Source organism: Scardinius erythrophthalmus (genome assembly GCF_964197995.2).
Source record: "Scardinius erythrophthalmus genome assembly, chromosome: 21".
Taxonomy (NCBI): Eukaryota; Metazoa; Chordata; class Actinopteri; order Cypriniformes; family Leuciscidae; genus Scardinius; species Scardinius erythrophthalmus.
Window position 1 is genome coordinate 32,741,058 of NC_138241.1, and position 72,089 is coordinate 32,813,146.

At 37.8% G+C, this 72,089-nt stretch overlaps 1 protein-coding gene across 2 annotated transcripts; it reads right to left on the reverse strand.

The window, feature by feature from the left end:
* Positions 1-494: 494 nt before the first annotated feature.
* On the reverse strand, positions 495-57,182 carry runx3 (RUNX family transcription factor 3). 2 transcript variants are annotated; one of them, XM_081351959.1, is made up of 8 exons: positions 57,056-57,182; positions 56,689-56,803; positions 28,841-29,085; positions 27,685-27,841; positions 26,192-26,296; positions 15,522-15,680; positions 10,017-10,088; positions 495-3,860 (listed from the first exon to the last, which is right to left on the reverse strand). In XM_081351959.1, exons 2-8 carry the CDS (start codon positions 56,744-56,746, stop codon positions 3,337-3,339), a joined length of 1,320 nt encoding a protein of 439 aa, XP_081208085.1. In that variant the 5' UTR covers positions 56,747-56,803; positions 57,056-57,182; the 3' UTR covers positions 495-3,336. The 2 variants fall into 2 exon arrangements, with proteins under 2 accessions (XP_081208085.1, XP_081208084.1); XM_081351958.1 differs by lacking the exon at positions 57,056-57,182 and having other exon boundaries at positions 56,689-56,904.
* Positions 57,183-72,089: the final 14,907 nt, after the last annotated feature.

The following is a 72,089-nucleotide window of genomic DNA, read 5'->3' on the forward strand; positions in this document are numbered from 1 at the left end:
CACTGTGCATGTTGCCATCTAAGTCCACTCCCACCAGTCTGCATTGGATACGCTACTTTTAGTCATTATGGTATTGACTTGTTTTGTTTCTGTGTGCAAGAATTCAAAGAGTAAAAGTTTAGTGTGTAGGCAACAGTTAAAGGCTGCAAAGAATTGTAAACTGGATTCAACCTGGATATCGAAAACAGTGTTTTAGGCCAAACGGAGGAGAAAAACTAAAAGAAATGGCCGTTTTCACAAAAGCTCTGGATCTGGTAAAAGTTTTGCTGACAAATAAACTTCTCGGTCCAGGCAACACGGAGAAAGAGTAGCCTAAACAGTGTTCAGTGACGTTATAACAATACAAAACGGGTTGAAAATTGGCAAAGTTACACTTTAAGCGATCTCAATAAAATGACACTATTGAAATGTGGAAATATTGAAGTTTTTTTTTTTTTTTTTACTGCATTGTAAAATCAATGGCTGAATTACAAAAACATCAATGACAAATGAAATCACAAGCAAATCCTGATCTTTTTTTAATTAAAATGCATAAAAAACTACATCATTAGCACACAATGAATGAACAAAAGAGCATATTTCAGAACCAAAATAACAAACGTACAATGAGTGAAAAAGACATTTTGTTCTACAGGAGTGTGTTGTGCTTTTTAGCTCTTTCAGCATGATTACAATCTGTGCACATTACAAACATCACAGACTCGTGGCCTTCAGTGATATTCACTTCACTGGCAACATTTGGGATTTGTTCCAAAACATATTGAGCTTCGCTGCAGCCCACATAGACTTCTGCTTTTAAAAACGCTTTACACAGCCATAAATAGTTGTGCACGTTTTGTAGGAAGCTCACTCGGTTTTGGAACAGAGCCTTGGCGTCAACAGACTGTTCAATGCAACACACAATAAAAATCAGTATTGATAGTGGAAATAAATAGATGCATTTTTGGTCTTATTTCGGGCCAGCAAATATCAATTTAGCCTGATTTGGATTATCCAGCTCAATCATAATCAACAATCACAACAAACTCACATACGATGAGACGACAGGATTTGATATCCACAGACATTAATAGATACAGACTGAGGCACTGAGAGAATTATTAAACGCAAATAGCAAGGGTTTCCATTACCCAGAAGTCCTCGCAGGAGAGAATAGACTCCCGCCTGTAACTAGACCAGCTCACATTTTGAATCCATCTTTCCTGTAGACTGCAGCTTTAGGCAATAATCAAGGGGAGGCACAATGGGAAGGAAAATTACCGCCGCCATAAAGGCATCAAAGCGGCCGTGAATCAAGCTGAACACGGGCACTTCTGCTTGGATAACAAGGCCTGAAGGATGACCAATGATTGCGAAAGGAGATATGGCTCTCTTCATCCATCTTTCTACTTGTTTCCTTTGCTCTTTTGGGGCTCTTCGCCCTCAGGTGAAGGCAGCAGGTGTGAGCATGGGAAAAACCTCTGGGTTATGGGCCGAAATATTCACTTACACCTGTTACGCGAATGTGTGTGTGTGTGTCATGGCCACTTTACCCTCCTTGTATGAGCATATGCACGGTTTTGTTATTCAAATAATCGAGACTGATCTCCTTTCAAACGTGCCCAATTATTGTCTCCGATTTCAGTCATTCCAAGAACAAGGTAGGAAAAATAGACACATAATGTAAGTGCTTAGAGCAACATATTTTTCACACTTTAGAGAACATAGATGACAACAGGTGATTGTTCGACTCTTTGGCCTTTCAGGCAGTATGACTAAATATCATGTGGAACTCAATCTGGTAAGAATGTCTCCATTATGTGGTTTACAAGGACACATAACATCTTAAATAAATGTTTTAGTGCATTAAAGCTGCATTGGAAAAACATAGACATTACATTAAAATTTGTTTTGTATAATTTAGAAAGAATATATTACAGTAGCACAACTTCCAATTTTATATTAAAACAAAGATTAAAAATTAAATTGAAAAAAAGAAAAAAAAAAAAAAAGAAATACGAAATGCTTGTGACCCGGAAACGACCCGGAATAGGAACGCGTCCACTTTGGCTCAAATAAATTAAATGTAAAAAAAAAAAAAAAAAAAAAAATACACAAACCATAAAACTGAGCATCAGAATTGTTTTAAGAAACTGCAAAGTCATAAAAAGCGATCAACACTGAGAAAGAAATAATTACTCTTAAAATTATTCCAAAAAAGACAAGTCTCCACAAGTTCAAAGACAAATTAATTGTTTGTGATTTCGGTGAAAAGCAAGACACAAAATGAAAAAAAAATAAAAATAATTTCAAACACCTGTCTGTCTTTAGACACTGTTTTACGTTTCTACAAATCAAGACCCCACAGCTAAAGGGTGAATCTCACAAAAACACATCCAGATCACATTTCACCCCAAAATCTAAACAAAAAGAAAAGATTCTTTGCATAAAGAAAAAATTCTTTGCATAAAGAAAATTATTAGTCTATGTTTTTGCATAATACATCATTATGTTTTGCATTACAATAAGAATCTGAGGGTCAAACGTGCTTCATTTTGATTAAAATAATGTCAGAATGCAAAAAAAATTCATTTTCAGGAAAATATGATTTCTCATCTCTCAATAAATATGACCTGGATATGTTCCTGACAGGTTTTGTGATTCCCCCTAAAAACCTTTTTTTTTTCTTTTTTTTTAATTAAAAACCCATAGTCATAACATCTCACATTGACCCACATTGTATTATATGATCACATCTCACCATTTCAAGAGTTTTTTAGCAATTTTGGAAAGTACCTGAAAGTCGCGGGCGACATTTTTGGTATATTTACACGTTAAAAGTCCCACGGTCCTGCAGCTCCGTGAAGCTCTTTCACACTGTCTGCATGACAAACGCTTTCATCTCTGCAGCGTTTCGTGGTTGCAAAGCACTCTGGGAATTACAGCTTTCAGGCAGATTGGTTTGTAAGGCTGGAGAAATTGTCTTTTTTCAGTTACAGGCCCATCAGAATATGTCCGTGAAGAACCTGCTTTTCTTTGGTTTGTTCAGCTTTTTCAGTAACAAAAAAAGTCGCTGATATATTACTATGGGATGCCTTTTCTTCTTTTTTTTATGATAATTTTTATTCTATCTATGTACACCTTAATTTCCCGTGAGACTTGTGTCCTCCTTCAGTTTTGGTCCGTTTCTGTGCCGTATGGAGCGTCCACAGCAAAAGGTCACCAGCCTGTCAAACTAACTTCTGGTCATTTGATCAGCGACTGACGTCATAGAAGGACAAAGAAACAAAAAAAAAACGATCAAACATGCAAGACTTTCACCTTCCTCTTAATTTCGCCCTCTCCTCTCAGTCTCTCTCAGTAAGGCCTCCAGACGGACTCGTCTATGCGCGTCGACGCGCTCATCGCTGTGGGCGAGTTGCTGTGGCTCCCGTCGGCATCCACACCGTCGCTCTGGTTCCCGAGGCTGGCGTTCAGCAGGCTGTTGTTTCCTCCAGCGGTGACGCCGGCTCCACCCGCCGCGGTGCAGGACGTCAGCATGCGGGTGGGTGACCTGTCGCCTCCTGATCCGGCGCCGCCGGTCGGGACCATGGAGAACTGGTAGGAGCCGGACCCGGTGCCGTAGTACAGGTGGTACGGCGAGGAGTTGGTCTGGAAGTGTGAGTTCTGGTTCTGGTTGCCAGGATAGGGAGGAGGCAGGTAGGTGTGGTAGCGGCTGGAGGTGGGCATGCCGGCTACACTGAGACCACCGATTCCAGTACTGGACGGGTTAGCAGAGTAGCTGAACGGACCCGGATAATGCATGTGTGAATCAGAGAAACGAGGAGCCGTTAATGGAGACAGAGACGGGAAGGATGTCCTCTGCTGGAACAGCTCCGAACCTGAAGATAAAGAAAGCGACAGTTTAACATCTACACAATTTCATGAATATACATCAAAATAAATGATGGATTAAATCATTTGAAATTCAATTAAAAAATACTCAATGTTTGTGACCCAGAAATGATCCTAAGTAAGAATGCATCTACTTTTTTTGCTCAAATAAAAGTCAAACCATAAAACTGAGTTCAAATAAATCACTCAAGTCTAAAGAAACTGCAACGTCATAAAAAGGAATAGAACATTTCACCCCAAAATCAAAACAAAAATATTATTTTGCAAAAAGATAGTGATGCCTGTTTTTGTAAACGTAAATGATTTGTTTTTTTGCATTACAGTAACAAGAATTTGAAACAACAAGAAAAACAGAATGCAAGTAATGTACACAACATTCCACGAATTTTGGGCAAAGGCTTTCTAGGATTACAAAATAATGTTTACATTTTTACAAATTTTCAATAAAATAAAAAATTTCAGACCAAGACTGAATTAAAAAAAAAAAAATAATAATAATAAATTAATAAATAAAATGATTATAAAATCTTTACCATTTAAGTAATACTATATTATATTATACTATATTAATATTTAATATGCATTATATTAAAATGATTTGTCTAATTCATCAGATGAACAATTGCCACAGAACCCTATTGAGAGACTGATCTCACCACATAGTGTAATTTGTGAACGCCTGATAAACTGTAAAAACAGTGCAAGTAAGGTCACGAGGCTGGTGAGGAAGAAGATGATGAAGACTGGTATGTTCTGTGTGAACAGGTGTAAGGGAAACATCTGTGCACCTGCACACAAACTGCTGCCCGTGTCTGCCAGTTTGATCTGTTTTCTAGCTTTATTTTTCAGCTTATTGCCCGCATATGAGCAAGGGCTGCTGGGATACTGGAGCAGGCTTTGGCATGCAGGCGCCTGAGGGAGGAGAATGCCGTTTGTGCGTGCCACTGACTTGTTTAAAAGTCTCTCCCCCGTTTGTCTGGGGCACTGGGTCCATTTACAAACAGAAACAGAGAAAGAGAGAGAAAAGCATACAGTTCCATTTCAATATCCTCAACTTTTCCCCGCTCTCTCTCTTTCTCTCTGAGGGGTGTTGACTTTCTCTTTTACACTTTTGGGGGGGCCGGGATCTGATTCGAACCGAGGAGAATTCAAGATTTCAGCTGCTGTTGATTCAACTGAAATGGCCACAAATTCCAGCCAGACTCATGTGCGCGCACACACACATTCGGTTTTCACGTTTTATGGCGACTTTCCATTGACATAATGATTTTTATACTGTTTAAAAGGTATATTCTATCCTCTAAACCTACCAAAAAACATAGTTTTCAAAAAACATAATTTAGTCTGATTTATAAGCTGTTTTCCTTATGGGGACCAAAAAAATTCCCAACAAGAACAAGGATTCAGATATTGCCAATCTTTGTGGGGACATTTTGTCCCCATAACATAGGGTTTACCAGGACCACACACCAAACGAGATTAATTACGAAAAGCGGAAATCTGACAAATGAGTTGAGAAACAGCTGCAAACCAGATATAACACCCAAACTGTAGACATTGTTAACCCTCACTACCCTCACACACACATGTTCAGACTCAGTGTCTCCCTCTAGTGCCTCACAGGATACTAACAACATGAAAGTTTCCAGAAGGTTGCTCAGATAGAACATCCCCTTGGTGGATAGAAACATTTTGTTATTGTTATTATAAAAATTGAGAGTTTCATTTTATGCCTGGCCAATGAAAACTTGCATATAGTGCCATATTAATGTTTTGACATACTTTATGATGTTTGTACCACAAAAATCATAGAAAACACACTATTGACCCCCTTTCGAAGACCACTGCTCTAGAGAATTGCGATGTGTTTCCATGAATACAGATGATCTACATTAGTATCAGTGGAAAAACTCTTTAAAAGAGCAAAGAGAAGGAAAGCATGTGGTATAACCCATTATTCTATGTAATTTTCCTTAAATAATATTAATATTAATGATGAAAATAACATTATAAAGATGAAAAAAACAAATAAAATACAGAAAAAATATTACTATTAATGAAAATTAATACATTAATATTAATTTAAACGGTTAAGGGAAAAAAAAACGCATTTTCTACAGAAACAATATTAACATTGAATATTAATATAATATAAAATAAATATTCCAAATATAGGTTTGGGTTTTCCCTTTTTTGTCCACACGATTCAAACTAAAATGAATATGAATAACACAGTTAACAGGATTTTTTAGCAGAAGCAATATTAATATAAATAAAAATATATAATATTTTATAATATAATGTAAAGAATATTTGTTAGTGACTAGTCAGAATAGTAAAGGGGGAATTGTTCTTCCATGGCAATTTAGAACTTCTTTTCACAAAAGAAATGTAATGGACAAACTGTCACAGTTTCATGAGAATGACCCCTATCGTTACGTTATCCTTCCCCCATCCCAGTGAGCAGTTCAGTTCCACTAGCCCACAGTCAAGCGTGTAACCCGGCTCACTACAGAGGTTTGCCTCATTTGACTGCAGATTTTGTTTGTTAACAGAAGAGCAAGCAGTAGCTAGTCAGCAGGAATTGTGCATGTTTGAGTGGGGATCAGGGTTCTGGTGCAGATGCAAATCTCGGCCCTCACCTGTAAAATGGCAATGCAAAAACAGATGGATTACACCTGGACCAGGCAAATCATGTGGCCAGGAGAGAGAAAGACAGAGACATAAAGACTGAAATATATACTTGTTACTCTGTATATAATCTAATCAAATCCTGTATATTTGCGTCAGAATGTAGGATATCAAAAATACCTCATATCTAACAATCATAAAATAATGTGGATCCCAGACTTGCCTACTTGTTCATGGTTTGAGTTTCTACTATGTGGTTTTTTGCTCAACTGGTGAAACAAACCCACAGGAACCAACCAAACTATTGCTACAGCTTGTCAAATATACAGTGGCCCCAAACTATTACTTTTAACCAACTGTTGTTGCACACTATGTTCCACTAACGTTTGACAACCATAAGATCTTCATTTTGTATATATATATATATATATTAGGGCTGTGAAACGATTCATCGCGATTCATCGCATCCAAAATAAAAGTTTATGTTTATATAATATATGTGTGTGCTGTGCATAATTATTTTGTATATATAAACACACACATGCATGTATATATTTAAGAAAATTTAAAATATATTTTTATTATAAATTTTTTTTGTATAATATATAAATATATTTATAATACAAATTATATATATATATATACAGTATATATAAGAAACTATTTCTTAAATATATGCATGTGTGTATATTTATATATACAAAACACACACATATTATGTGAACACAAACTTCTAAAGTTTGAGACGCGATCTCAAACACGTCTCATGCTGAGCTCAGATGATCCTGCGGTCAAACTCAGACATCTCAATATGAGCTCAAACATTTCTCATCAAGTTCTTCCAAGACCAAATGATCTGAGCTATTCACATTCTTTTTACTGTATCTCAACTGTATGCTTATATGAAAGATTTAGAAGAGAAGAGAAACATCCGAGACAAAATTGATACTTAAATATATATATATACATACAGTATGTTAAAACTTATTAGTCTGTATATCTATTATAAATGTGACTTTAGTGTCCAGATGCAGATCACTGTAAATGCAGGTAAGAGTAACTTTCAACCAAATACTATTATAGCCTAGTTTTCCAAGTAGGTAAAAGACTGAAGTGGCTCAATGTTTGCACTGGATGTTGATTAATGATAACTGAAGGTAATGGCATATCACTCTGACAGGCAGAGAACCTGAGACGCAGGCAAACATGTAGATCTAGTGTGTTTATGTTAGAGCTGTAGTCCATAAGACAACACAGCATGTCGCATGCAAACTAGCTAATCTCCGACATGTGCCGCGCTGCGATCTCATACATCAGGATGGGTCAGGTTACCATTCACAAACATCTGATACTCTACTGGAGATTTACAAATCAGGTCATTGATTCAATACCTGGAGACACATTTGTGAATAAATCAGGAATGCTTCTTTTTTTTTTTTCCAGTGAGGAATTCTGTCCTTGTTGACTCTAAAATCCATTTGTTGAAATGACTGTATTATTATTGATCCAAAAAACACACAATTATTAAGCAGCTTTTGCTTTTCTAGGACTTTGAAAGGAATCAATATTCAGTTCTTTCGGAAGCAATTATTATGAAATATAAGAACGGTTGGATCTCATAATTCCTGAAGGCGTTTTTGATCGCCGCAGTTCAGAGCGGTGAGTCAACATTACACTCACGCAAGTCTGCAGCAGAGAACACATGGCTTCTGAACCAACAGGACAGAGAAAGCAGAAATTAGATCTACTTCATATCACAATTGCTTCTCATGGACAGCAATGAGATGGAGAGCAGAAGGAAACTCAGTCTCTTCTACGTCTCATGCAGAGCTCAGATAAGCCTGCAATCAAAGTCAGACATCTCAATATGAGCTCAAACATTTCTCATCAAGTTCTTCCAAGACCAAATGATCTGAGCTATTCACGTTCTTTTTACTGTATCTCAACTGTATGCTTATATTGCATACAGCTGAGATACAGTAAATGTATCAGAGAACAGATACAGTATTGGGGATATTTTGGGGATATTTAATTTTAATTTTATCAATCAATAAATTCCATTAGAAACCAACCTTGTTGTATTATTTTAATTTAATACTGTAAAGCTGCTTTGATACAATCTGTATTGTGAAAAGCGCTATACAAATACACTTGACTTGACTTATATGAAAGATTTAGAAGAGAAGAGAAACATCCGAGACAAAATTGATACTTAAATGAGACATATTTACAAACCTCATTAAATCTTCTAAGCAATGTAAGAGCAAACTCTGAGCAATACAATTATTTTCTGGTCAACTTTGCAATAATATGATCTGATCGAATCGAATGGGTTCTAGAACAAATAATATCTAAATTCTAAAATTGAATTTTGTCTTCCAAATAAGACTGAAAAATTTACTTTTAAAACTCTCTTTGGCCACGTACACACTGCAAGGAATGACAACCACAATTAAATGTAGGAGTGAATATCCTGAACTATCTTGTGATAGTTGACAAGCAAAGTTTTTGTGCTATTTTTGATACATGAAAATATGCATGAAAAAAATCACTCCCATTAGTGACTACAGACTGTACAGACTGAAATGAAACACTCAGTAGAAGAGTGACAGTATATTTGGCTGCAGTGTGCATTGTGGCCTTTAATAAACGTCAAATATTTCCTCACTTTACAGAGCAGGAATTATGATGAAACTGCCATCTGGTGTTTTGAAAAATGCCACCTGACAAACTGCAAGTCTATTAGGAATAATAAATCAGTCAAAGTGCAATTAAAGAAAGCTATAACTTAAATATCACACGGGCTGGTGGGTGTTTGTGTGTGGTGGAGGTAAAATGACTCAGCTGGTTTGGATGTGTGGGGTTTGCGGGAACAGGAAGGGCAGGAATTCTGCGTCGCCGCGGGGAAGGAAAACCTTGCCAGCTCCAGGTATGTGGCCGTGTGTCCATGGCAGCGAGAGTTTGTGTGAATGTTTTCGAGTGAGAGTGTTTGTATGTGTGTATGTGCCAAAGCAGGTGTGTGTGTGTATGTGTGTATTTCACACACAGAGAATGTTTATTGTTGTTTCTGGGTCCATGCGTGTGTGTGAAAGCGAAAGTAGATAATTTTTTACATTCTGTTTGTTTCAGCACCCTCCACAAAAATGCTTCGTTTTGATTGGATCATTAATATTATGATTCACCCATTAGGACTGCAACACACCCACACACATCTGCATATCAAAGACAAAGAAGTCATTTGAGGTAAACGGGGTGTGTGTGTGGTTTTTGATTATTTATATATAACAGAGATTAATTCTCTTATTAAACTACTAACAACATAAAAGAGCACCAATGAACATTTATGCAAAAAATAAATAAATCATATTCCTGAAAAAGATGTGTGGGTACGGAATAGATCACCACAAAAAGGAAATAAAGAAAGTCAAAAGGGTTTGGAACGACATCTTTGTGTGAATTCTTATTCTTTATGGACATAATGTGTACCGGTGTGTGTTTGTAAAGTCTCTTACCTGACCAGCGTAAGTCATCTTCCACTTTGCATGTCTTCAGTGCAGGAGGGTCCATCTGATCTGGCCATAATCCTGCAACAAAAACATATACATATTTAATCACTTGTCAACTGGTAATCTATGAGATACATACAATACACACACACACACACATTTACAATTTTTGTAAATGTATCAAACCAAAATATTAATACAAAAATAAATAAATAAATAATAATGCGATATGTGATATTGCTAAAAAATCGTAATATTTTATATCCCTCTCAGATATCTATTAATTTGCTCTTAATTTGTATTTGATCTTAACAATTGCTGTAAATTAACACAAATAATAATAAAATAAAATGTAATTCATATGCAGTGATATAATAACACGTAATGATAAAATATAAAAAAACAACATAAATATGAATGCAATAAATATTAAAGCGCTGTTAAAAGTATATGCAGTTAAAAGAAAATTCTGTATACGTTTTTGACAATATTTAAGATATCTGTATATTGATATTTATGTATTTGCTATTTATTTACAGTTTTTTTTAAATTGACAGAAATAATAAAAAATATATTTTTCACTTATATGCAGCAATATAACAATATATAATAATAAACAGCAATTTTTATCAACACATATTTTCCTTGAACATTTTATTAAATGTAAACATTTTTGAATTTTAGAAAAATGAAACATTAATTGTTGAATCGGTTTTGAATCATTTCACCGAACGAAACAAACTGATTATTGGAAGTCATCTGAACTTACCAACATCATTTTTGCTAACGCAGTTTAAACCGGAGATGCTGTTGCTTAATTTTAATTTTAATTAGGCAGCAAAATCATCATGAATAAACAGTGAATATTATAACCGCCCAGCCCTATCTGTGTGTGTTTGTAGGATTGCGACAGAATGAATTTGTCCACACACGCTCAGTGTGAAAGAGCTGCTAGTGTTTTCATCAAAGGTGCTGAGAAAAACAAACATGAAATCTTATGCTGGTGTCACGTTACACACACACACACACACACACACACACACACACACACACACACACACACACACACACACACACACACACACACACACACGTTAGAGCTCCATCTATCAAAATGCATGTGTATGAGTAGATAACTTTGAAATCTTTCTGTTTTGCTGACAAGCCAAGAAAAGTATCAGCGTGTCACGAGGAATGCTATTTTGGGTGTCTGTTAAAGGTGTGTGTGATTATCACATATCTTATCTTTAGCGCGTGATGCCTGTGTGTGTGTGTGTGTGTATGATCTGAGCTTTTAAATCACTCCATCAGCATTAATACGCAGCTGTCTCGCACACACAAACGCAACAGTCGCTGCACAAGTCTAAAATAAGATACTTTGGGAAATATAGAGTATGTTTGTGTGTGTGTGTGTGTGTGTGTGTGTGTGTGTGTGTGTGTGTGTGTGTGTCAGCGCACTGAACTGCCAATTTGACATGCAAATGAATCCTGTTTGCTCTCAGTCCGAGATGAGATAGTTGTTACAAGCTAATCGTTGCAACACACACATACACGTATGAGATATGAGACGTATGCAACTACATTTTTACATTTTCTGAGAAAAATATGACTGGTGCTTGTCCATGCAAAACTTGCCAGCATGATGCTAGTCGAGGTTTCTAGAGTGTTCTGGAGGGATGATTGCAACCCAAGTCATATTCTGGTCTCTAGATGGCCCGAGTCCCTCCTTCAATAAAAGTCTTCTCAATTTGCCCATTTTATTTTTAAAGTCATAAATCAGATCAGATCCAAAAATACAAGCACATATGTCCTCAACAAGCATTATGGGACGAGTTTAATACTTAGGGTAAGGAGTTTGAATAAATCCCTAAATCCGTAAGTATGTGCAATAGTAATAATGATGCTTGCCTTAGCAAACACCACTAATGGCACACTGTTCCCAGTCTCTCTCTCTCTCTGGTTTTCTCTGCACAATGATAAATTCTTCCGTATAAATGCTCTTATTCAGGCCACAGCTGGTGCTTCTGCTGAAAATAAACATCTCACTCAAATATTTTGATTGGCCGTTGCACAACGTCAATAACAGACAGATCTCTACTGCTATTAAAGCAGTGTCACAGAAACTGTCTGTGAGCAGTACAATATGTGCGTAACTGAGAGCTGAGAGAGGACGAGGATGACAGTAACTCATCTATTTTTGGCTATAATGCCAACATACAGCAGTGTAGATTGACTGAACTACTGACTCAGTTTGTTCTAGTGAATCAGTTCAGTCAGACTGTTCATGTGAATGATTCATTCATTGATCAAATAAACTATTTACTGATTAATTTAACTACCCTGTTGTGAAGTAGCCTACTAAGGGTAGATGGCGTGTTTTTTCTATCTATACGAAATACGAGAGAGAGAGAGAGAAAGAGAGAGAGAGAGAGAAAGAGAGAGAGAGAGAGAGAGAGAGAGAGAGAGAGAGAGAGAGAGAGAGAGAGAGAGAGAGAGAGAGAGAGAGAGAGAGAGAGAGAGAGCGAGAGCTGTATAACACTGAGTGGAAATGCATGCTTTCCTCAGTACCAGCAAAAACAAACACAGCCACCATGAAGTCTGGTTATATATTAGATCTTTCACCACACCTACTTAAAACTCTCAAAGGTTTTCTGAAGTCACACACACACACACACACACACACGGAGTGGACTGTCCGTTCACTGTCTTACACAGCTTGCCATTATTTTGTGACAATTGAGAACATTACCTTCCAGCTCTCGTGTCATATAGGCTAATATATATAATGAAAATGATAATTTACAAATTTACAAAATGATTATTTAATAAATATAGAACAACATATAATTAAATAGAAATGAAAATATCTGACAGATATATTTGATGTGTTTGTCAGTAACGCAGCCTGTGGGATGTGCATGAGCGCATGAGTACACACCACACAGCTCTGCCCGCATCTCTTTTCTTCTCTTCAATGAACTCAAATGAACTTCTCGTTTGTTTATTCCTTGTTCGTTTTATTTTCATCTGAAGCAAGTTGCTGCATGTTAACTAATGCCAACTTGAATTCGCCTCCCTGCTCCTCTGGCATGACAATAGGTGTGTGTACGTGTGTTTGTGGCACGGCGCTGTGTGCTTTGACAAATCTGTTTAACTATGAACCATGTCTGTGTTTGTGCTGTGAATTTTGTAACTTAATATCTGTTTACAGTCATCAACAATCTGCTAACCTCAAGACTCCGGGGTGATGCAATCAACACCAGACACACACACACTCACAGTTTGCATCACTCAGGTGGAATGAGAGACCATCTAATTACTGTGTGATGAAGGTAATAAATCTGATTCAACATGTCTATCTTACACATGTCTGTCTGCAAACCTCATACCACACAGAGCTGTCTGACACAATGTGTGTGTGTGTGTGTGTGTGTTAAGATTTAGATATAAAGATGAAGTTGGGACGAAACGAGAGACAGACAGAGAGACAGTGTTAATATCAGACGTAACAGTCAGGTTTTGATGTATCACACACACAGGCCTACAGCAGTGACAGACACGCAGTCTCCCGACAGCTAAAGCTCTGTTAATGTGTTATGTCTGCTAGAAATGTGTGTGTCGGCAGTCTTGGCCTCTGACAGCTCCATGAAGACATAATTCCTGTCCTAATCCACCTGCAGATATGGATACTAGACGTGCTTTACCCGCTCAAGCACACTGATGCAGTAAGTGTAAATCTCCCATTCTTCTCGCGCTGAGCTCTGAATGAGTCACAGCTTTGGTTTTGCAAGAATGCTAGAATAAGAGTCCACCCTTCTGAATTTAGGTCAATCTGATGGAGGAATTTACCAAATACCCCAAACAAAAACACCACTGAAACATCCAGCGCCTCTAATTCAACAGCGCGTGATGGATAAACTACTCATAAATAATGACGGTTACGAAAGAAACCAGACTTTTATGGGTTCCGGTTGACCATAACATCATGTCCTAACCAAACACAAGGTATTGTTTGTCTAAATGCCTTGAAATATATATATATATTTTTTTAAATATATTAGATAAAATCAGATACTTTTTATATAAATAAAAAACAACAATATTATTATATGAAGAGTTCAGATGCAAAAGCCTCTAAGTGCCATCTGAAATTTTCTTCTAGAATGATCATTTTTATGAAGCTCGTATATTTAAGTTCAGTAATTTCACTTTAATGGCAATGAAAATGACCTATTAATTGCCATTTAAGTGAAATTACTGAACTTAAATAAGCGAGCTTGATAAAAATGATCATTCTAGAAGAAAATTTCAGATGGCACTTAGAGGCTTTTGCATCTAAACTCTTCATATATATATATAGTTTATATATAATTTATGCATAAATATTTAAATGTTTAACTAATCATATTTTATACAAATATAAAATATATTTGATCATTATATCAGTTCTAATATATTTTTTTTTCTTAAAATAATTACTACATATTTTTATAATAATTGTCATTATTCTCATTAGATATTATAAATTATTTGACTTCATACGTGAATGGTCAAAAGAATAAAAAGAAAGATGAAAGAACTGCAGGCCGTGATATGCCCCTAGGGAGCATTTGGTCTTTCTCGCTTTTTGATGGATCATAGAGAGACGTGAGTCACGACTGCTTAGATAATCGTATAACACACGCCAACTCTGTTGAGTTGATATTGGAAATATGAGCGATTCTGCTAACACTACAGATGCAGTGAGCAAACAAAAACAAGTAAAAAAGGCGAAATTGTTTAACCAAATGACAAAATCAAAGCCAATAAAAACATATCTGTTTGATATACAAGATTTCCAGCTTACAAACACTATCCAACTTACAAATCGAGAGTAGTGAGGAATACATTCATAAGTTTACACACCCCTAATGGTTGAAAGAACTAAACAAAATGCTCATAAACGCTTGATCTTTCTTAGCTAATGACTGTGGTGAGCAGAGACGAGCAACTATGAGAGTTTGATTGAAACGTGAGTCACGACTGCTCAGATGGCTGTAAAAAAAACACACCAGTTTGAGTTCTTTAGAAATGTGAGTGATTCAGTCTGCACTGCAGAAACAGTGAGCAAACAAGAATTAATAAAAGAAGCACATTTCAGCAACACACACACACTGCCGCGTATGAGAACAGGTGGGTGAGTGAAGGGTGGGGTGCGAAAAGTGCCTGGGTGTGTATGTTTATTTGAGCGAGAGGGACAGAAAATAGAAAGATAGACTGTAAGCGATGTGCATACGTGCCTTGGAGAGAGTGAGAGTTTTGCTGTTTTGCTAGCAGACATCATGCTCAAAGGTCTTTACATGCGTCTGAGAACGTATCCTCGCCCACTATCACACACGCTGACGTGGGAGCCGAGATCGAGAGGGGTTGCTAGATTCCAGACGTCGAGGTGCGAGTTGTTGTGACGAGCTAACGTCTGACTCTAACAAACACATACACAGGATCTGTAGGGCATCCAGGGACAAAACACACCTGGTATCTGTGTGGTGCTGGAGGGACTGTAATGGGATTGGTGGGGGCGGGCGGTCCCGTTGCCAGGGTTCATCCTCAGACTGGCCCTCTGGAAACGCTCGATGTCACTCAGGCGATCGGAAAACTGCTTGTGAGGGTCGTCCGGCTTCACACGGTGACCTGCAGAGACACATGCAATGGGTTATTAGAACGAGAATGAACCGGAACATACATTTGACTCACCCCTCAGACAATTTATAGTTAAGACACTTATTTGAAATAAATCGAGCCAGAAATGTGAAACTTAAAAGCACTTCAAATGACTCATTTAGTTGTCTTGTTTATGCAAAAAAACTATATGGTTATGCATTACTATAAAAAATTTATGGTTATGCACACACTTCACATAGGCAGCAACTCTCACAAATGATTCCAATAAAGTTTGACATTAGCATTTCACAAAACTAACAACATCATGTTCTAATAAGCATAAAAATACACAGATATTGTGTAAAATGGTCTGGAAAAGAGCTTATGGCTTTCAGACAGAGCTGTGTACTCAGTCGTGACTCATGTAATGCTTGATGATCCACAGAGGAAATCACCAAGAAAAACCTCGCTATGAGTGTGTGTGTGTGTGTGTGTTTATCACTGACAATAATTTGCCATCCCACTTCAATAGCAATTACACACACACACACACACACACACACTATCATCATCATCATATGTGTAGTCTGGTCAGCTCTAATGGATGAGTTTAATGTGACTATCAGTGGCTTGTGTGAAGAACATGTGAACATTTTGTGGTTTTTAATGTGGAGTAATGGCTGTATTTGAATGTTTTATTCAGATATAGAGAGATAACAGACGCTGTGATATGGATTTTGTGTGTTCTTGCCCTCTCTTTCACCCAAGGGCAATGCATCACTCCACGTTTTTCTTTACCCCTGGGGTAATATTTCTGTTAGTTTATCGCTCCCTCCATTTGTTGCCATGCACTGTCTGTCTCCCTCTCTCATTCGATCTAAATGATAAATAGTCCTTTTTTTGTACTTTTTGGTTTATTTATAAAGTGCGAGATAAACAAACACATAATCCCAGAGGAAAGAAAAAAATATTTCTCAGTTGTTTCTCCTAGACTGCAATGAGATTAAATAGAAAACAACTAAATACTTTTTTCCCCTACTTTTCAGATGTTTCATGAGAAAAAGAAGAGATCTCCAAAATCTGCAATCAACATCAATCAAATTTATCATCAAATGATATGAGCTGATTCATTTTCTACTCTTTTATTTGATACTTTTTCTACTCTTACTGTATGACTCATTTAACACTTAAATGCAAAACAGCTCCTATGGCACAAAAGATATATAAATATGACTTTTTTTAGCCTCAGGCACTAACGTTTAGTAAGTATTTGTTTTAAAGCAGTACTCTTAAGTCATTTTATTTGTTGACATCCTGTATATCTTCTTAATGCAGTTGTAAAGTCATAGTTAAACCCTTTCTGTTCAGGCACTAGCAGTGTTTCTCCTGTACGGCTGTGGGGTCAAACCCTACATCTGCCCTGGCTACATTCACCCTGTCTGAATTATTATGGATGAATGAATATTTCATAGGTAAGGGGGCACTTAGACAGGAATGTTGACTTTTTGTGAGAATGATATCATAACCACAGGACACACACAGACACACTAATTAGAGTGGATCCCTCTCATACACACATACACGCACATGTCATGGGGAAATGGACAGGGATGCAACAGACACATATGATGGAGACATAGATGTACACCACAACCTCTTAATAAAGATGTTCAAATCAAATTCACATGCATTTTAATGTTTCACCATGGGTTAGGGTGTGTGTTATTTTTCATGCAGCATAGATTCATTTGTACTGAAATGTAATTTGTCAAGTCACAAAAGACGAAGCGTGATCAGATTGTCAGGTTATATTATATATCAGATTATATACAAATTATAATAAACAATATATTTACAATGTAAACATATAGGCTATTCATAATCGATTATCATATAATTCTTGATTATCAATGATTTAATGACTCAAAGACACTTGAATTGAGTATTGAATGAATCAATGTTTTCGAATGAATCGGTTGAGTAAATGATTCAATGGATCATCCATTAAGATATCACTTAATTTCTTTCTGAATGAAAAATTAGTTCAACTCTTGAGTCTTTCATTCATTTGTCATGTGACAAATGCAATGAACTAAATGTTCATAAATGACCAAACTGGTTAATGTTATGTCTTCCTCATCTTGACTAACCGTTTTAGCATTACTTAAAGTTTAACCATCCTGCCCACTAACAGTTCTGGGATATAAGAAGTATAGCCATCGTCATCATTCATTCGATTTCGTACTTTCTGCACATGGAGTATGTGTACACAGAGGCCCTCTCTGCACACTTTCAGCTTTCATACTTGCACTGATCAACTGACTGATACGCCCAGCTTCCTTCCTTCTCTCTCTCTCTCTCTTCATTCTCTCTCTTTAACGATGAAAAGAAAGAAACATATGTTCCCCTTTTGGACAGACAGAACACAGGCTCTTTTAGCGCTGGCGGAGTGTGTATGCATTTTGGGCAGGACTGAAACTCGACATTTGCTGTGGAGGGCCAGACATGTTACGGCGGGCACACTGTTAATATTTGTACGGGTGTCTATAAATGGGGCTGATAGGCACTTGATAACATTGTGAAATTGATCTGCACAGACGGTAACGCGTGCTTTAGCTCGACCGACTGAAGAAGGTTTGGAGGAAAACATACGATTTTGCTGGATTTTCTGAAATGAGGGACGTTTACAAACAATTATTTTTCATGTGCTATGTGTCATTATTCATTTTTAAAAGCAATTCTGCAGAAATTGTAGACATACTTTTGACTTTTGGCATAAAATTACCAACCACAATTAATTTTTATTTTTTACGTGCCATTTACACTAATAAAAAAAGACATGGAAAAATGAAACTTGGTAATTCAATGATTAGTAAAAATGCTCATTGCATATCAACTCAGTATGTTGTAAACACAACTTTCAGGCAGACTGACTAAAATCTTAGATCTCCCAAAATGCAAACATGCGATTCCTCTTTTTATGCGCAGTATGCTTCGGATGGTGTGTGTACAGACTTTGGACGGCCCGTCTGAGGATGAGAGTAGTCTGAATTTGTTCAATAGGGTTACCATCTCTGAAAATGCATTGCAAAGCAGTTCTATATGACTTGAAATGTCTCGATGTGTTAAATGAATGTAGAGCTCCACCTGTTTTATCCTCCACCGTTGTAGTTGACAGTTGGTGGGAGTAAGTTTGTGCGAACGTCAGGTGTGGTTACCGAGGCCTCAGATGAAAGTGTGCTTCCGTAGTAACGAACGCTGGAGACGTTTCTACATCTGCTAAGATCACTGCACCTGTCTTCTTTTTCGAACCACTCACACACTCACTCTCTGTCCATCTGAGAGCTGTTGTGATGTCAGAGCAGTGCTTGACCAATCCCATCAACCCATGACAGGAAACGGGTTTGTGCCAGTGAAGTGTGTTGGGGAGTAAACTAAAATCCTGAACAGAGCCTCTATTCAACCTCAAACTGCACACGGCACTCTGTTTCTGAGATTTTTCTGCCCCTCAAATTTTAATATTAATGATATCAAAAGTACCCTGGGAGTAAGACAATACTTAAATAAAAAAAGTAATTTTATTGTACCTTTTTCTTTTGGTTCTTTCATACTTATACAGCTATACCTTCAAATATATGCATGAAAATAAAGAAGAAATGACTGTTACTACATGAAAAATTGAAGCTGCATTTACCTAATTGAAATTAAATTAAAACATATTCATGTGTAGTGGTTAAGCCATAAGCCATCATTATTGGCCTTGAGCAAGTCCCTGTAATAAGTTGTACAGTGTCTCAAACACTTCTCGTCATGTGGAAATCCGAGGGAATAAAGAGTGTCTTTTATAATTATCTTTGGTCCTTAATTCATTCTCTAGGGTAAGTTGATAAAGACCTTTGAATACTGCCCATATCCATTAGACAATACACGAGCCAGAGGCAGTCACCCACCGCTTTGTGTTTTCAGTGTCAGTGTTTGTTACGCCCTCTTTGCTTTTCCTGTCCTTATGCAGAAAAGCATTAAAAGCAAAAAGGGCGTAACAGCGCACATGTGTTTGTGGGTGTTTGTGACTTCACTGAGAAATTACATATGTGTTTTTGGATGTGTGCTACAAATACTCCTTAACAAAAATATGATATATTTTGAAATATATTTTTTAATATTTTAATAATGAATAATACATATATAACATTTCTTGAAAAAAGAAAAAATGAGTTCACTTGTTTCACAATAGTTAGTCAAAAATAATTTACAACATAGTTCTCATACTCTGTTATTTCATCATTTTGATGGCCCTCCTCTTTTTCTTAAACGTGTAAAATAGTCATATAAACGACGAGTAGTTGAGTCCAAACCTTTGACTGGCAGTGTGCATGTCAGAGCTATTGTGTTCATATGTGCATGCACCTGCAAATGAGTGGTTTGGTTGGCCTAGTTGTAACTCAAACCAAGAAACCCTTCTGACCCAGATGATACGACATGCATTTGACTCTTGTAAGCACATGACGGAGGTGTTGCATCTAACGGAGGTGTTCTGCTCTCTGCTGGCTGTATGCAGCTGGAATGTTCTGAAATATAATGCCTGGGTTTTATAGGACAAAAGAACGAGCACGCTTCGTGTTAAGAGTGTGATTTAGGAGCGCATTCCCTTGCCAAGCTAATGAAATTTAAACGCAACTGAGTTTTCGCGTGAGGAATTTCAGCCGGCTCTTTAAGCGTGCAGCTCTCAGAGGAGACTGACTGTCTGAAGACTTTATTTGAGATTATTCTGGAAGACTGAGTGGAAATTAGGGAGGAGATGACAGAGAAAGGAGGTGATCTGATGAGAACTGCTAGAGGTGTTAAAGGGCAGGAAGAGACCCTTGATTTCAAAACGCAAGCGCCCACGCATGTGTGTGCCTGTGACAGGATTTGACGCAACTGCAGCTTGCAGGAGTGTGAGAACTGATACAGAGATATTTCTATCACGCAGAATAGGTTTCAGTCTTATTGTTCACATGCATAATTGTTTGCTTAGCTATCTAAATGAGGACATACCATAGAATATATATATTATATAATCTTATCTTCAGATCTTCTCATATGTAAATAATAGAATTTATTCTACTTACTCTTTGTTATCTTATCATCATTGGATGGGCCAAGTTTCTGAACTTCAAACAGGCCTCATTAATGTATGGCGGTCATGGTCAAATGTATCTGTCTGACGTCAGAAGTGCGGAACGAGAACGTTTTGAGCTTGAAAAATGATAGTTTTCATGGCACAATGAAGTCTTTTATCTCAAAAGATCAAGGATAAATTGATTCCTCATGATATGAACCTAAAATGTTGAAACACTACGCTTTGACAGAGAGAAATTCTCCTTTTCCCAACAAGCTCTGCGTGTGTGTGTGTTACTGGAAGTCTGGGCACATCTCGCTTCTTCAATTAGGCTATTTGCAGAATTTTCCTCACTGTTAAAAATGGCAGAAAAATAAACAGATGATTCACTATAATGTTCCCGTAACACTCCTCCCTCTCCTTTCTGTCTCTCTCTCCTACCCAATGCCTCTCAGATGTTTATCATGGACTGTGAGGTGCTTTATTATGCTACTTTATTAAATTAGTCTTTGCTAATGGTGTCTGCAAACACAGGTTGAGCTTGGTAGATGAGGGATGGAGATATTGAGTGTGTGTTTGTGACTTGTGCATGGGTGCATAGATAATGCCTCTCTTGTCAGCCTTTGTCGAGGTTAACCCTCAAAGAAAAGAAAATATGACTGGGAGGTGAATATAACTAGGACAGAATCATCCTTTATATCCTCAAATACCCTTTTTTTTGTCAAATGCTGAGCTGTAGCTCTAGGATCTGCAAGGATTCATTGCATGCTAAAGCAGCCATGCGCACATTCACAGGATAAATCTGCACTGCAAGCTTGACCATTTGTTTTCACTGTAATGAAACGTCTGTTCATTTTTCAAACGCATTCCATTCATTTGCCATCCGATATTGGCTCCATTCATATTTAGCGTCAGTGGTGACGAAAGCTGCCACTCGCCGTTAGCCATGTCCACCAGCGTTGCTTTGAAGAAACATTCTTATGATGCATAGATAGCAGAACGATTGTTAATAGCATTAGTGTGATGATGCCACCATTAAAAATTGCAGAACACTCGCACAAATGCAAGATTTGTATCCTCCCAAAGGAAAGAAAAATCTCAAATGAGATCTCAACATCTCAAATGAAGAAAACGACAGCAAATATGATCGCTTTAAAGCATGCAATCAGACTTTCCCAAAGAGCCAGTAGGAGTTTTATCTATACTTTTATCTTTATTTTTGAATTATTAAATTATCATCTGCAATATGCAGAACTAAGCGTTTATATATATGGGTGTGGCATGCATTATTTAATGGATGACACACCTGGCAGGTGTTTTACGCACACACATACATAGTAATGTATGCATGCACACTCCTTTATTTACAGAAACACAGAATGATATCTGTGGAAAAATAACACAGCAAATGATATTGTTAAAAGATTTACATGCCCTCTGAGAGATGTGTGCCAAAATGCAAATACAGTCGAACTCGAAACCCCTGACTATAATCGTCTCGTCTCGTCTCGTCTCGTCTCTTCTCTTCTCTTCTCTTCTCTTCTCTTCTCTTCTCTTCTCTTCTCTTCTCTTCTCTTCTCTTCTCTTCTCTTCTCTTCTCTTCTCTTCTCTTCTCTTCTCTTCTCTTCTCTTCTCTTCTCTTCTCTTCTCTTCTCTTCTCTTCTCTTCTCTTCTCTATCTGTGCTCAAATGCTGCATAAGCTTTTCATAGAACTAACTTAACTTTTCTGGGGTATTTTTGCATTGACATAACAAACTGGTGATTTTTTGCTTAACAAGAGGGCATGTATCTTTCTTAAAAACTAATGCTGCTGGTCTGATCAGTTGTTAGGTTGTTAGGTAATAACATTTATACACACTGAACAAATTTGGTGTAGGATTTGCTGAACAATTTTCACTTAGAAATGGCTAGTAAATTTCACAAATAATTACAAAGAAATGGCAAGTAACGTTGAATACATTTTTTTTTTTACAGTGCATTTTACGTGCGAATAAAGTGTCTAAATATTCCTGGGGCCAATTTATCTATGCTAAGTATGGAGAGCATTCAACATTTCAAGATGCCTGTGCTTCTGTTGTTTGTGTGTGTGTGTGTGTGTGTGTGTGTGTGTGTGTGTTTGTTGGGGGGGGGGGGGGCCCGTCTATCAGGTTTATCAACTCCGTAGGTAAACATTAATGAGGTATTATTCTATTGGCAGTACTATCAAAGTACACACACAGCCTCAGTCAGCCCTCGCCTGGGGGAGGAGAGGGTGTGGTTTTTCTCATGAAAGATGCCATCAACACAACATACCTGACAAAAGTAGAATACATAAAAAACACACACACACACACACACACACTCTTCAATCTATGATTGTGGCGAACATGCACATTAGTTTTCAGCATTATGGGCCGGTCACTGAGCCGAAATCCAATTATTTTGCTCATATGTGACTGTTTTTCTCATGACAGTGTGAACAGCGCAAACCACATAGAATCTGATCTTTTCAATTCCGATATGTGCCACTTCCATAAGTGGTCCTAAATCTGATACAGGTCAGATGTTTTGCAACGCGACCTCGATCTGAACAGTCAAATCGGAATTCATGAGACTTTTACGTCCCTCTAGAGAAACATTCGTCCCAATTCTGTGCTCATGGGAGTCACTTCAGAGATTTAACATACCTGAAGTTGAAGGGTCAATGAAGGACAGTCTCAGAACTCATAAGTATAACAGGGACAGCTCTATATACAAGCAAAACATGAGGGCTCGTTTCATAAATGTTTAAAAATTATGCACTCCTTTTTTGCATCCTCGTCTTAGTTTTTTTATACTGCCTGCGCATAAATTTGCTGGCTTCCATGGCAGATCACACTATAAATAAATGCGTATTCTCTTACTTTAATGCCCTATTCCGTATGACAGCATGCTTTTTATCATTCTTTTGTGCATGCGGGTCACTCCAGGACCATGATATGTTTGCTCTGGAATCTGATATTGTCAACAATGTGAACAGCTAGGCTATACAAAAAATCAGATCTGAGCAACAAATCAGAATTGAGAACTAAGGCTTGCAGTGTGAACGTAGCCTTAGTGTTCCAATCACTTTCATACACTTGATTCATTTTGCATGACTGAAAAAGATTTTTGACAGGGGATCAAAACATTAAAGATTATAATTATTTACCATTTAGTCCTCATGTCTTGTCACATATTCACTGCAGAGTCTGAAGTAATTTCGCATACTAGTCTAATGTAACCGCACCATAACCACTCACACAATTTCCCACTGCATTGTGTCTGAAGCACCTGTTCATTAGTGATAGTTGAGTGAGCGCAGGCTACAGATCAGGCACGCTATGGCAATGCGACCTGCTCTACAGGAAACGACTCTAAAGAATCATTACAAGCCAAATGTCAGAGAGCCAACATGATAAATATGACATGCATGAGGAAATCTAGCATTACACACTAACAAAAAGATAAACAAAGCGCCGGATTGAACCAAAAGGGATTTTTGCATGTACTTTGCATTATTATATGCCATTGCATTTTACAAAATATAAAACCAAGTGGCATTTGCTCAAGTGATGCTAGAGCTTTCCACAGACCTAACTGGGTACCACGATTTTTACTACATTTCAAACTTTCAAAAGAAAGAAAAAAAAATAATGTATAAAGAAAATGAAGCCAATTTTTAGGACAATAAGAATTGTTTGGATCGTTTGCATTATTTTAATGACTATAAAGCACATTTTCTCTCAAAATAAGTTCTCATTGCTGTAATACAGTAAAACAAAAATTCAAATACAATTGTACAAATGTATTATATAAATAAATGTATAAATATTATATTAAAATATTAATGTAATATTTGTAAGAAAAATATTTTTTTAATTTTAAATTTTTTTTTTTATAGAATTGGCAGAAGGATGAGCTTAATTGTCAAAAAATTATTTTGAAACGGGGTGAGCCAGGGCATGTTCTTGATAGCCTTCACTTAGCATCACTTTTTTGGATGTATGAAGTCAGTTCTCCTCAAATTCACCCAGGAGAGTAACCACAGGTTTAGTTCATCACATTAACTATGGACATGTTCCACTAGTATTTGCCCACCACAAAGTTTAAAAAAGTTTACAAAAACTGTGGTTTTGCTATAAAATGCCACTTGGTTTGATATTTAGTGCAATTAAATAAATTCATTACAGTGTCCAAATAATTTTTTGGGGGGTAAGTGTACGAACAAATATGACAATATGTAAACAGCAGCACTGACTTTATCCGTTATCTCTCGCTCTCTCTGGTTGTGGTCGCGGCTGCATTAGTGTTATGGATCTGTACCCCTAGCAGGCGTTCAGTGCTGTGTTAATTCAGCGGCTCTAATGCGGTCAGGCACTGCTGACCCCGCTGGTCAGAGAGAGTGGCCACTTTCATTGAACCCTCTTTGTTTGCGGCTCAGAGACGCACCCTCACTCTCTGTGCCCGAAAGGCTTAATAACACACCACAACTGACATCTGAGGTTGGCAACCATCTAGACCACGAAGGACTGTTTGCTGTTTAATATTAACACATTCTGCTGTGCAGGTATGTATAAACCCAAACACGAGAATACAGGGAGCCATCGAAACCAACACTTACTCACAGAAATACACTGCATGGTACATTTCGGGAACACACACACACACACACACACACACACACAGAGTGGCTCTATTCCCAGGTATCAACTGCGGATGACTCATAAGTCTTTTAAAGCCGTCGCTGTTCTGAAAATAGTTCAAATACTCGTCGCCCCTTCTGAATACTCCACCTAGCATAGTATAATATCAATACTATTACGTATCTTCACCGATTTAGCTACAAAATGCAACGTAGTGTGCAATAATAAACCTACCAGCTATAATACAGAAAGAAAAACTCCAGGCACAAACAGATTATCTAATCTGTTTTACTTGGCACATGTTCTAAAGACTGCTCAGCTTGGTTTTTACTTCAGTAAATAACACGGTATAAAGCAGACACAAAAGAAGAGTCTATCTCATCTCCTATCACCTCCTTAAATACTTTCCCTCGCTATGAAACAGTGCCTCCTTCACCGCAAAAGCAATGCAATTTCAACAGAGTTGTGATTTGCAGTCTAGCATGAAATTATATGCAGACAATACATCAATAAAGCAGACTACACATCTTTCTTTGCATACTGCACTGGTTTCATGCACACAGCATGACCGGTGAAAGTCCAGATCACACTGGTTCTTTTAACGAATCAGTTAAAATGGCTCATTGAATAATTCTAATACTTTTACAAAACACGCCATTCAAGTTCAAGCAGAAAATTGTCATGCAATGAGGTGGTTTCCAAACCAAGATAATGTTGTCATTGTTAGCGCTTCTGGAAACAATCACACACCTCGGTTAACGCTCTTTTTGATAGTCGCTCAGGGGAATTGTACTCACGTCTTGGCTCTCGAGGTCCGTCCACGGTGACTTTAATAGCGCGGTGGTATGTGGCGACCTGGGGTGGACCAGTGAACACTGTGATGGTCAATGTGAAGCTCTTTCCTGAGGATGACAGGAAGACACAGAGACACAATGTCACTTGTCGGTTTTAAAAGGTATTGGCACGATCCAAAAGTATGAGACCGCAGAAATAAATTCATTTAATCCAAGAAATAAGCATAAACATTCTCGAATCAAGCTTGTTAACGTGATCAAGTTTTGTTCATGTAGCTTGAGTGCTGTTGACAAACCAAATTCGGCATTCTGAATTTAATGAAAAAAAATTAAATCAACTTTTCTCTGAAAATATGATGCATATAATAAAATGTGTTTTAAAAAAATATGAGAAAACTTAGAAGCAAGTGGTCTCAGATTTTTCAACCCCACTGTTGGTATGTTGAGTCAGATTGAGTGTAGCAGCGAGAAACATGGAAAGTATTTGTGGTTTACAACAATAACAAATATTGTGCAATCAGTATTTTAGCAGTGTGCCGATGACAAAATAATCTTCATATGACATTTGCATAATTTTTCTTAGTTTAATCTGGAAAGTGGCGTATCTTTTCGATTGTAAAAAATGACTGTTATATAAAGTTGCCTATACCGGAAAAGCCCTAAGGTAAAGATAGAAACTCCCATAGGCTGCATGAAATAAAAGATTCATGCACAATCCCAGTGAGGTGGGTCACACACAGCTGGGAGAAATGAATGAGTTTCCTCTGAAAAGAGACAGCACTACAGCTTTGATGCGCTTTCAAATGCGTTTATGATGTGGATTAGTCAGACAATGCGTTCCAGATTGTTCCCGGGACTCCGCTGTGTCTGTGTGCATGTGTGTGTGTGCGTGTGTGATCTCTAAATGCAATGAAGCTGCGCTTTGAGGGGGAGAAAGCCGTGGCTTGTATGAGGGCTATGAGGGTGGGGTAATTGACTGCAGAAATGAAAGGTACTTTTAATTCGCACACTGCAGCGCTTTCCACTCATCCGTCTGCAACTATTTAAAGTGAAACATTTACAGGAAAAATGTGAGTGCGAGGAGCGGGGCCAAGAGGAAAAAGACGAGAAGGAAAAGCTTGTGAAAGAATGTGAGCTATGTAAGAGGTAGGGTGTTTTTAGGTGTGTAAACAAGATGGTTTGTAAAGCTCAAATCGTTTAAGAAAATTCTGCAGCGGGGAAATTATTTCTCTGGGACAAGTGACTGAAGAATGCTGTTTTAGCCTTTGCTCCACAACTCCTTAGCCTATTTGTTGACTAAATCTTCATTACAAGTTTAAATGCATGGCAGTTTATGCATTTCAGGAGTTCAAGTTGTGTCCTGTCTTTGTATGAATGAAGAAAAATGAACTGCTATGCTTTAAATTCATTTCTTTTTTTTATCACAATGTTGTTGGATTTGAACAACACGCATGCATCAGATCACAGACAGATAAACAGATTGGTAGATGTGGCACCTCTCCCGCTCCTTCCCACGAAGCGCAGGTCGTTGAATCGCGCCACCTGATTCTTCATGACGGCAGACGCGTTTCTCAGCTCCGCGGAATAATTCTCATCATTTCCCGCCATCACAGTAACCAGGGTCCCGTCAGGAACATCACCAAGAGCCACCACCTGATAATAAACACACAGAGAAACCCAACAAACCTAATCAGCAACACAAACAAACCCAATAAACCCCAAACCCCAGACCAAACAAATCCGGGATGCAACCCTACAATATAATTATTACAACATAATATTGCTCATATATAGGGCGTACACTGAAATGCATTTAATATTTAGATATGTGATTAGCTCTGAGAGAACATCGCTTCCTTCAGATATAATCTGTAAGAAGCAATTTTATTTAAATTACTTTTGACAATTTCACGGTTGTGTTTGTATGGCAAATAAAATTAACACAATTTAGATATGAATATCAGTTGCATATTTATTTGCTTATTTTCGCAAATAAAACATTATAACCTAAATGTCGTTGATGCGATAATTATATATATAAAAAATATTGCTATATTTCCAATTAAATAAAAATAATAAAATTCCATGCAGAGAAAAGAGAAAAATGTGCCGAATTGTCTCTGACGTGATTTGTTCAAATTCTGTTCATAATACAGACAGGCAGAATTATTTCACCACGCTATCAAAACAAATAAATGAAAAAAAAAAAAAATAGATATAGATCAAATAAATCGATAAAATCTGCAAGCAGTGTTTGAAGTATTCAGTGACGTTCAGGTAAGTTGACTTTTTAAAGGATTTTTTTTTATCAGTAGCCTAACTGGTAAATTTGGCTCGCGCAACATAATTGTATTTTGGCGCCCCTGTAGTTTACCAAACGTCAACTATCTTACAGATATAAAAAAAAAAAAAAAAATCATTTTGTTACCAGATAATGACATATATTATGTAAAAATGTATAATAAAAAATAGTACTTGGTTTGTTGATGTTCTCATCCTATGATTCTAACGGAAAACGCTCGCGCAGCCTGCGGTTGCTATGGTTATCTCTTCAGGAGAGCGCGAGCTCTGCTCGCGAGCAGCTATTTGGCGTGTGTTGAGTGACTTTTAAATATAGCCGTGAAATAAGTTATATTACAGAAAATAGTTTACCTTAAAAGCGACAGGCAGAGTTTTGTTGCACCTCCAGTGTGACGGCAGGACCGAGCAGAGAAAGTTTGGGCTGTCCGTGCGCACCAGCTCTCCGGCGTGATCGGCCAGCACGTCCACCACGGAGCGGGTCTCCACGGGCCGCCCGGACCGCAGCGGACCCGATGCGTTCATACTCGGGTTCTCGGTCACTTTAGGGCACGGGAACGAGGCGGAGGGCGGCGTGAACCGTCTGCTCGTGGTCGGGTCTACGGGAATATGCATCACAACAGATTACAAGTGAGACCCCGCGAAGAGCTCAGGCGCCCAAAGTGAAGTAAGTACAGAAAGTCCGTGGTAGTGAACACGGAAAACTCCTCCGTGACCGTTTACTTTGCGTTTCAGTGCCGCACAAAGGATGCAGAAGCGTTAAAGTGTGCTCGAGTTTCCCACTGACTTCAGCAAAAAACTAAAAACCGCAAGCACACACACACACACACACACACACATACGCGCGCACACTCTCGTGCTGCACGATAGAAGAGCTATTGAACTGTTTTAACTATGCCTCTCAAAGCATATGGAACTGTTATTTTAAATGCACATATTAAATAGCATTTATTCCAGAGTGTGTGTACGGCAGGTCTGTGCCGCTCCTGGATGTCAGTTTTACTTTCAGAGCGACACTTTCCGTCCTATCAGTCCTGAGTCTCCGAAAATAAAGTCCACACAAATTAATCCCAGTTTCAGAAGAGTTTCTGCAATAAAGTCCTCTTCAGTTGTAAAATGTTCTGTTTCCAAATGAATGTTCAAGCGTAAAAAGTGAGTAAAATCGAGAAAAACGTTTCTGTTGCCTGACGTGCCTGAATGCAAAACGGGGCGCTCTGCGCTATGCAGACAGGAGTTATTTACTCATCTCATTATAGCCTGGAGTCCGCTGAGCGCTCCACCAATCAGCGATCAGGGCTGGGTCTAACCGACCAATCAGCGACCTAGGCTGTGTTTGATCCACTCATCAAACGCGCCGAAGCAAAACTGAAAGCTCCTCTATTAGTATCAGCGATGTACTTAATGAACTATCAATAAATATTTGAATCCCCCCCTCACATGTTATGGCACATAATGAAAGGTTTATAGTCTGCCAGGTGTAACCTTTAAAAACCACAGACAAACATTTCAATATTTTCTGTTGAAGTTATTTAGCATGTGTCTGTGTGCCAGTTTATCTTTATTGTTTTTGTAAAAAAATAATAACAATAAAAAATAGTTAATTAACCTTAATTTTTGCTTCAAGAAATATATTTAAAAAATATTAAGATGCTAAAACAGCAGCAATAACAATAATTAAACACATTCAGTGGCAACCTTACATTTTTTGATAACATTCAACCAAATATTTTTGCCCATAAAAACTAATAATGTTGAGAAATGTCTATATCTGCCATGTATCTTGTGCTAAATTAACTGAATTAATGGGTTAGCCCCATTATAACAGAACAACAATAATTATGATAATGTATTTTTATAAGTCGCATATGGTATTTAATTAATAATCTAATGAGTTCTTGTGTGGTTGACACACCCTGCGCTCACACTGTCGCCACTAGTAGGCGCATTTGTCGTTTAGAAATCCTCAGTGGCTCCTCAAAAAGTGATATAAAGCAACATTAAACTGACACTGAATGGGAGGGAAAAAGACAGAGAAAGGCAGAAAATAGACTGACAGAAATAAAGCGATTATCGCTGTTACTGTTGGTCAGCTGATATTGCCTAATGCATCTTTTTTTATACAGAGTTAAGCAGTTTTTCCGTGTCTTACGAATGTTATTCGTGATGATACAGACAATTTTCTCTAAAACTGACGCTAAAATCGCGACAATACAAACAAATGTATTAACTGGCTGATTAACAGGTCATGAACGCATTGTTTCAGGTGAGAGTACAGATGTCTTCTCACTCCACAAATGACCCGACAGCTAATACAATATATATATATATATATATATATATATATATATATATATATATATATATATATATATATATATATATATATATATATATAGGCTATTGCATAGTACATATTTAAGTACCGAGTTCAAATGCAATGAGAATTGACATATTTCTATTTTAATTTGGTCGTCAATGATTCGCAACACAAATTGAATTATTAAATGTTATTGTTTCACACACACACACACACACACACACACACACACACACACACACACACACACACACACACACACACACACACACACACACACACAAACACACACACACACACATATATATATATATATATATATATATATATATATAGGCTATAATTTTTTTTATCACAATTTTAAAATGATTTATTGACTGCACATAAAGCCAACAGAAATGTCTTTACAGTAGTCATAATTTAACAGCAGATTAAATCGTAATGGTCATTAATATTATTCTGATTATTTATCTGCTCGTTCTGCGACGGAGATCGAGAGTGTGTTTCAGAGAGCTTGAATGTGCAGTGGGCTTGAGGTTTGACTCGTGCTGGCAGGATTCGAGCCAGAATTCTGCGGGTTTACAAAGATGAGCTCAGTTTGAAACCAGCGTTTGGTTATGAGAGAACATCCACTCACTTAAAACACAACGACAACAAACAAACGAAAACAAATACACGTGTGTGTGTGTGCTTAATAATTACAATTAAATACAATACAATACAAAAAAAAAAACAGCCGTGTAGATATAATAATAATAATAATAATAATAAAATTATTATTATTATTATCTGACTGTTATTTTTTCCTGTTATCATAGCATTAATGCTGTTAGTTTATTTTGATCTCGACGTAAGGAAATAATGTGAACAGAAGAGTCAAAGTCTCACCCACACACTAATGGTCTAAGTGAGCAAAAATATGCACATTATCCTACATCTCAAGATCATTAGCATGTTTCATCAACATCTGCTCGGAGGATTTACATGTAGCCAATCTTCCTCTTTTCACGCCTTCACATTTCCACCCGCTCGTTGCATTGCACTGCACTGAGGCTTAAATGCACATTTGACGTGTTTCACACTGACTAACCACTTTAAATAAAGCAGAATAATTTGATTAATCACAGCAATGACTGAGTCACATTTTGCATCACAGTGTTTATGTTAAAGTAATTAATTTCTAATGAACAATAAGCATGCACTTCAAATAGGCCTACATGAAGGGAATTGCTGCATTATATTGTTGCGCGCTTGTTCTTCTTAATAATTAGTAATATCATAGCAATGTAGCCTATATAGCCTACAATAATATGTAGTAGCCTAACATATGCTATAGTATAGAAATATATTCGTAGACAATTTTTAAACGTCTGCTAAATGATTACATGTATATATATATATATATTGGCTATACATATTTTTTTGGAGCGCAGTCTGACAATATGGATAGTCTCGCGCCGCGTAAATGAGCTATGCTTTGGCGCCAGTTTTCTACACGCCAGTCATCTTTAAAAAACAAAAAAACAAAAAAAAAACTGATATAAAAAAAGAACAAGCTACTTTCACAAGGACACTGTGAACATAAATTGTTATTCTGAACACGATAGTGCCAAGAAACCTCCCCAAACACAAGCTGGTCAGGGGTGGTTGTGGATGCATATATCGGTGATTTTTCAGCATCTGTTTATTATTAATATGTGACCGCACGCGCTCAGACTGACTCCGCGCGCCTGTCATATTCAGACTCCGCGCGCAGTTTCTACGGTTACAGTCGCGCAGCAACGTGCCCTCCCTAATGACGCGCGCCCCTCTGATATGCGATCTGCGCTTACAGCCCGCGTCAAATACACATCGAGCAATCAAGCGCTGAGGAATGATGTGAGTTCATACAAAGAGGCACGAGCCCTCAAAAACAGCCTCAAGTTCAAACAGTGAAAAATATTCCAGTCACAGACTCAGAGAGCACCCACATGCCATCATTCTTTACAAGGGTACAATGGGGTTAAATACATCCAGGAGTAAAAGATCCTTTTGATTTTATTTTCTCCCCAAAACACTAAACAAGGTCCAAATCCGACACTGCTCTTTCCTAAGCCTGTTTGTCACTATGCATTGCACAAACATCCTGATTCGTGAAGTTACTGCATGTCATGTCGTAAGGTTTTCTTTTTTAAGAAAAGAAATTTCCCCTCCCTTTCAGACGTGCAAAAATGCAGACTATTATAAAATAAACTATTCATTTTTAAAAGTAAATGGTATGAAAGATTAAATGATCTGATGATTAAAGTAAAACCCCATATACTTGGATACTAATTCATATACTAATTGTTCTGCAAAAGGCACACACACACAAAAAAAAAAAAATCCACAGGATCGATACAGTATGCCTGAGCATCAACAAACTGCTTTCCATAGATTTATTGCAAAGGATGTGCAAATATGGCTCACACTGTCTGCTCCAATCATAGGACATTATTTTGTAATATACGCTTATACTAACACTGCAGCTCCAAGACATACACCCTATACTAAAAGAAAAACAATACTCGTATAAAATATTTGAGGGCCAAAAGTGGTTAAATAAACGGAATATTGTTTAACCATTGCTGATGTGATTATTTTGGAGTATTTACCTAAATATTATTCCAAAAATGACCATATCTATCAAATATACAGCCAAACCAGAGGCCTTCCGCTCCCTTCTTCCATCATCAAAACTTACATCGAAACAAATAATTGTGACACAAATTATGTTGCTCAATCAATATATATAAAGTATACTGTATATCAATGGTCATACACTCTGAGACCACAAAACAAAACACATTTTCCTTGGCTTTTCACCCCATTGAACCCTGTAACAAAGACGTTCACATGCCAAACTATTTACTCTTTATCCAATAGCTAGTCAAAAATAACTTCATATGTCTCAATGATGAAAGCATACACACACACACACACACACACACACACACACACACACACACACACACACACACACTCAAATGAACCCACTTAGATTTCTTGCAAAAGCAGCACGACAGTCTGAAGAATACTGAATCAGAAGAAACCACAGATATTTGCCCCAAATGCTCTGGTAAAACATTACTTTATTGGTCATCACCCCCCGAACACACACACACACACACACACACACACACACACACACACACACACACACACACACACACACACACACACACACACACACACACACACACACACACACAGGCCTCCATACCCGCAGATAAAAATCAAATCGGGGCATAAAATGCTGACATAAGTCTGTGGATTTGCTATCTTCCCCCCTCTGTGGGCGGCAGCACATTTCTGTACATTTACAAATTACAGAGGGAGCAAGTCTGGAAGCCGCAGAGAGCATTCCTTCCGTACAGTGTCTCCTTGTGTTTCAACTGTGGGTTTGTCTGCCTGAGAAAGCAGCACGGATGACCTGCAGTCAACTCTAAATCTCCCGTTTACATGCTTGAATTTCAGCCCCACCTCATATCAGGTGTCCCTATGACATCATCACAGTGTCCTATCTAGAGTGCAGTGCATCTTTGTGATGTCATCTCTTCATTTTCATTGCATGCATCTAATGCAGCGTAAATAAAATGTACATTCAAATGAGGAAAAAACATAAATGCACGCTCATATTAATAGGATATATAAACTCTCGGTGCTGTTGACTGTAACGAAGCTTAGTTTACCGTCTTTTGTCAAATACAGTGAAGCTTGTGGTGAATGATTCACTCTAAGCCATGATTTGTTTTATATTTTAAGTAAAGCATGTCAGATCAAAGCATATTTTGCTGATGGATGAATCTGAATTGTTGTTGCTCAGAAATATTACAGATGACAGCATTCAAAGCGTATATGGATCTTTTCAGCGAATGTAAAACAAACAATTATTTTGTATTTCTCTCCAGAAGCGCTCACTCCATCACAGAACACAGAATTAAAGCCATATTTCCTCTCAGAAACTGTCTAGGATGAAACAATTTTTAAAAAACTCCTTACTCGATGAAATATCTGATGGGTTCAGATGACTGTGTCTGTCTATGACACCAGCCTTCTCAGTGTCTCATTCATTATTATCTCTCATTCAATATTAATTTGTGCATTTTTTGCACTAGAAGTATCTATTTTACAAGAAATGTTTAAGAACTAAGAATGCTCAAGAGAACATATGTGACATCACACTGAAAATGCATAATGGACCGTGTCATCAAAACAGTCTGTTTTTCATGAAGCATGCAGGAAGTGTTTTACAAAGAGAGATCCGAGTTAATGTTTGCGGTAGAAAAGTACTAAGATTTATTACGCTGTTAGGAATATTGAGACTCCGCAGGAAGAACTGTCTGAGAAAAATGCCTCCCTTGAGAAATAAATCAAATGCTGTTTTATGGAATGTCATTTCCTCTTTCAGCTGGATTTGGACTAACTTCATGGTGGTATAGTCGCCCTCCTGGCCCCTAGAGGAGGCTACGGCCTGTGCATCAGCTGAAGCGAGGCTTCTGAAACATCATTGGCTGGAGACACAGGAAACATCAAAGTAAGTTCTGATTTGCAAACATCACACATGCCAGTGTATGCACGGTCTCCCTGGCTCTTTCTGCTTGTTTAAATGTGCATAACAAGTCCACATAAACATCAACATCAAGTCAGTTTTTGATTCATCAGGTTGAATCACTTATATTTGCTCATGATCTGTCAAGACACAAACACATGCAAGCCCATTTGCACTCACATGCCCACACATACACACACACATTCGTGAGATGACTGTCTCTCACTATGTGTTTGATGCTATGATACTGAATCTGTGATCTACAGTAATTACGTGTTTCAGAAAAGTGTTTGGCAGTTAAAATCTACAAAAGACAGAAAATTCTACAAGAAAACCCCAGCAAAAAGATTCTGCAGAAGTTCAGCACAGTGCTTTATCTCATTAAAAATGTGCAGAGGAAGTGTAAGGGTCTAAAAGGCACAGCAGGAAAATAATGCATTTAATTCTATGAGCCAGAGAAAGGGTGTACAATGTGCATATGAAACTAAATTATGCCTTTTTTTTTGGTGCAAATTATGGGTTATGGGTTAGAATCCTTTTAAAAATACCACACCAGTCTTAAGGTTCTAAACAGTCTTGATTCTACTGCATAAAACGACTTCAACACATTTCACTGAAGTAACGAACAGCGTGATTTTTCCCACCAAAATGTATCTCATTTAAAACAAGCCAAAAAGTCACTTTCTCAGACTCTTCAAGTCTGCTCCTTCAAAATGCTCTTTCATATGTGGTCAGACAATGTACAGCGTTTCATTAATCACACCGTTGACCAAGCACTTTTTGCTTCTGTGACTGTGGTTGACCCGTGGCATTCATTTATGAGTTCACAACACATGAGAATCACCATGACTCTGTCGTACGTTTATGATGTCATTCACACAGAGTCATCACCATTATCTCAAATACACAACCTTATGCGTGGGAATTTGTGTGTTGAGGGTTTCTTCAAAGACCACTTCTTATGGTTGATTCTAATGCCCATTTTGGGCTGTCCCAGACTAAAGAAGATCAATCATGGTGATTTCTGTGGTTGTGGCTCCTAAACGGTGGTACTTCGTCATACAGTGATGAAGGTTCAAAGACGGTTGTTGTCACAGTGATAATTATCTGTGATAATTTTCTGAAAGTGACAGAAATTTAGCAATGATCATCTCAGTGTGTTTGCTACTACGACCTACGTCTACTGACTACCAATAAAAATGCAACATGAAATGGCGTATTGACCAACGCAACATGGCGATAAAACTTAAAACTCCTACTTACCTCAAGCTTCATTTACAAGATTGGCATGCCAAATTGGCCTCTTTTCCCTAGCCATGATCACGTCCATAATCTCCTCTTTCGCTTCCACTTCTTTTTTTTTCAGCACGCATAATAACCACAATCGCCAAAGTGCGATTCATCTTGCTCTATTTGTTTAGATCACATGCTGATGACGTTTTAATCATCATAATCGAATACTAACTTGAGTCGTTGCCTATGAATCAATTGGTGTCATCATCGTACAGTCTACATACATGTTGTACCCACATTTTTTTTGATTGATCCATGTCGTACACTACAGTGTGATTTGCAATCATCTTAAAGGATTGCCGAAATCTGTAGCAGGCATTAAATAAGAAGCATTCCTTTTAATTTTCTTTGATGTAAGCCTTGAGTTATAAGGTATTAGGCACTATTACAAAGTTTTATATATTATAGGATGTATCCTTTAAAGGTTAAGTGTGTAATTTCCAAAATAACACAAAATAATGATGCACCAACTCTAGCTGGTCAGCAAATAGATGGTCTTGCTCCCAAACTCACATCACTGGCTCATTCAGTGTAGCTGGGTTTGGCTGGTTGTGATGCTTGAACACACTGAACAATGTTTTGAACAGTGCCTCAAGCTTTGCAAATGTCTATTTATAGTTTCTCCACATTAAGCATGGATAAAGAATAAAATATTTAAAAGATTACACACACCACCTTTAAAACTACCGTTTTCCCCCCTTAAAATCATCTTTGGGGACTAAAACAATTTCCTTAATTGAAAGATATCCCATTTCTATATAATACATCTTTATAATCTATCTATATAATAATTCATTTGGCATGCATTTCTATTATGCAGCTCTATTTTTACAGCAGAACCGCAGTAATCCACCACCACCGCTGGGAAATCTGACCCTCTAGGAAAACTTCAAAGCCCCCTGAGCCACTGCACTGAGATGTATTTTCAGACTTGATGGAACCATTTTGATGGAGTAAGTGAGAGATGAGTTTCACTGGGCACACGGTGGTCCCACCCTGACAACAGATGGATGTACGAGTGTCTTAATGAGGGAAAGAGAAAGAAAGAGATGGAGTGACCTTGCGGTGGGGCCTAAATTCACACTCCACCCCACTGGCTCCCAAAATAAGCCATGTCCCGCTTTCATAAATGCCCCTCGCCACAGCCGCCATAACTCAGGGCTTTCCCAAAACAAGAGCTCATGTGCCGGCAGCGTTAGGAAGTGTGTCTGCCTGCCAGCAACCGCTAGGGCCGTCCACCAGCGTCTGCTTACCACATTTTACCCAGAATACAATGCCCCTTTGTTTTTGCGTGCGGTGGGGCCTCTCTCAGCCGGAACACACAGACAGAGAGAGAGACAGAGAGAAGGGCGAAAAAGATAGATAGATAGATAGATAGGTAGATAGATAGATGGATAGATGGATAGATAGATGGATAGATAGATAGGTAGATAGATGGATCGATGGATAGATGGATAGATAGATGGATAGATGGATTGGCATATTGTTAATATGAAATGGGCAGTTCAAACCATGACAGGAAAACAAATGCTGAGCAAAAAAGAAAATTGAAAGCAAGATAAAGTTGTAGAAAAGAAAGAGGAGAAATGGTGTGAGATATGGGAGGCCTTTCATGTGGTTTCATGCGGAATGCTGTCGTTCATTTATGCCTGCAACAAAAGCCACATGTTTATCTTTTTTTTTTGTTCAGACGAAGCGCTCCATCTCGCAAACGTCTGAGAGGGAGGAGGTATGCTGTATATGAAAGGAATGATGGAATTTAAAAAGTAGGTCGACATAAAACAGGAATTCATCAAAACAGCACGCTTGTCAGAGCATGTGCACATGAACGCACGCTGTGAACACGCATTATTGTGTTGATGCAGATTTTCTGACTGCAACGCACAAGGTGCAGATGCACAACATAACACGTCAAGATCATAGGTTCGATTCACAGGGAATGAATTCAGTGCTAAAATGTAGACCTTCAAATGCAATGTAAGTCGCTTGGGAAAAAAGCATTTGCTAAGTGCATTAAAACGTAATCATTTTAATGATTTCCACATTTGTAATATGCTGCAAACTTTGAATGTCTCTCAATTTCAAATATGGCCTCAAACTAAATGTCTAACCTATTCTGCCTCTAAACAACTTTCCTTAATGACTGATGTCAACAAGCCCTCTTCTGGTGCATTTGTAAACTCAGTCACTGTGCTGGAAGGTGTTGTTCTGTCACTGTTAATTGAGCTTATCAATTTGAGAGCATGTAAAGTCTTTAACATTGAGTTTTAAAATGAGCTTGTTAACAGACTTGCTGCATGTTTAATCACTCATATTGGGCTTGCCAAGTTTGACTTCCTATCAGTGGCCGGTAAAAGTGTTTTCACACTGCTGAGCTAATATTCGCTTGCAAACATATTTTTCCTAAGAAGTAAATGTGAAAATAATGAAGTTTTAAAACATTACATGTGCTGATCTTCTGAAGTACCAACCCATAAATGATATAATAAATAAAAAATTACTTGCCAGCTGGCCTGTGACTTCATTAGGAAATTCAATATAATAAATTCAGTAAAGTACAAATTAAAGTAAGCGTATACTAAAGAAAACATCTGTTGTGAACTCTGTTGTTGAGACACATATGGAATATTCCATGCATTACGCCACCAAACAATATGAAAAAGAGCTGAATAACTACCATTAGGAAATAATTCACAAAAGTGTATTTATTTAATTAAATCATATTTATAATATAATTTTTATTATTATTATTAGTATATAATATATAATTACTTATAAAATAATAAATAATAATAACAATAAATATTTTATATTAAACTGTATTATATATTATATTACAAATTAATTTATAAAAACAAACGTATTTATCTTATAATATTTCTAATTTATATAGGCCTATATATTAGTTTTATAATATATATTCAAATTGAATTATTTAAAATTTTGCAATGTATATATATATATATATATATATATATATATATATATATATATATATATATTGAATATCTATTAAGAAACATTTCTTGCTGGTAAATTTTCAGTTGCTCAGTTCATGTGGAAAAAAGCAGTTAAAACCTGCATTAGGGAAACTGTTCCTGTAAACGTTGACTCTAAATTCACTTCCTACATTTGCACTTTCAAAGAGACGACAGATAAATGAAGCTTGGAATGTCCAACAGGAAGTGACAGTGTAAAAATTAGTCATGAATTTTTCTAGATGGAACGAAATCACAAAGTCATCACTGTGACATAAGGAGTCAGCAGCATGATGTCTGTCATCTGTCTGCAAGAATGAAAGAAAGTGTGAGAGATTTTGCAACTTCTGTGGGAATGCCGTGAGAGCGATTCAGACAGCCTGACCAAAGTCCAGACACGGAAGGGCAGATGAATGGGAAGAGAGAAAGCGTGCGTATGTGTGTGTGTGTGTGTGTGTCTGTGTGTGTGAGAGAGAGAGAGAGAAAGGGGAATCCCTGTCTGTTTGTCTGGGGCTTTTCCTCAAATAAGGAACTGCAGCAGCTCCATAAACACCCAAACACACTTGTTGTGTTACCTCAGGTCAAGCACGTGCGCAACTGAAGAATAAATTATGCCAGACATTAAATCTAAAGCTAGTTCACTCATGAATTAAAATCACTAACTCATCAGATGAATAAAAAGGCCACCTTCGCAAGTTCCCTATAGTTTGTGAACTGTTCAAAGATACTAGATTACTGTAGTTTAAGGGCTGCCCATCTAAAATGCACACTTCATAAAATTGGATGTTTGTGCTTTTGTCTATTTAGCTTGCGACTTCAAAGTCCAACATGAAATCAAAACAGAGGCTATATATTTCCACAATGTACATTACTGGTCTTATTATGGATGATTCATCCATGCATGTTATTGCAAATCAAAAAGATTGTAATTTATCTTTTTATACATGTAATAATTTGCTCCACCAATTTCAAACAATTTTCCTTTGCCGTTGATGTCACCAAGCCCCCTTAATTTTTAACCTCTTCCTTCAAACCACCTGCCATATAGAGACACTTTTTACAATCCAGTCAATAACTTAGATAAAATAAAGTCCCACCTAACAATTTTCTTGTTTGATATATACTTTCACTGTAAGATAAAGAGCAGCATTCTCCTTTTGTGATTAATGGAGGAAAAAATCTGACTATTCCTTCTTTTAAAAAAAGAAGACAGAAAAAAGAATCTTCTATATGGCATTCTAACTGGAATGAACCACAGATGGATTGAAATAATCATCTGAAATATTTATTCACTAAAAGAACTCTAAGCTGTATCCTTACACAAACATCAACCTGAAAATCTCCCATCATCCAACACAAGTCAATAAACCGCTTGTAAACAACTTCAGCTTTTTCTGGGAAGGGCGCCTTGGATTTAGCAAGCAAAAAAAACAAAAAAAGGAACAGAGAGAATCAAGAACTCATAACCTCAGGGCGACCATCATCTTATATCCTATCATTATCCTCATATTTTCAACGCCATAATTAACTTGTTTTATTGCACTCTGGCAAATAAGGGAGAGAGGAAGGGAGACGTTTTGAAGACGATTAAGGATTTTTGTCTGTGTGTGAGAGTTCTCATGGTAGAAGAGTCTCCGTCGCGTATCAGTCTTGCACGCTTTCAGACGGATAATTGAGACAATGATGACGCATCGGTCTGAGGTTTTAACGACAAATAAAACGATTGTGCGCAGATTCTCCAGGGCACATTTTTAACGAGGCAATTCAATCATTGCGAATTCTAATTTTCCATGTATTCCATTTTATCCTTGACCAAACTTAAGTTTCTTAAGAGTATGGCATGCTGGGAGATTTAAATTGTAAACATTATATTATATTTCAAAAAGTTATTTACTGTTTTATATCATATTAACCTATAATTAGTGAAAGTAGACATGACTGAATTGCTTTTAGGAAGCTTTGCAATTTTCTAACAGTGAATCTCTGAGGGTTAAAGTCCTAATGTGGAAATGTTCAAGTTACGCTGTGAAAACACAGTGTGAACCGGAGCTAAAAATGCGGCACTAATGTTCTTAGTGGTTTTGCATCTTGGTGGGGCCGTAGCAATAACAGTTATAGGGTGTGTTTGGGAGGTTCTGTGTGTGTTTGCTTGAAATGGCGAATGTTTCTTAGTTTCTCTACACTTTCAATCAGGTGTTGTTGGGTGAGGTCTGAAAGTGATACTAATGGAAAACAAGCTTATCAGCATTTCAGAGCAGGTGTCGAGCTGTGTGGTGAAAATACATGATTAGTTTACAAAACGAAAAAACAACAGCAAGATCTAGGACTGACAGTAAGTTACATATTCAACTAGAACAAGTTCAGAATGACATTTTAATGACACCGGAAAAGCTGAAGACACACAAAGTCAGACTGACCAGCTTTTCCTTGGTCCGTCTGATAAAATCCATGTGGTCTGTGGCTCTGCACAACTTAGCTTCATATTTCATTTTGCTTGTTCTTATTACAGTCAAAATTACTATAATAGTCCAATCTGTAAACACATTAAAGCAGGACTTTATTGATATTCCTCAAATATTCTTGTTCTAAACCTCTAACTCTAAATAATAAACCTCTACAGTTCATTCAGACTCAATTTTGCAGTTGTATTTGTGCTATTCTGAAAGTCTTTCAATCGGTCTTCTTTCTTACATCTTGAATTTCGATATTGTTAAAGGTCCCGTTCTTCGTGATCCCATGTTTCAAACTTTAGTTAGTGTGTAATGTTGTTGTTAGAGTATAAATAATATCTGTAAAATTATAAAGCTCAAAGTTCACTGCCAAGCGAGATATTTTATTTAACAGAAGTCGCCTACAGTGAACTAGTGGTTTGGACTACATCCCTCTACTTCCTTCTTTAATGACGTCACTAGAACAGTTTTTTGACTAACCTCCGCCCACAGGAATACACAAAAAAAGGGGGCGTGGTCTTGTTGCGCTCCCACGGAGAAGAGGAAGAGTTGCGTTTGTAGAGTGTGTTTGTCGCCATGTCGTCGAGACGCTGTTATTTTCATCCCGGAGTCCAATCACCTTTGTTTGGCCTTCCCAGGGACGCTGTACTTAGAGATCAATGGTTACAATTTATGCACATGCATCTCCACGTTATGGTAAGAGGCGTGACCTTTCCGGGCAACGTGCACTAAGCTGCTGTCGAATCACAACACAGGAACCGCTGGCACAATCAGAACTCTTTACGTATTTCTGAAGGAGGGACTTCATAGAACAAGGAAGTCATCAGCCCGTTCTTAGGACAGTGAAAACAGCAGTATACAGATAAGTAAATTGTGTGAAAAATACTATTTTTTTACACGCGAAACATGAACACATGTTATATTGCACACTGTAAACACAATCAAAGCTTCAAAAACACACAAAAAAACGGGACCTTTAAAGGAACACGCTGACTTTTTGGAACTTTAGCTTATTCACTGTATCCCCCAGAGTTAAATAAGTCCATACATACCCTTTTCATCTCTGTGCTTGCCGTAACTCTGTCTGACGCACCCACCGCTAGCCTAGCTTAGCACAAAGACTGGAGGTAAATGGCTCCAGCTAGCATACTGATCCCAATAAGTGACAAAATAACGGAAACATTATCCTATTTACATGTTGTGATTTGTATAGTCACAGCGTATTATATTCGGCACGCACGGAGATGAAAAGGGTATGTATGGACTTATCTCACTCTGGGGGATATGATGAATAAGCTAAAGTCCCAAAAAGTCGGCGAGTTCCTTTAAGTCTTTCTTGTATATACTGTATTTAAAACCAAAATGTGGCATGTGCCACTGGTGGCACCAAAATAAATGGCAAAGAAATGATAATTTAAAATTATAAATAACATTTAATTTACATAAAATTTACATTAAACAACTATCCTGAACACTTATCCTGTCTTATATTAAACATATAATCTTCTCCACTTTATTGGATACCAGTCAAAACATTGGACACCCTTTTCTGAATTTATGTTTTTCATGATTTTAAAAACATTTTGATCTAAAGGCTTACATGCCTAAAATGTGATTGGTAAAGAAATCTAAATGTATTTTCTACTTATGAATTTCTTTGCAACCCCAATATATATTATATATTTTTAATGGATGAATAGTCATTGGACCGAATAGTGAAGAAAAAGCAGCCAACAAGCGCCTGGCTGCAATTCCTTCAATAGCATTTAAAAATATTCCTATAGGATGTACCTCTTGAAGTTGTTTGAGAGAACATCTAGAGAAAGCAAAGAAGAAGCTCAAATACACAAGTTTTTATTTCTGTCATGTTTTGATCCATTCCCAAACTTACGTTTATGTCATAGTTTACATGCCTTTACTTTTATTCTAAAATGTGAAAAATAATCATAATAAAGAATGAGGTCTGTCCAAACGTTTGCCTGGAAGTGTAGATGCTTCATTACGTTTTATGGAGATAAAAAAGGCGGTAAATTGCTGATGTTCTCACTGAAAGTAGGGTGTAAACCTTTCGGTTCCTGTCACTCCAAAATGTTGTCACTTTAAAACTTAACATAAACATCAGCATTCAACTGTATGTCACACCACTGCCAAACAAGATCACTCCCAACACAGACCTTATCACTGTATATTTTTACATGTAGATCTGCTAGAGGCTGATTTCTCATGCTGATGGTTAACTGCCATCCTTGCACGTCAAATGCTATCTATACTACATATTCAAGTGCACGTCATATACATACTGCTCAAAAGTTTGGGGTCAGTAGATTTGTTTTAAAGAAATAAATACTTTTATTCGGCAAGGACATATAAAAGTGACAGTAAAGATATGTATAATGTTACAAATGATTTATATTTCAAATAAATGCTGTTCTTTTGAACTTTATTTTCATTCTTTTTCACAAAAATATGAACTGTTTTCAACATTGACAATAATAAGAAATGCTTCTTGATCAGCAAATCAGCATATCAGAATGATTTCTGAAGGACACACTTAAGACCGGAGTAATGATGCTGAAAATTCAAGGGCATTTCACAGTATAACTGTATTTATGATCAAATAAATAAGCACAAAAGACTTCTTTCAAAAAACATTTAAAAAATCATAAGACTTTTAAGCGGAAATACGTGCATTTCTGCAAGTAAAATTTAGAGTTATCTGTGCATACATTCTCTTATCGGTCTTGCATACATTTCTCATATACAATCAATCATAAGGAGCAACAACGAGCAATACTGCAATAAGAATATTACTAGTGTTGGAGAGAAAAGTTTCACAAACTGTTCTGTGGGACTGCAGTCTGCCTAATGGTCCATTACTCACTGGAACATGTGAGCTATAAAGATGTTAGATGCATTTATTTTAACATGCTCAGAGAATCAAACAGAAACTATTTTATGAGCATTTCCACTGAGCTTTCCAGTGCTGTGGATATTCTGGAAGTGTACATCCTTACTTCATGACGTTTGTTCCACTGCAGTGAGGGTCTCTCAAAAATAGCTCGTCTAGACATTATAAATGACATTGACATCCCTCTACCTTCTCATATCATGACAGATCGTTATGCAAGGACCACCGAACACCTTGTTCCTCAAACTCACTGTGTGTTGTGGTAATGTGTTTAGCATACACCCAGGATTCGGCTTCACTCGCTGCTGTCACACACAATCACACACCCAAGCGCTGAAAACACAGACTAACTCTGGGTGAACCCAGTACACTGCTGCCACTGAATAGAGCACACATACATGAAAAACACTTTTGATCCACACTCAATGGCCTTTTCAAGGTCTACTACTCTGGTTTACAAAAGAAACACACTGGCTTGGTTCCAAAACATAGCATTTTAAGCCTGAAACATGCTATTACGTGAATGCAAAATCTTAAACCTTCTAACTAACACATTGCAATGGATCAGATGTGATTTTGTAGATTTTTTTATTTTGTTTAATCATTGCATTTCAGTGTAATTTATAAATCAAGTTAAGAATGCAATCACAATGTTGCTGCAATGGCACTATAGTGAATTATCTACTACAGTCATGGCAGAAGAATAGTTGAACAGAGATAGTTCCCCGCCGTAATAACTCCGCCTCGTTCACATCCCAAACTTTATTCTTTTCATTTTATGGACACAATTTTTTCTTTCTTTCTTCAAATGATCTCCTTTTATGTTCCTCAGAAGAAAGATAGTCATACAGGTTTAATATGACATGAGGGTGAGTAAATGATGGCAATTAAAATTTTTGGGTGAACTATCACTTTAAGCATGTTGAAGTATGCATAGACACACTATAAAGCTGAAAGGCTTTCAAAAGGCAGTTATGCTGCTTTGTGAGATATTTTCTTTTGTACTACACTGAATGCATTCTTAGTGGAGGAGACAATCCAATAATGCACTGCCACATGCTCAGTGAAAAACATTCCAACAAACTGTGAGATGATATTAAATATTTTTCATTCATTCAATTATAACTCTTCAATTTTATACAAAAAGTTGGCCTATATTTGTGTCTATTTACAATGTTTTTGCAACTTGCTCACACCAAGTCAAGTCTCTCCTATACTTTGCATGAGTAGCACCATTTATGATGTACGGATAGGATGCTGTCTTCACTCTTAAAAAATTAGGGTTTCAAAAAGAACCTACCAGTAAACAGCTTTTAATTAAAAGAACCATTTTTTCTTAGTGTGAAGAACATTTCAATAATCTGAAAAACCTTTTTCCACCATAAAGAACCTTTACTGCAATGCAAATGTTCCATGGATGTTAAAAGTTCCATAGATGCCAATAAAGAACCTTTATTTTTAAGAGTGTAAATGGACATTAATGTAGAATTCAGAAACCCTTGTTATTAGCGATGGTGAGCGTTAAGTAAACTGCAGCCAGCAACTTGCTCGTGCACACGTAACGTACAAGAGACTGAACATCATTCAAGGTCCTCACAGCAAAGTTCTTTTTGTTCTTCACTTTAAAGTTAAAAGAAGTTGGAAATACGTTTGCAGTGATAGGCTATACTGTTAACGAACATTCTGAACATTGTATAAGCATTCATTTCACTGAATGGAAGTGAGGCCTTCGGGAGCGTGTGTAAATGTCATATCTTTTTGATTTTCCCTAGTCTTGAACATAAAAATCAGTCTACAGGCTTTCATAGACAACCTAGGAAGTCAGGAAGGTCTTGTTTTTTAAGTTTCGTTACAAGCTGTTCACACATCTGCAATTAAAAATCGATTAATACATGAAAATTCTTACATATAGCCCCTTTAAGCAGCTGAGCACTGTGTTTTAGAACTTTATCCTTTATTTGCATTTTTAAAAAGCATAAATGTAACTTTAAATTTTCAAATTTAATATCTTCTGCTGTTGATATAACTGTTCATACAGCAAAGAAACAATTTGAGGTCTGAACTGAAATGTGTTAAGAAACGGCGAAGCAAACAACTCAAGACATCCTCAAACATGTTCCCGCATATTTAAAGTCACTTTGGACAAAAACGTCTGCAAAAATAATAAATGCAAATATACATAAAAGTTAGAATAACAGCCCCCTAAATACCCTCTCAGAAAATAGAATTGTAAAAACTGTAAAAACTCTAGATGCAAACTAAATAATGATCCCTCAGAAAATATAGAGGGACTACAGGAGAAAATTTCTCCTTCATCACGGCCATCAGACACAAGCTCTGAACACTAGCTTCAAGACCAGTGAATAGAAATCTCTGCAAAACACTCCCCGTTACTCGGGACATTTCCCTAATCAACTCCAGTCCCACAACAGAGCCAAGTGCTTTATAAATAGGAATTGTTCTGAGCTAAATTAGACACAGAAGCCAGACCCTCCGCTGAGACCCTCATGCAGTTTTCATTACGCTCTTCCCTGTCCAATATCCAGACCCTCAATATCTGGTTACAGAATTCAGTTCTTGCCGTGGATGCTGATATTTTCAGGGGCCGAGAGGGTAATGGGTAAGAGTTGAAAGCCTTTGAATGTGCTCCAGCGCAGTGAAGTATCAATTTATAGGAGCACGAACCATGTGTTTATGAAATTAATAAACTCTGTGCAGTCATCTGAAGTTTTGCATGTCCTACATGCTGCATTGGTAAATCTAAGTACTCAGTGTCCTTAAGGTCTGCCACGAACACTTCAGAGCATAATGTGATAAATGTTTTCTGTAGCTCCAACTGATGGAGTTTTACTTTGCTTTGGAGTTCTGCTAGTGTTATGTAAGGTCATGTCGAATTCAACCCCGAAAACTGTGGCAGGATTCAAATGTTGACTCCACTGTGTGCACCTCTGGATGTGCATGCATGCAGATGTGCTTGTGTACACATGCTTGCACACTTGGGCTGGGTATTGACACAATATTCACGATTCGATTCGATTCACAAGCTTGCGATCCGATTTGATTTCGATTCATTCGATTATTTTGGATATATGTCAGACACAGTACATTTTCTCAAGGAAAAATCTATCCGGATTAATGTAGATGGAGCCTGATTTAGCGATTACATTAAACATGATAAGAATTTCAGTAAGTTGTTCTGTATCTTTTAACATACCTTCAGATGCTCATTCATGTTTATTTGTTGCTGTAACTGGTACTAAAGCGGAGGAGATGATCCGCTTCTCTTGAACTGAGGCGCTACTGCGATGACTTTGAAATCTGAGACTTTAGCCGCGTTTCCACTGAAATTACCCAGAACAATTTGTCCCAGGAACTTTTTTACCAGGAACTTTTTTTCCCCCAGACCTGTTGCTAGCCACGTTTCCACCACAGTCTAAAGTAACTTGAAGATTAGGCAAATGGTCGGGTGGCGTAGGACTGCGCGCGACTTTACAGTTCCCACTGGATTTCATCCTCTGAATTTAAGCTTAATAAAGTCTGAACCTCGTCGTCGGTCCATCGGTCATATTTGCATGTTCAGTGCCACCCCTGAAGTCCCACCCCTGAAAGTTCCTGAACTTTGAAAAAGTACTACCTCTCGAGCAGGGACTTTCGGAGGGGGAAATATTTACCTGGAACTTCTTTTAGACCCTGGTTCCTGCAGTGTAAACACACCGAGTACCACCCCAAAGTTCCTAGTTCCTGGGGAAAGTTCCTGCGGTGGAAACACGGCTTTTGTTTCATATCAAAAGTAAAAAAGCACAAAGCTCATTGCGATTTATTGGATGGGAGGTGAGCTACAATGTCCCGCTCATTCATCAACCTAAAACAGGATACTAATAGATTCTTGGGATTTAAAAAATGATAACTGGTTCATAAAAATGAGAATCAATTAAAATCGAGAAATCGTTATTTTTTTTACCCAGCCCTATTGCACACTGTACAAAACGAGGTGTTCGTGGAAACCTGAAGGTAACAGTTTGCATGGCTTTTGAGTTGAATTCAATCATCAAAACGATAGTTAACCCACCCAAAAATGGAAATTCTGTCAATATTTACTCACCCTCATGTTGTGCATTCAAACCTGAAAGCATTTCTGTACTGTACAGAACTTTGGGCTCCAATGCTGTTTGACTCTCTAACATTATTTTGGACAAAATTAATTGTTATGTTCCACAGTAGAAAGTTATGCAGGTTTGGGACAACATGAGGGTAAATAAATGATGACAGAATTTTTATTTTTGGGTGAATTAGAAGTAAATGACTGAATTCTAAATGTTAAATTGCCATGACATCAATAAATCAATTAACTGTTCATATTAAAGCTACGTTTACACGTGGCCGGTTATTTTCATTTCACCCTCTCGGTTTTCAGAAAAGTGTTCGTGTACACAAACCCGTGTATATGCCGTCAAGAACATGCCAAACCTGTAGGTGGCAGTGTAACGAGAAGCTCAAGCCCATGTTAGCCAATCAGAATCCCGAAAATACAGGTCGCACCTTTGACGCAGTGCAAGTTCTGTCGCATACTGTGACGTGGACTGCCTAAAACTCAGTTTTTCTCAGTTTACATGCAAACGTGCAAACAGAGATTTCCAAAATCTCCACTCTGGCCGGAGTTTTTAGAAAGAATCGGTTTCAGAGGCGAATTCTCCGTTTGCGTGTAAACGAGGGGCACAACCGAAGGGAAATGTGTCCGTTTTTCAAAATAACCATGTACTTGTAAATGGGGCCTGAGTAACTCCAAAAAGATTGAAGTTATATCAGTGGGATCTATGCTAATTGTTTCATTTATTAACATCATTTTTGACACTTAATATTGTTTAATAATATATCCATCTCATGTTTTCAATGAGAAATGTGCATGTTGTGCAGAGCAACAATATTGTAAACTTCTGAACACTAATCATATGAACAATCATGAGACAAAAAACAACAACTACACACCAGACCTCAAACATTTGGTATATGAAACTCAACAAGGGTAAAAATCAACTGACCAAAATAAAAAAAAATAAAAAATAAAAAATTTTTACACAGAGGAACAAGCTTATCTTGGCCACACAAGACAACAAATTACTAAATGTGACAACAAAATCAACAACAGTTACTGTGCAAACAGTCAAACTTATGCAACCTTCTTAATAGTTCATAGCCCAGAGCATGCTGTTAAGAAAGTAAATGGAACTGAACCTTAAAATTATTTTCAGGAAAGGCTGAAGAGTCCAGTGCAGATACTGTATGCGAGTCCAGCTCACCTGCTGTGCTTCTTGATTTGAACAATAGGAAAAATCTTTATAAGGGTATATATAAAAATGCATTGAGATGCATTAGTGGTGTTCCGAGAACTACGTAAATGATCACGTAAATGAATAATTTTTACATTGCAAGTTTAAGATTGTGCATTGCATTATTTTTGTGAGCAGACCCGTACTTTAGTGAATGTGGTTGTTTGTGTATGCGTCTATAAATGCAAGTATGCAGAATTGTATAGATACGTTTATATATATTTATATATTTAGTGTGTGTGTGTGTGTGTGTGTGTGTTTTAGACTGCTGTTTCAGTGCAACAGGTGTGACCTCATTGTGGTTGCTGGTGAGCAGCAGAAGCAAACAGAGTCTGCATCAGATTAACACGCAACATACACACACACAAACCCTCTCGACTTGTTCCTTCAATTTTCTTTCTCACACTCACTCTTGTGAGTCACTCGTGTGAACCGTTTTACAAGACTCTTTCTGTATCGTACATCAACGCACATTTGCAGTATTTTTGTCTTGTGTTTTCCAATGAAATATCTAAGTTTCATTAAAACAAGAAAATTTGACTTAAAAACAGAATGTATTTAAATTAAGTTTATATATTTTTTTTCTATAGGCAAATGTTCTTGTTTTATTCCTAAACCTCAGCAAAATTTGTTATATTTACGCATAAATTAAGATCAAACTCTTTATTATCTGAATAATTGTCTTAATATGCAATTTTGCTTCTCAAGTTCTAAGCATGGTTAAATATTTGTACTGGATAACAAGACAAAAATACTAAATATTAAAATTAATATTATATATATATATATATATATATTTTTTTTTTTTTTTTTTTTTTTTTTTTTTTCTGTGTGTGGCATAGGCCTACGTCTCATGTCTGTATTTTTCCAATGAAGTTGAGCTTCAGTTTGGAATTGAAAAAAAATCTGAATTTAATGAAATACTGTAAATGTTGGAAAAACATTGCAGTTGATTTAGTATATATAAATTCTGTATATGTATATATATATATATATATATATATATATATATATATATATATATATATATATATATATATATTCATGGTAAACATTCTGCATAAATGTACGTACCACACATAGTTTTCATTTATTCTTATCACCTTATCGTTATATTTATTAGACTATTTATTAATGTAAACCCTTATAAAAACATATGGTACATAGCAAATGCTCTAAAATAAAGTATGATTTCATATACATAATGTGAATGGCTCCAAAAGCATTCCAGCTTGTGATTTTGTTTATGTACATGTACACAATCTGTTGGATATCTGAAAAACTTAGATAACTTGGATAACATAGGCCTGGTTTCACAGACAGGGCTTCAATTAAGACAGGATTATGCCTTAGCTTTTGTAAACGTGCCTTCGAAAAAAAACATTACTGATGTGCATCTTGAGACAAAACAATGGCACTGACATATTTTAAGATATGTCATTTTTAAGTTGCTTTCAGTTAAAAAAGCTCAAACATGCATTTTAGTCTGGGAATAGGCTTAAGCCTTGTCTATGAAACCGGGGGTTAATGGTTTAGGCTCTTTAACTGATTCACTTTGGTTTCCTTTTTTTATGGTCGAACAAACTAAAAAATGGATATTGCATATTCACAAATGAATTCCAATAGTAAATACAGCCGTGTTTTGATATCTGAGCAATTCTGACTCTAAAAACAGAAAAAGCAGAATTCAGAACAGAAAGGAAAAAAGATCTATAACCGTTGAAAGTCTACGTCAAAACTGAGCCTATTCACTTTCTCAATAACCATTATTACACTTAATTGTTATCAACTCATCAATGCACATTATTGCTAGTAAAAAAATTTGTGTACCAAATGACAAACTATACACTATGCACTCAACTGTGTAGTGTATAAGGTTATTTTGTCATTCAACATCGGAATCTGATAGCTCCTCCCCCTCTGCTAATTAAAGCTGCAACAGTTTGAGTGCATGAAGTGTCCAACATTCTTTTTGGAATTTTCAGTGTGAACACACTCCTCGCATAGTTTTTAGTAGGTATAAGAACTTTTTTTAAGGCCAAAAAAACGAAAACTAAATTTTAAGGCCAGACAAGTAGTGTGTTGAGGGTTGGTTTGTAGGGAAGGACTACACGCCTGCGCACACACATATTCAAACGCGCATACCTATAGACTGAACTCGTAAAACGCATGTGCACGTCATCAGCGTTCTCACAGGTTCGCGTTTTTAAAGTTTGCGCAGAAAGAACTTAACAACTTTTCTGTTAAAACGGTGTTGTGTTAGCAGCCCCTAAGTTAATAGCTAATGATCGTTGTGACGGAAGTGAATCAATCAAAACTAACTTTAGCTGGACAATAACTTTATTCTAGAGCTGATGCAAAGCCAAAACAATCTATGTTACTTTAATTTCCTATTATCACTGTAAAGCTGCTTTGGAACAATCTACATTGTTAAAAGCGCTATATAAATGAAAATGACTTGACTTGACTTGACTACAAAACAACATAGAAAAGTGCACAAGTACGTGAATTGGGACACTCTACATCCGTCATTAAAAACTCTCCTGTTCAATCACCTGACTCCATTCTGTTATGCAACGCTCATTTTGGATCAATTCTGGAAATACACTCAAGCCCCACCCTACATTTTTTCATTGAAAATAAATGAATTACAGAAATAAATTTGGGTTGCAAATTATATTATATTGGTTCAGAAAACAACGGGTTAAAAAATATCCTGCAAACAGTTTGGAGCTGGTACCTCTCTCATCCCAGACTCTTATTTTGGCAACTGTTACTAAAGCAAACACACTTTTTAACACTTCTGTTTTCCGTCTCTTTTTCTTTCTTATTTTTGGCTGTGCGCACTTATTTAAGACAAACTAAAACTCTCTGCTCATCCTGCAGGGACGCAACCACCACAGCCACTGGGATACATCTTCCCCAAATGTTCTGATAAGAGATCAATCAAGATAGTTCAATGACTTAAGGTACTGAACAGGTAGAATGTGAGTGAACACTACAATGAGATTGGAACAGCATGCTGGGAGTTTATGGGAACATAGCAAACAAAACCCCCCTGCTAGCGTTTAGCTACTGTTTACTTCATAGAGTGGATGACATCAGTGTTCACTCTGTCCAATTCTGAGCTGCTTTATTTAACACACACAGATCCATCCCAGACTCTACAGTAATGTTAACCAGCTCAGAGCTCTGCTGATGCATGTAAACACAGACTCAACCATACATGTGAGGATCAATTACTTAACCATCTACGCTTTCATGTGAGCAGATGAGTGGGATATTGGTGGATCTTTGTCATCTATGTGAAACGGACTGCAAAGAAGAAAAACAACACAGGCAGGCGGTATATATTTTGTCTCTGCAGGCCTGGGTGTCGTCACTTAACCAGACTAAAAGCATCACTTGTAATTTTGGCGAGGGGTGATTTGCTCTTTGATCTTAAAGTTACACAACTTGTTTTCTAAAACAGTTATTTATATAGCATTAATGCGCAACACACATTGCTTGGCAACAGTAAACAGCCTACTCTAATGAATATTACTTGCTAGAATAATTATTATGACTAATATAAAGCATTCCCCGGGAATGCATGAACTAATGCATACCTTGAATGCAATGTAAGTCACTTATAAAAGCTATAAAAGCGTCTGCCACATTAAAAAATTTACATTTTATTAAACTGCACGTTTTATTAAACATTGGCATCTTATTTCAGGCAATTACACACATTTTATAAAGCAATAGGCCTAAAGGTCCTTTCACACTGGACGCGATTTTGATGCACGAATAATTCGCTCGATGGTTTTATTTTTTGATCAGCTGTTTTGTATAATGAGCGCTTCCATACCGAACGTGAATGTGCTGCGCCGAAAAAACGACTTTTATTTTTTTCGCTTCGATGTCGATTTTTTTTTTTACTTTTGCGGCGACAGAAAAGGCTTCAGCCAATCGCATACTACAAGGACAATGATTGTGTGGCGTAGCATTGCCAACCATCTCAGTTATCACGACTGTGAGTATATTGTGTGATAGTTTTCGTCGTTGTATAGTCCTGTGCTGTGTTGGCTAGAAGGCTAAACTACATTTGGGATAGAAAGCTAATCGTCAAAGATAGAAATAGAGACCGTGTTTACGCAGCTCATGTGATGGGTTTTGACGCGAACTATTCGCACACGAACTATTCGCTTTTTTGTTACGCATCCGGGTGTGAAAGGGCCTTAAGCCACCCAAAACAGTGGGGAAAAAAGAAATAGGCAAAACATAGCGAGGAGTGGATTATGGCTCTATGTTTTGTATATAAAATTATATATATGTATTATACTGTATATATGAAATTTGTGTAATCAGACAAAATGATTAACAAATTACTCAACATGAAATGCAGTTTCACTTCCTTAATATTACATATTTCTAAGTAAAACTTCGAAAAATGTAGGAGGGGACTTGAATTTATCCGTTGGGAACTGACTGGATTGTGAAAACTGGGCATTACAAATAATGGGAGAATGACAGGTGGTTGGAGGGATTTGTGATGTCAGCTGACTAAGAAAATCATTATGAAGAAGAGATTTTTAATTTGGAGTAATGTGCAGTGATGCACCATGCACAATTAGACCAGGTACATCACATGTTGTGTTCGGGTTTTATTCGGTTTTAAGCATTATTTGTGGGTAATTTTGACAACATTAAATACATTTTTAAAATGTTCTGTACAATTTATCACACTAGTGTGCTTTAATGTTCATCCAGGAGGCTTGTTTGCTTTTATCTTGTACACAATGGCACAAAGTCACACTTGTGGTATTCCCAGTCAAAAATGACCGGCCCACAAAAAAAAAAAAAAAAAATAGCTTCAATAGCAGTCACCTTGTTTTATGTCAATTAGGACAGGATTTGTATTTATTTTTGAAACTGACTGATTGTAGAAAAAGATTGTAAAAAATGACAATCCATTGAAAATGAATGGGGAAGATCAAAAATAAGAGAAACACTTAGAGTTCAGGAGCATGTTCATCATGTTCATGTTCACATATTTACATGTGTGCTTGCAAAGATAAAGGCCTTGGACCTGTGCATGTGTGGATACACACACATACACACACACACACACACACACACACACACACACACACACACACACACAAACACACATTTATGTACACAGACAAACTATTTTGAGTATTACAGGCTTTTCTTGTCAGAGATTAACTTTATCCTCAGATCAATGAGGCCTATGATCAATAAGTTTCAGAAATAAATACAAAACATGTCCTAATTGAAAGAAAACAAGTTGACAAAAAGATTGAATCCAATATTTGGTGATAATATAGCATTATAAGCGATTTACAAGCAATTTTTAAAAGGCCGGTTATTTTTGACCGGGAACACAAAAGGTGTTACAGGGTTTTCAACACAGCACAAGGATCAGCTGTGGCTTCACGTAAACTTTAAACTTCACCATCCCACCCTAAATGAGTATTGCATGAGGATAATGATTCGCCATTGTTTTTAAAACAAAACCTCAATCCTAGGACAGGAAGCACCTCATCACATGTTGACGTTACCATAGTGACAAATGGCCTCTTCTGAGGTGCTCAGGAGATGCAGATGCCAGTAAATCACTAATGTTGACTTGGGCCCGTACCCACACATATACACAGCGACCACAGAAAGGCCGAGAGTGCCCTGGCTCCAGAAGTTGACTGGTTTGTGAGTTCCAGTAAAGGTTGGTCTAGCTGGTTCCTCCCTTGCGCCCTGCGCTGAGAGTGCGTTTATAGTGCTAATGCTTGCGGTGAGCAGGCCATTATGATCCAAACCCATCAGAACTGCTCCAAACAGACTGCGGCATTATAAAACAAACATCTTAAGAAGGATAAATGTGCAGGTAACTTGCGCTCCAAGTTTGTTGATGCAGTTTACATCTGAAGACAGATTTGTGCATTGAATACCCTGATCTAGGTTTCATATGTACCTTAACACGGTATCTCAGAAGGCCTTACAGGCTCAACACACAACATCTATATGATACTTTATTACATCAACAGAGACATTTAAATCAGTCAGTTTGTTACAAAACAAAACAAGCATAAACTGCCCTTTTCAGGAAACTGTCAGGTTGCACTTTAAAAAGTGTTATTATAGGAAGTTTGTAGTCCATATACAACACGTCAAACCCACATGCATGCAAGCATGTACTGTCAAACGTTCATAACTGCTAAACTGCCACAGACACACATGCAAGCTACAGCAGACACACCAGACAGATCTCGTATGAATGTTACAACTACCAAAACTAGATTTCTGGACACCACACTGGCGGAGAAGGAGGGAGGGGAATGCTACGACGGGTGACTTACCACGCAGTAAACTGGGCGAGTAGCTGGAGAATGTGTCGAAGATGCTGTTTGAAGCCATGTGTCCCGCTCAGGAGGGAAAAGAACTGGCCTCTCCGCCGCCTTACCGACTTTCAGCCTGAGAGAATGACAGTCGGAGAAAAAGAAATAGAGAAACTACATAGACTGCCTGCAACCAAGAATTTGGGGTTTGAGAGTGCCACAGGAATCTTTCGCCACAAGCCGACTAACAGAACAGCATATGTGCCGTGTGGTGAGAGCGAGCGATGGAGTGGAGAGAGAGAGAGAGAGAGAGAGAAAGAGAGAGAGAGAGAGAGAGAGAGAGAGAGAGAGACTAAGTGAGGATAGCAACTCTGAGAGATGGACTCACCTTTGACAATGAACACTTTTGTATGTCTGTCTCTCTCTAGAAGTGGTAGTGTCTACGTGGTTCTAGTCAGGTAGTTGAAAGTTCAGGTGTCTGACGCTCTTGCAATGGTGATCTCCGTGGTAACGGCCTGTCAGTCGCATGTCTGAGGTATCCGAGGTCACGGCTCCTGCGGTAATGCTGCTGCACGGCAATCCCATGATCTGATTGGTGGAACTCAGGTCACATGACTCCCTCTCTCTCACTTGCATGCAGTGAAGTTCTCTTTTCCTTCCAATGTGCATTTCTCAGCTATGATTGGCTGATAGTTGTTTTTTGAATGGTTTCTCAGAGGATGATGTGGCCTTCTATAAGAGGGACCACAAAAATACACAGCTCATACCCAACACAAACTCTCCAGTGAAAGAAATTGCAGAAAACGCGGGACAGAAGAGAATTATTTGGGGAAAGAGAGTGTTGAAGTGTGTTTTGGTGGTTTGGGGGCCTGTTAAACCACCCTTCCACCCTCATTCACCACTTGATAGTTTATCAATGTTAGCCTCATTAAAAACAGCCATGCCAGTCATTTCATTCGTCCTCCCGCTCTCTTTTTACCCTCATTTGTACTCAGTACTCTGCTTTCACAGTTTAATATGGCTGTGGGCGGCCTACTTTTTATTTCCGAAATATTTGCGGTGTTTAACACACCTTTCATGTATGGCCTGATTTCAGTGGCCCTGTTAAAAGCAAGCATGTGTATCTGTTTATCTACACCATCCAACTGTGCATGGAGGTATGCATATGTGTGCGTGTGAAATTCGTCCCTAGAACGAACCTCACGTGCAACGATAGACAGACAGACAGACAGACAGACAGACAGACAGACAGACAGACAGACAGACAGACAGACAGACAGACAGACAGACAGATAGATAGATAGATAGATAGATAGATAGATAGATAGATAGATAGATAGATAGATAGATAGATAGATAGATAGATAGATAGATAGATAGATAGATAGATAGATAGATAGATAGATAGATAGATAGATAAGGTTGTGTGTGTGTGATTGAGGCGATGTTGTAACCACAGTGCCATGAAAATGAGCACTTGTGTGCTGGTCAGCCGGCAACACAGGGAAAATGACACAGTGGAAGTGTGTGTGTGTGTGTGTGTGTGTGTGTGTGTGTGTGTGTGTGTGTGTGTGTGTGTGTGTGTGTGTGTGTGTGTGTGTGTGTGTGTGTGTCAGGCAAATAACACACTTCCAGGGAGTGTGGCCTAGGGTGAAGCCACAGAATGACTTCAGGGCTTTTTATCAACCTTATCCCAACTTCACACATATACACATGCAAATCAATCTCAAAGTTTCCCCTATGAGAACGACCCAGCCCTGTCAGTGTGTGTTTGTGTGTGCACCTGTGTGGGATCTGCTGGTTAAACGTCATTTTCACAGGAGTGAAACAGAATATAGGAAGAACTCTGTAGCGGGACTTTATATTAGTCATTAGGAATTGATAGGATTCAATGATGGGCATTCAGGACCAGAATGGAAGTAGGTCAAATTTACCCTCAAGAGCATCTTGATGCATACAATATATCGTTATTTGCTACTGTTGCTGTAATGTTAAACTAACTAGTAAGTTAGCAATTTTAATTACTTACTAGTGGGAAAATTAGAAAGACTTCATTATGGTTGCCTAAAATGACTAAATAACTTTTCAAAAAAAAATTATTTTAAATTTGGAATAATGTGCACAGATGAAACATATTAAGACATTAAATGGAGTCAATTTGGATGTCAAGTTCAACATACGTATTCTAATTTTTATGCACATTATAACTGTGTATAAATTTAGGAAGTACACCACAAGTGCGTGTATTCCCGAAGAGTGTATCGGACGTTGAGGATGGGGCAATCCAGCTTCTTTCCTCAGACACAAACACCATCTGCTCTGTGTTTTGGGAAAAGGGTTTCTTAGCAGCGTCGTTCACTAACCACAAGCAAAAATGGTCGAAGCAGTGCGGCAGCAATCGGACAGAGATGTTTTTTTTTTCTTCCTCTCTCTCTTGTTTATCAAGCCCCTGTATTTAAGTTTAATATAACTGTAGTGTTTTGCTGAGAGACCTGCGGTGGACCAAACGTTGCCAATGTCCCTCCACCCCACGGGTGGGGCAGAGCGGGGCGGTGGCTAGAGCATGCGGTCGCGAGCGCAGATGTGCAGGGGCTTATTTTGTGGTGAATAAATTGCAGGCTGCCCCATGTGCAACTCATAAAGGGGGAACACAGCAAAGGACAGAAGGAAAAATACAGTGATGAGGTGGCCATCTTCACTTCAAACGCATTTTCGGACCAAAAGCAAACGCCCAGATTCTAAATCTGTCTATGCCGCTGAAGGGGGATATAGGCTCTTGGATGGAAGGATGAGAAAAGAATATGAGAAACGAACTACATTCAGCCATTTCGATTTCATTAATCCCAGAGTCACAGGTTTTGTGATTCATCCTGTGACGTTTAATTTGTTAAAATGGAAGTTTACCCAATTGGCAAGACTGTCTGTTTTTCCAATTAATGGAAATGAGTTTGAAAATAATAATTAATTGAGAAATTCTGGTAGAAATTATTTCACCTTTAACATTCTTATAGTGATCTTAATCAGAATCCAAAAATTAAATACCTGTAATTACATTATCTTACATTTGAAAAACTATAAATAGCACCGTATATATATATATATATATATATATATATATGTATATTTAATGTTAAAACATGCTTCATTCCACAATGCTGTAGTAGCTATTACTTTACTTATGCCCGTCACCCTTGCCAGGGTATGGGCCGCAAACCACAGATCTCCAGATTATTCTGTCTTTGGCCATTCTTTCCAGCTGGTTCCAGGTGTTGCCCATCTTGGTGATGTCGGCTTTGAGGTCACGTCGCCAGGTGTTTCTTGGACGGCCTCTTCTCCGCTTCCCTTGGGGGTTCCATTTCAACGCCTGCCTTTGATGTTGGTTGATGCTTTACGAAGAGGGTTCCCTATCGAGCCCCATCTTCTCTTCCTGATTTCTTCCTCTGCAGGGAGTTGATGAGTCCTTTCCCAAAGGTTGATATTGCTGATGGTGTCAGGCCATCGGATCCGCAGAATTCTTCTAAGACAGCTGTTGATGAAGGTTTGAACCTTCTTGATGGTCATCTTGGCCATCCTCCAGGTTTCAGCAACACTGACTTTAGTTAAATAGGTGAATCTTTGTTGTCAAGGACAGGTCTCTTGAGCTCCAGATGTTCTTGAGCTGTACGTAGGCCGTTCTTGCTTTGCCAATTCTCGCCTTGACGTCTGTGTCTGTCCTGCCCTGTTGGTCAATGACACTGCCCAGGAGGTGAAGGACTGAACTTCTTCCAGGGGACTTCCATTTAGCATGACTGGTTCCTTGCTTGAGGATTTTATCTTTAGGATCTTGGTGTTATCTCTGTTTATGTTGAGGCCAATCGAGCTGGGTCCACAAGGTCAACTGTATTCCGCTCTCTTGTGGCTTCCTTCATAACCCAGTCAATGGCAAACAGGAACAGGAAGGGTGACAGCAGGCATCCTTGTCTCACACCAGTTTTCACCTGGAAGATGTTAGTGAGCTGCCCTCCATGGATGACTCTACTAGACATTCCATCATAAGATTTTATTATCAGGTTGACCAACTTAAAGGGATACTTCAGGATTTAGCATTAAGTTTTGTATTAGTAGAAAACCTGTAGTATTTTCGAATTACAGTGCTTTCCACCCTCATATCCCCCTGAGATGAGAGATTTATGTATTTTTTGTCTGGTAAAAATACTCCGATGACACAAAAATTGTCATTTTGCGTCATCGGAGGATTTTTTGGCCAGAGGCTAAAGACTACAGCCTGTAGTAGGGGCTGTCCCGCATGTCTTCAACCCACCCATAGAGGGTGGGATCTCACTCACAGAATGCACACACAGTGTCAGCCGTCTTTCTTTGGAAGCTAAGCTAGCAGGCTCTTGTTCTGAGGAAAAAGCTGAGTAGTAGGCATTACCATCCTCTTTTTCCCGGACATGTCCGGCCGTCGAGATCGTCCAAAATGTCTTGGATTCGGCTTTTGCTTTCTGCAGTCGCCATTCATTGTTTACATGCACACCTTTTGTTTCAATCTAACTGAATTCATTCCGATTGGTGAATCTGAATGTAGTGTTTACATGAACGCTAAACAAGTAATCGGTTGATGTGCGTTTTAACATTGCTAAGAAAATTCCCGCTCCTCCGCGAGAGATACGAGACCGGTGCGTCTCAGTAATCACGCCACCGCCCTCGCGCCGTTCTCCCGCGCCCCTCAGCCTCGTCCTGCTCACCACAGTAAACATGATGAATGGCGACTGTAGAACGCAAAAGCCGTATCCCGGACATTTTGGGCGATCTCGAAATCCCGGGCAAACTCGTCACGGAGACTCACTAGTAGCCTAGCTTTGTTGTTTTCAACTGCGCTCTCTTACCGGTAGGCGTAGTTTGGGAGTGGCCTCCTAGGGCAGCGAAGCAAGTGCATTCTGGGAGTTGTTGTCTTTCATCCACATAAGCCAAAAATACATTTTCTGGCTTTTCTAAGTCTAGAAAGCTCCAAATTAAAAAATAATTTCACATTTCTTCTACATCAATGACCTATTTTAAATACACATTCATCTTTCCAGAGGTGAAGTATCCCTTTAACTGGGATGCCGTAGTGTCGAAGGAGCTTCCAAAGGGTCTCTCGATTCCAGCTGTCAAATGCCTTCTCATAGTCGACAAAGTTGATAAACGGGGGAATTCCACTCGAGGGACTGTTCGACTATGATGCGGAGTGTTGCGATCTGGTCCGTGCATGATTTATTCTACCGGAAGCCTGCTTGTTGATCTCGAAGATGTGTGTCAGCAATGTCTTTCATTCTCTCCAGGAGGATCCGAATGAAAACCTTCCCTGGTACAGACAGAAGTCTGATGCCTCTGTAGTTGGCACAATTTCTGAGGACACCTTTTTTAGGGATCTTTACCAGGTATCCCTCTTTCCAGTTTGTCGGAATCTCCTCTTCTTCCCAGATCATCTCAAAGAGAGGATACAGAATCTACACTGATGCATTCTAGTCTGCTTTCAGGGCCTCTGCTGGGATGTCATCAGGTCCAGCCAGAGCCGGATTAACCCAAAGGCAAACTAGGCACGTGCCTAGGGCCCGATTGGCGGGATGGGGCCCAGACAGAGGGACAAAAAAAAAAAATTGTACATATGTCCTATCTACAATTTATTTCAATATTTATTAATTAACTAAAAATAGTGACGATGTTTATCTTAACCATAGACTGTTACATTACTGCAGTTAAACCAATTAATGTGTCCGTTACAAAGCGGGTGCCGGCTTCTGAAAGTATAACGAACGCATCCATCAGGTGCTGCGAGGCAAAAGCCTAATAAGCACACAAAGAAGCACAGCTCATAATGCAGGTGTGTGAGTTGTCGTCATCTATTTTGGAGTGATTATGTATTCTAAATATAAACTTGTAGCCTACTGTAGATCAGCGTCATTTCTGGAAAAATCATTCACCGCTTTATTACGAGTTTAAAAGAGCACGAGCGTCATTAACGTGCCCAGACGCGACGCTTTGAATTTGCGCGTACAATGAATAACATCGTGTCGGGAGCTGACTAGTAAAAAAGCTACAAAATTAAAAGACAAGACGTGTGTATTCTAAGTTAAAAAGCCAACACAGTACAACATTTTTAAATGTTTCTAATAGGCTAAAGGATCTCATATCTATGGGCTTCTAAATTCTGCTGATGATTAGACATCTCCTGACATTACGCCAATAATATCAGTTTATATATTTTTTTTCTGCTCAGTAGCGATCGTGTCTTTCTCTTCCACTTGATTTGTGTAAAGCATATTTAAGGTAGCAATGCAATATAAAAGCACTTAGTGGGATTCTGGAACTGTGAATAAATTGAATAAAACAGCAAAATAACAACAACAACAACAACAATAACAATAACATCTTCATTAAACAAAAAAGACATTACCTTAGATAAAGTTTGATTAATATGTACATACAGTACCGGTAAAAGTCTGGACCCATTACTATTTTTAATGTTTTTGAAAGAAGTTTATTATTATGCTCTACAAGCCTGCATTTATTTGATCAAAAATACAGGAAAAAACAGGAATATACTGTACTTTTTTAAAAACAACTTTTTAATAATCAAAAATCCTGAAAAAAAGTATCAGGTTATAAAATAAATATTAAGCACCATTTCTAACATTTGATAATAAATCAGAATATTATAAAGTTTTCTGAAGGATCACGTGACACTAAATTCAGCTTTGCATCACATAAATATAAAGTATAGTAAAATAGAAAACCATTATTTAAAATTTTAATAATACTTCACTATATTATTTTTCTTTATTTTTGATCAAATAAATCCAGGCTTGATGAGCATAAGAGACTTCTTTCAAAAACATTACAAATAGTAATGTGTCCAAACTTATGTACTGTGTAAGTAAAAATATACTGCTTTTAAAATTAAATGTTGTATAAATAAAAAGGGTAGGAATCATATTTGTTTTCAAGTGTTTTTTTATGGGGGGTGGCGGGTGGGGGGCCTCCAACATGAATTTTGCCTAGGGCCTCCTAATGTCTAGAACCGGCCCTGGGTCCAGCCCCCTTCACATTCTTGTAGTAGCTATATGTGCGTGATATTAACCCGTTTAGCAGAAAATGCAAGATCAACAGTTAGTTGTATGCTGACATGATGACTTTTTAGGATGTGTTAACATCTATAAAGAGCTGTGAATGTGTAGTTAATTCATCAGGAGGGAAAAAAGATGTTTGTCAGACCATTTCAGCAGAAATTTAACCACACAAAAGCAACCTTTCACAGCAACGTTCAACGTGTTCCTGCGCACACTCTGCCTGCCCCACAGGATCGCTTTCTCTCTTACAGTCATCTCTTCTTTCGGTGGAAACTCAAATGATCATTCTAAGTGAATTTTTATATCAATATATATATATATATATATAGAGAGAGAGAGAGAGGGAGAGAGAGAGAGAGAGAGAGAGAGAGAGAGAGAGAGAGCACCAAACCGACCTCATAAAATTTTTGGCAGCCTTTGTTTTGAAGGTTTTTTCCCATTCATTTTTCTCCACATTAAAGCCATGAACCAAACCAACCTGCTCCAAGAGGAATCCCAAACTCACATTAGATCACATCACATAATCAAACCACATTACATTTGATTACAGTGCATTTGAAGCACAAAAGCGTATGAAAATCAGGAAAAGTAGTTAAAAGTACTTTTATGAGAGAATCAGCACTGCAAATGACGTTACTGAATCTAATGGTACAAAACCAAAAATATGTCCTAATAATCATTAATAGAATCAGTAATTGATTAATGTCGGATCTTAGTGTTGGTCTGTATAGAAATATTTAAACATTATGGCTAAAAATGAGTTGGTAACACTTTAGTTTAGGGTCCAAATCTCACTATTAACTAGTTTATTATTATCCATGTTACTAGGATATTAGCTATTTATTAGTACTTATAAAGCACATATTAATGCCTTATTCTGCGTTACATCCCTTAATCCTACCCAATACCTCAACTTAACAACTACCTTACTAACTATTAACTATTAACTATTAAGCAGTAATTAGGAGTTTATTGAGGCAAAAGTCACAGGTAATAGTTAGTAGTGAACTGGAACCTAATCTAAAGTGTGACCAGTTTGGTTGTTTTACTCCTGTTTGCTACATTATAATTATAGCGCTTTTTCTAAACTTATCTTTTTTTGTCTGTTTTTGACTAGTCCTGTTTGAGGCCCTTTCTATGGGGAAGTGGATGCTCATATGTGTTAATGAAAGATAACATTTGTGTCAATCCCTGGCTTCTCACACTTCTAAAATAACGTAAAGCTCAAATAAGTGTTGGATCCTTTTTTCCCACAGGTGCCATAGCTGATGGTGGTTTCGATTCAGCTTTTTTTCTTGCCACTGCTGATGCAAATGGATTTTTTTTTTGTGTGTGCAAACAATAGGAATCTCAAATCATTCAATTTCAACATTCAATCAATGTAAGTCTATTACTTTTTTGTCTGCCATAGGAAAACTGTAAGTTCATTGGTTAGAAAAGACAGCACATTAAGTCAAAACAGGCTGAACATCTTTTCGTTGTAAAACAAACTGTACAATAAAAGCAATTATCAAGTTTAAATTTTAAACAAGAGAAAGCGAGAGGTAAAACAAAAAAACAAATTTGGCCTGTTTATCGGTTTGCCAGTCTGATAAGCTCCGCCCCTTTCCACAGAGCTGTACCCGCACCTCCCGCCTTCCGCTTTCTCACACACTCTCTCTCAACCACAGAGCCTTTACTGGCAGAAAAACACACCAGCCGACCGTATTTTCTTCTGAAACTAAATATTAACGAAAAAGCATTGGGCTAAATGTTAAATTCCATTGGTGCATATTAATGAGTGCTCAATATAACGAATATCATATATGATGACCCACAAGATGTTACAGGTTTCCTATGTCAATGATGCCTTTAAACTAGCCATTTAAATGTGATTAAAGTGTTACTTTCCAATCTCTTTCACACACACAAATACAGCCACACTATCTGTGTACAAATTCTTTGTAACTGAAATGCCCAATCTGCACCCTCACTCCAATATTTCACTCAGCCTCCAACACCCACTAGTCTTTCGTTTAGTTCCTTAAAGATCATGTGTGTCGGGTTTACGTGGCTTTTAAAAAATATTTGTTTCTCATGAGAACGCATTGTTGTCAGTCCTCTCTACAGTTATATTGTTTGTGCAATACTAGAACACTTAATCTGAATAGTGCAGAGTAATTTCTTTAAAGGGACAGTTCACCCAAAAATGTAAATGATTGCATTCTTCACTGTGAATATACTGTATGCAATGCTGCCTTATTAATTTGGCCTAAACAAGGCAGCATAATTATGTACAGTGAGGAAAATAAGTATTTGAACACCCTGCTATTTTGCAAGTTCTCCCACTTAGAAATCATGGAGGGGTCTGAAATTGTCATCGTAGGTGCATGTCCACTGTGAAAGACATAATCAAAAAAAAAAAAATCCAGAAATCACAATGTATGATTTTTTTAACTATTTATTTGTATGATACAGCTGCAAATAAGTATTTGAACACCTGAGAAAATCAATGTTAATATTTGGTACAGTAGCCTTTGTTTGCAATTACAGAGGTCAAACGTTTCCTGTAGTTTTTCACCAGGTTTGCACACACTGCAGGGGGGATTTTGGCCCACTCCTCCACACAGATCTTCTCTAGATCAGTCAGGTTTCTGGGCTGTCGCTGAGAAACACGGAGTTTGACCTCCCTCCAAAGATTCTCTATTGGGTTTAGGTCTGGAGACTGGCTAGGCCACGCCAGAACCTTGAGATGCTTCTTACAGAGCCACTCCTTGGTTATCCTGGCTGTGTGCTTCGGCTCATTGTCATGCTGGAAGACCCAGCCTCGACCCATCTTCAATGCTCTAACTGAGGGAAGGAGGTTGTTCCCCAAAATCTTGCAATACATGGCCCCGGTCATCCTCTCCTTAATACAGTGCAGTCGCCCTGTCCCATGTGCAGAAAAACACCCCCAAAGCATGATGCTACCACCCCCATGCTTCACAGTAGGGATGGTGTTCTTGGGATGGTACTCATCATTCTTCTTCCTCCAAACACGTTTAGTGGAATTATGACCAAAAAGTTCTATTTTGGTCTCATCTGACCACAGGACTTTCTCCCATGACTCCTCTGGATCATCCAAATAGTCATTGGCAAACTTAAGACGGGCCTTGACATGTGCTGGTTTAAGCAGGGGAGCCTTCCGTGCCATGCATGATTACAAACCATGACGTCTTAGTGTATTACCAACAGTAACCTTGGAAACGGTGGTCCCAGCTCTTTTCAGGTCATTGACCAGCTCCTCCCGTGTAGTTCTGGGCTGATTTCTCACCTTTCTTAGGATCATTGAGACCCCACGAGGTGAGATCTGGCATGGAGCCCCAGTCCGAGGGAGATTGACAGTGATGTTTAGCTTCTTCCATTTTCTAATGATTGCTCCAACAGTGGACCTTTTTTCACCAAGCTGCTTGGCAATTTCCCCGTAGCCCTTTCCAGCCTTGTGGAGGTGTACAATTTTGTCTCTAGTGTCTTTGGACAGCTCTTTGGTCTTGGCCATGTTAGTAGTTGGATTCTTACTGATTGTATGGGGTGGACAGGTGTCTTTATGCAGCTAACGACCTCAAACAGGTGCATCTAATTTAGGATAATAAATGGAGTGGAGGTGGACATTTTAAAGGCAGACTAACAGGTCTTTGAGGGTCAGAATTCTAGCTGATAAACAGGTGTTCAAATACTTATTTGCAGCTGTATCATACAAATAAATAGTTAAAAAATCATATATTGTGATTTCTGGATTTTTTTTTTTTAGATTATGTCTCTCACAGTGGACATGCACCTACGATGACAATTTCAGACCCCTCCATGATTTCCAAGTGGGAGAACTTGCAAAATAGCAGGGTGTTCAAATACTTATTTTCCTCACTGTATGTCAGAGCATGTCCGTGCATAATTTAGCATCATTATTTTTTCATCTGTAGAACACAAAAGAAGATATTAAGTTATTATTGATGACAGAATTGTTATTTTTGGGTCAACTATCATTAGGCAGACGCAACATTTTGTCAGTTTAAAAAAAAAAATCCAATATGCATAGAAAAGTCAATGATCTCACCGATCTTATGATGGCTTAATGACTATCGTCCATGCACAAAGTGCAATATGCAGTATTCCAACAATCACATTCTTCACAACTTCCTAATAAAAAAAAAATTACAATAACCTAGAACAGACGGGTGTACAGTTAATGTGTATACAAGTGTATACAGTCGAACATGCCTGAAAACTTTGCTAGTCGTTTCTAAAATGCTGTACTAGTCATATGCTTGGAATTTTGATGGTTTTCGTCCATGTTTGCTATCTTTTAGGTCATCTACAGTACATGCAAGTGTGCTCCTAAAAGCTGACAAAACATCTAGTCCAGTCATTTTAAGCCAAAATGGGGGTCAACCTTGAACAAATTGCAACAGAAGCAGACTCAACTGATCTTGTATCCTTAATATGTCCTGAGTAAGGAAAAAAAAGCCCCAAAGAATCCCATTAGGGGAAAGTTTTGAAAAAGACCCAAATATAGCCTATTCACACGCCTATTCATCCTTTTTCTCACATGAATAGGGTAAAAATTTTAACCTTTAGATATCACCATGAAAATTACTGAGTTGATTACTTACATCAAGACAAACAAAATATGTATTACAAGTTTTTTTAAATTGTTTGTTAACATGGACAAATGGTGCAGCCTTTATTAATTATTATTGCAGAGATGGGGTTTGGGGCTGGGTCCGTGGGACTGTGTCTGGGGGTTCACTTTTTATTTTACCTACCTTTTTGTCTTCTGCACTTGTCCCCCAGAAACAGTCCCACGGACCCAGCCCCAAACCCCATCTCTCCAATAATAATTAATAAAGGCTGGTTTCTAAAGTACTTCTTCTTGCCTCTATGTATTAATGCGCAAGGGTAGCCTAAATGGGTTCCATTCAGACCTTAACATTAAGTATTTTACTGTTATGTGTCAACAAGATTCAACAAGACATTTTCACCTGGCTATACCCAATGTTTAGATCTGTTGTGGTATTTATGCAAATTAGCACATCTGTAATTAGATTATGCACCGTTTGTCCATGTTAACAAACAATAAAAAAAAACTTGTAATATATTTTTTGTTTGTCTTATTATAAGTAATCAACTCCTGGTATCTAAAGGTTACATTTTTTTACCCTATTCACGTGAGAAAAAGAATGAATAGGCCTATTTTTGGGTCTTTTTCGAAACTTTCCCCTAATGGGATTCTTCTGGGCTTTTTTTTCCTTACTCGGGACATATTGAGGATACAAAACCTTTTTTCATAAAATGACTGGACTAATCAGCTTTTATCAGATATAGCCTATTTAAAATGTAGTCATTCTTATGTGGGAAAACAGACGAAATATATTCTAATATGACTAATTTTGGACTACACAAACATAATTTGTCTAATCAAATTGCCTCCAGAATGGAAATGTTCCTTCATATCACCAATTTTTAACATGGAACAAGGCTGCAATATAAAAGCCACTGGCTATTTTTTTTAAAAGGGACAAACCCATCTATAGACGCTTTTTCACCGTTAGCTAACCATGCCGAACCGTGCTGGTAGAATCCGTGAAAGGTTAGGGTTAGCTTCCCTAATTAGCTTCCTAAGCTGCTTTGTCTTCGTAATTTTTGTGATGTCCTGGGGCATCACCGTAATGACCTCCTCCACATTAGCTGCTGGCGGGGTGAAACTACTTTAATGTGGGGTTACAGAGTTCCACTGGCAGACTCCACTGCGTGGGAGCTCTGAAAGCCACGGTCTCCACCTCAAGATTCACCATCTCACATTCCTCAAACCAGACCAGACCAGATCACACCAGATCTGGGCCAAAGCATGGTCGACCAAAACCCAACCACCAACCTCTGCTCCTTACCATTCAGAGCACTTCAAACATGCAGATGTGTGTCACATACAGCCGTGCCAGTCTATCCCTTGTTCGCAGTTCTCTTTTTCTCTCTCCCACTCTCTCCCACAGCCCAAGCAGAGCATGTGATTTTCTCAGTTTCGTTAGCGGATGGCTTTGATGATACAAACTCATCACTTCACATGCCAGACTTGTTTGGTGTTTCTGCAGTAACTCTGCAGATGACTTACTAATTTTGTATGCCTCAAATGCATCTGTTTCCCTCTCGTTGCTTGCATCTGTGTGTACGGTTGACTGTGCATATATACTATTATTATTATTAATTATATTTTTGTTTATGTGTTTATGCACGGTTTTGTTTGTGTGCGATGTGCGTGTTGTCATGCAGTTGCGTGCTACAGTGCTGACACACAGCTAAAAATGCATGTGAATATGCATGGTTGTGTGTGTCTACGTATGGGGTTTAGTGTGTGTGTGTGTGTGTGTGTGTGTGTGTGTGTGTGTGTGTGTGTGTGTGTGTGTGTGTGTGTGTGTGTGTGTGTGTGTGTGTGTGTGTGTATTAGACCTGTTGATTTCCTGTGGTGCAGACAGAGGTTTGAATGTGCTAGACAAAAAGAAGAGCTCTGAGCTTGGGACAGGATGTAGAGATGTTGTTCTCACTGAATGTAGACACATTTACATACAGTAGACTGTGCGTATAATACAGCCAATGTACAACAGCCCCAAAACATACTTGCAAACTTAAGTCACACATAAATGTTTGAATGTCCAATTGCAATAAATAGAAAACCACATCAAGTAGTGGGTGTTTTTAAGGAAGATAGCATGATTTATATAAAGCAACAATTTCACAAAACAATGTAGTGTGCTGTGCAAGTAGTTTTTGAGTCACTGTACACACATTACCAATCAATGTGGCCAATGAATGAATCGTTACCTTTGAGAGTTAATGTTGCATGCATGCAATCTCTCTGTCGGATGGATGTGATCTGTCTGCAGTCCTGATAAAATCATACCATCAAATGGAGAAATGAGATAATGCATGCTAACCAACAGGGGGTGTTTAGATGTACACACGTGATATAAACAGAAAAAAATTATTACAATTTTGGTTTAAAATTAAATAATAGTTAATATGTCTATGTCTAATAACTAACATGGTGAATGTTTAAGGAAAACAATTGTAAAAAAATATAATGTAAGCACAGATTCCTAGGGGTGTAACGATGCCCTCATGTCACAATTCGATACATCACGATACAATATTATTGCAATACTCCAAGACATGATATAAGGTTAACAAATAATGTATTGTTGATTTAAAATGCTAAATTTTATATTACATTGTGAGTGTAAATGAATAGGCTTGGACTTTGGTGTAAACCCAAAATAGTGACACCAGAAAAAAAAAAATCATGATTCTGAATTATTTTAGACGAATATGCTTGCACTCATATATTTAAAGGTGCATTGCGCAAGTCTCTGAGTTTTTGCAGAACTATGCCCCCTATGGCGACAAGCGAAACTGCAACCAGAGGTGTGCACGCTCATTCCGTCCCGAATCCCTCTTATTTATTTTACTGTACAGGATTATAGAGGCAATCGCAGTGATCAGAGAAGGGCTCATTCAGCCCATCAGGCAATTGTTTAAGCATGTATGGGTTAGAAAAACGGGTATTTTTAACATGAAATGTTGCGCATTGCACCTTTAAATGTCATATATTTAAAATAAAATAGGCCACTTTTCACACAAATATTCCCCCATTTTCCCCCATTGCATTATTATACATTATATTCAACATATACAGTAGTTTAATGTAGTACTGACACTAAAACTCTGTAAACTTACATTTTTTCTCACACAGTAATTTTTATTTTGGGTGAATTATACACAATACATATTGCCACTATCCATGATACATATTGTTGCATTTTTGTATCACGATGTATTGTTACACCCCTATGCATTTCCATTTAATTTGATTAATTTGAGTGACAATTTGAATAAAAAAAATGCATGAAAATTATATTACGATTGAATTCTGTTTATGTGCAAATCCATGCATCTCATTTTTTACACCCCCACAAATACACACTTTCAAGTTCTGTGGAACTTCAGTTTTTGGATGATTATCAGAATGCCATGAGTCACCACAGCCATTGCATTCTGGGTAAGGATGCGACCGCAGGTTGAGAAATGAGTGTTCCATGGTAAAGTGGCTGTGTGTGTGAAGTGTGAGTGTTTGTGTTCCATGTTAGAACGGCTCTATTTGTGTGTGTGTGTGTGTGTGTGTGTGTGTGTGTGTGTGTGTGTGTGTTCCATGGTTAGTTTTGCGGTTGGTATGACCTGCTTTCAGTTGGACCCATCACTCATTTGGTTCAGAGAAATCCTGTGAATCAGAGAGCGCGTTTCATGTGAGAGAGAAAGAGATTTATT

Excerpts from the sequence above, each read along its gene's own strand:
- runx3 (XM_081351959.1), bottom strand. The coding sequence starts at position 56,746 with ATGGCTTCAAACAGCATCTTCGACACATTCTCCAGCTACTCGCCCAGT. Across the intron at positions 27,842-28,840 it reads CTCTGCCTGTCGCTTTTAAG|GTGGTGGCTCTTGGTGATGT; the intron begins GTAAACTATTTT and ends GTTTATTATCAG. Across the intron at positions 26,297-27,684 it reads CGTGGGAAGGAGCGGGAGAG|GAAAGAGCTTCACATTGACC; the intron begins GTGCCACATCTA and ends TGTCATCCTCAG.